This window comes from Gossypium hirsutum, chromosome A12 (assembly GCF_007990345.1).
Source record: "Gossypium hirsutum isolate 1008001.06 chromosome A12, Gossypium_hirsutum_v2.1, whole genome shotgun sequence".
NCBI classification, from domain to species: domain Eukaryota; kingdom Viridiplantae; phylum Streptophyta; class Magnoliopsida; order Malvales; family Malvaceae; genus Gossypium; species Gossypium hirsutum.
In genome coordinates, this window is record NC_053435.1 from 85,995,968 (window position 1) to 86,056,915 (window position 60,948).

At 34.0% G+C, this 60,948-nt stretch overlaps 4 protein-coding genes, 1 long non-coding RNA gene and 1 pseudogene across 16 annotated transcripts; 3 read left to right on the forward strand and 3 right to left on the reverse strand.

Annotated features, from left to right (window-relative positions):
- Positions 1–10,804: 10,804 nt before the first annotated feature.
- LOC121211425 (stress-related protein-like) lies at positions 10,805–12,045 on the reverse strand (annotated as a pseudogene).
- A 1,818-nt stretch (positions 12,046–13,863) lies between these two features.
- Positions 13,864–15,114, reverse strand: LOC107931222 (stress-related protein). Its single transcript, XM_016863037.2, has 3 exons — positions 14,925–15,114; positions 14,617–14,844; positions 13,864–14,536 (listed from the first exon to the last, which is right to left on the reverse strand). The coding sequence occupies exons 1-3, from the start codon at positions 15,027–15,029 to the stop codon at positions 14,087–14,089; spliced, it is 783 nt and encodes a 260-aa protein (XP_016718526.1). The 5' UTR covers positions 15,030–15,114; the 3' UTR covers positions 13,864–14,086.
- A 15,610-nt stretch (positions 15,115–30,724) lies between these two features.
- Positions 30,725–33,551, forward strand: LOC107931219 (uncharacterized). 2 transcript variants are annotated; one of them, XR_005906217.1, is made up of 5 exons: positions 30,725–31,051; positions 31,479–31,587; positions 32,147–32,191; positions 32,771–32,855; positions 32,951–33,550. It is a non-coding gene; the product is annotated as an uncharacterized lncRNA (long non-coding RNA). The 2 variants fall into 2 exon arrangements; XR_001693174.2 differs by having other exon boundaries at positions 32,771–33,551.
- A 1,574-nt stretch (positions 33,552–35,125) lies between these two features.
- Positions 35,126–36,932, reverse strand: LOC107931207 (G patch domain and ankyrin repeat-containing protein 1 homolog). Of its 2 annotated transcripts, none has more exons than XM_016863018.2 (4): positions 36,628–36,932; positions 36,471–36,524; positions 36,235–36,354; positions 35,126–35,328 (listed from the first exon to the last, which is right to left on the reverse strand). In XM_016863018.2, exons 1-4 carry the CDS (start codon positions 36,682–36,684, stop codon positions 35,176–35,178), a joined length of 384 nt encoding a protein of 127 aa, XP_016718507.1. In that variant the 5' UTR covers positions 36,685–36,932; the 3' UTR covers positions 35,126–35,175. The 2 variants fall into 2 exon arrangements, with proteins under 2 accessions (XP_016718507.1, XP_040938891.1); XM_041082957.1 differs by having other exon boundaries at positions 36,235–36,349; positions 36,628–36,859.
- Positions 36,933–37,897: 965 nt separating this feature from the next.
- Positions 37,898–39,814, forward strand: LOC107931206 (protein-S-isoprenylcysteine O-methyltransferase B). 8 transcript variants are annotated; one of them, XM_016863009.2, is made up of 3 exons: positions 37,898–38,115; positions 38,795–38,884; positions 38,991–39,814. In XM_016863009.2, exons 2-3 carry the CDS (start codon positions 38,803–38,805, stop codon positions 39,575–39,577), a joined length of 669 nt encoding a protein of 222 aa, XP_016718498.1. In that variant the 5' UTR covers positions 37,898–38,115; positions 38,795–38,802; the 3' UTR covers positions 39,578–39,814. The 8 variants fall into 8 exon arrangements, with proteins under 8 accessions (XP_016718498.1, XP_016718502.1, XP_016718499.1 ...); XM_016863013.2 differs by having other exon boundaries at positions 37,898–38,070; XM_016863010.2 differs by having other exon boundaries at positions 37,899–38,115; positions 38,798–38,884.
- Positions 39,815–48,044: 8,230 nt separating this feature from the next.
- LOC107931239 (myosin-1) lies at positions 48,045–60,596 on the forward strand. Of its 3 annotated transcripts, XM_016863067.2 has the most exons (24): positions 48,045–48,358; positions 49,106–49,418; positions 49,523–49,624; positions 49,706–49,849; positions 49,943–50,093; positions 50,201–50,228; positions 51,025–51,190; positions 51,271–51,334; positions 51,459–51,472; positions 51,574–51,658; positions 52,016–52,119; positions 52,211–52,349; positions 53,411–53,529; positions 54,265–54,417; positions 54,579–54,668; positions 55,174–55,251; positions 55,808–55,966; positions 56,164–56,370; positions 57,284–57,489; positions 57,662–57,797; positions 58,434–58,563; positions 58,657–58,803; positions 59,191–59,258; positions 59,788–60,596. In XM_016863067.2, the coding sequence occupies exons 2-24, from the start codon at positions 49,110–49,112 to the stop codon at positions 60,445–60,447; spliced, it is 3,459 nt and encodes a 1,152-aa protein (XP_016718556.2). In that variant the 5' UTR covers positions 48,045–48,358; positions 49,106–49,109; the 3' UTR covers positions 60,448–60,596. The 3 variants fall into 3 exon arrangements, with proteins under 3 accessions (XP_016718556.2, XP_016718553.2, XP_016718557.2); XM_016863064.2 differs by lacking the exon at positions 48,045–48,358 and having other exon boundaries at positions 49,026–49,418; XM_016863068.2 differs by lacking the exon at positions 48,045–48,358 and having other exon boundaries at positions 49,026–49,418; positions 57,401–57,489.
- The last annotated feature ends 352 nt before the right edge of the window (positions 60,597–60,948 follow it).

Sequence of the window (60,948 nt, forward strand, 5' to 3'; positions counted from 1 at the left end):
CGAATAAACAATTGTTGCCATTCAAATCTCTAGAACCGAATACTCTTTGACCGAATCTAGTGTAAATGTTACTCTTCCAATCGGTTTTTTTTGCTAAGTATCGAATATTGTTCCTCACTCTTTCTAATCAACTGTGGTAGGGAATTAGTACCGGATCTCAGATCTTAGCTCATTGTCGAATTGCTCCTTAGGTGTTGCGGTATTGGTAAGTATTCCTCTTTCATTGGCTAAGGTGGTCGAATGTTCATAGCTAAGGTAAGGGGACTTGTATTGGATACGAGTCATCTATTATTCTGGTTTTAATGAATAAGATTAATGCAGATCTAGGGAGTACGTGATCAAAGAAAGCTATTAATGATTGGTGTTCAAGGTAAGGTTAAGGTGAGGTTTCGATTTTTGGGTAGAATATGGATTAAACATACGATTAATAGAAGGGTGATATCATTGTAGGTTGGTGACTAAGGGAATCGTGGCATGCTTGCTTACCAGGTGTGTACATACACTGCACGCACACTATGAATCGGTAAAAAGCTGAAATGCCAAAATGCCAAAAAGCTGAAAGTTTGGCTACGGTAGTCTTACGAGTGCGTGAACACTCGTAAGGAGGAGACCAATAGGTTGCCTGAGACCCACAGGCGATTCCGTGGACTTGGGTTGTGATTTGGCCATACGGGCCAGAATGGGCTAAATGGGCCCGATGGGCTGTTGGATCCATAATAGGCAAAAACTAAATATTGATGCTATGTGATAGGAATTTGTATGTGAGCATGAACATGAATGTGACTGGGCCTAACGGGTCATATAAATGTGATTTGGGCCTAATGGGCCATATACAGGTGATTTGGACCTAAAGGGGCCATATGAATATAATTGGGCTTAATGGGCCAGATACAGGTATGTCAATTTTTTTGGGCGTTGTAAGGAGTTTTGGGCCTAGTATATGATAACTACATAAGACTTAATTAATATATTGCGACCGTGGACAAGTGAAAGGGTTAAGGTGTGGCAACGGGTATATGCATGTCTAGGATTGGATCTAGGGAGAGCTTGGTATTTAAGCGGTCTTAAAGACCCGCCTCCTCTTCTCTGGAATCCTACCTGGTGCATACTATTCGTTCATCTTAGCTCGCGGGACTTGTTAACGGGTTAAGGTAACTGAAAACCATAATTAAAGGAAAATTATCGAAACGCCCCTAAGGGTGAAAATGACCAAAATATCCCTAGGTGTTGAATGTAAGTTTTATGGATGTGACATGCATACATATGATGTTCTGCTTAGGTTGCATATGGGGTGGGAACTATGGAACGGAGGAAGTATATGAGGATCGCATGGTTGCCTGACAATCGTAGATCCATCGATGGCTTTTAAAGCCCAATATGTAAATGAAAGTAGTTCCGCAACCGGGCTACCATTGGTGTGTGGGCTGGGTGGGTCGACATTTATATCCCCACATGGTGTGATAGGGGACGGAGCTGATGTGCAGCGGATGGATAATTTGGATGGGATTGCATTGCATGTTTGATGATTTCTCTTTGAATGTTTGTTTTCCATCGAGGGTTGTACACACTGAGTTTGTGAAAACTCACCCCCTCTTTTATTTTATTTTCAGGTGATGCTCAGCAGAAGTTTCGATGTTTGGAGGGACTCTGGGTGGCCGGCTGGCAAGATAATTCGGACTTGGTTTTTTTTAAGCATTTAAGTTTTTATTTCTTTATAAGTGTGTTCAGATCAGATTGTAATAAGGTTTTCATAATGTTATTATTACTTAAATTATTATTATTTTCATTGTAATTATAAGCAGTGGAACATGGTTTCTTAAACTATAGTATGTCTTTTCTACGTTTCCGCAACTAAATTTATTAGTGACATGTTTTCATCAAATCTTATGTTTCAAACATTGAAAAGAGTTTATTTTTAAGATTTTCTTTTATTTTAAGAAGGGTTTTCAATGAAAACACGGTTTTCACTAAAACACTTCAATGTGACACGCTGAGTTCGGCCATAACATCCGGGCCGGGTTTGGGGTGTTACAATTTTATACTTAGGTGAGCATAGGAGAGTAAAAAGATCGAGAAACGGGCCAAAAATGGAGAAAATAGGACAACGTGAGAAATTAACACGGCCTGGACTTCCTCACACGAGTAGTTCACACGACCGTGTCCATTCAACAGACTCGAACACAGTTTGAAGCAATCGAACACTGGCGTGTCACACGGGCGTGTCCCTGTCGAGCCCAAGTCTAGTCCTATTCAGAAAAGGCCACTCTTGAGGGTTTTGAAGAATTCTAAAGCCTATATAAACACCCCAGGAGTACCTGAAAGACACACAGGGAGTAGGAGGCAAGGAATTACTCGAAAAAAGCTGATTGATCCATCTCAGAAGCCGGATTCACCTTCAAGGCTGAAGATCTCCCTTCAATTCCCTTCAATTCACATAATTAAGCAGAGTTGATTACATGCCTAGAGATAGGGTGACATAATTTTGCCAAATTAGGGTGAAACCTAATAAAGGAATCCATAGATCGACTTAATGTAACATTAGGGGTTTTAATTAGAAAGAGATTTCAATTAATCAACCTAGGGTTAGATATTGTTAGTCTCGAGAGAGATAATAATATAACTTAGGGATTTCTACGGATCAAGTCAAGTGAATAAATCGTCTGATTCAGAGTCAATAACAAGTGATGTCTAGGTGGATTTTTCCCTTAGGTATTGTCCAAATCATTCAGTTTTCCTAAATTTTATTTCCCCAATTTACTTTCTGTGCATTCTTAGTTTAGTAATTAGTTTAGATAAAACAAATCCCTTTATTTTTAGGCTAGATAATAAAAAGAAAGTCAATACTAGTACTTTTAGTTCCTTTGGGTTTGACATCCCGGTCTTGCCATAAGCTATACTACTGTTCGATAAGGTGCGCTTGCCTTTGTCGTGATAATAGTTAGTTTTCAAGAACGGACATTCATAAATTATAAAACTTATCACGATTCACATCACATCAGGGTCATACCACTTTGACTTAATAAATCGCTTATAAAACAAAAATCACAATATCGAAAACCTTTTTTAAACTTACAATTAACTCATAAATATTAAATATAATATTTACAAACCTACTCATCGGATTTGGTGGCCTCGAAACCACTGTTTTGATTAACCCTAAAAACGGGTTGTTACATAGTATACTTAAAATATTGATTTGAATGATGTTTTGATGATATAACATGTGGTACCAATGAGGGTACATTGGTTAGGCATATTAGGTGATGAATTTGGTGTATTTTTGGCGTGTTTAATCGTGTTTTGAATAGTTTAAACAATTGGTAATTGAGTTGCTTAGTGCCCAAGTAAGTAGGAAATGGTAAACTTGAGTTTTAAGGTACTTTTGGGTACACACGGCCTGCCCACACGGGTGTGTGTCACACACGGGCAACACACATGGGCATGTGACCCAAGTCAGAGAGTTACACGGCCTGGCCACACGGGTGTGTGACCCCTGCGGTTGAAATATTTCTAAATTTTTCCTAAAATTTTCAAATGTTCCCGATTTAGTCCCGAATCATTTCTAAAGTGATTCTAAGGCCTCAAGGGCTTGAATAAGGGACGATATGCATGTTTAATGATGGGTCATGTTATGATCATTGAAATGTTTTGAAATGAATGATCTAGGTTATGTTTACTCGGTAATGCTTCGAAACCCTATTTCGACGATGAATACGAGTTAGGGGTGTTACATTTAATTCTCTCAATAGTTACCACGAAAACTCATCTACAACTACATATCGTTGTCCTAAAAGAAAAGCCCTGTAATACTACATTTTTAATTGCCTTATTTTAATTGGCCTCTCAAAACAATGATACATTGCCCCTTTAAATAAGCTAAGATTAGAGGTCTAATCATAATAAAATATCTCTAGAGTGATTAGAGTTTAATTGGGAAAATATAGCAGAGTTTAGCGGGGGATAAGAAACTCGATTTATGTGGGGAGTACGTTGCCATGTCGCAATGTCCCTATTCGTATCATCACGACATCGTCCATTGTCGCAACGTCAGGAAACCTCTCATCATAACGTCACTATCTATTTGATCGAAAATACGATGAACCCCCCTCAAATCTCCACCTTGACTCGTATTTACCATACCTTCTTCTCCAGACCCTGTCACGGGTCGAGCTCAAACTTTGAAGAATTTCAACCAAGCCCAAACTATTCTCGAACTTGGAAAGACTCCTAGTTTTTAAATTAAGGTTGTATAATGCAATCAGGGACAGCAATACACGAACTGACATGTTTTTCACATTAGAAGAGAAAACATTGAGAAAATCAAATCCCCCCACTTGACTGTCACCCTTTCTAACCAACCTTACTTTAAACTCTCTGATTTATCTGAAATTGCTACAATCTAAAATCTATGATTCCATACAACTTCTCAATATTAGAATTTGTTGTCACCATCTCTAAATAGGTTGACTGCAGAATCCAAACAAAGGTTTTTTTCCATTTTGTTGAGGATCAACCGGTATAAACAACAAAACAAAAAAGGTAGAGAAGATCGAGCACAAATTTTATGTGAAAAACTCCTCCGAAAAGGATAAAAAACCATGGGCAAAGAAGGCTTCGACTTTTCACTAAATGAGTAAAAAAATAATAGTATAGTATAAAGAAAATAAACCTGAATATACTAAACGTACAAACCCAAACCCCGATAAAAAAGTCCTAACTCTCATAGAGTTTTCTAAAAAGGGGAATAAATTCTCTTCATAGTTACCACGAAAACTCTCACCAAAACTCATCTGCGACTACATCTTGTTGCCCCCAAAAGAAAAGCTCTATAGTACTACATCTTTTAATTGCCTCCTAATTGACCTATCAAAACAAGGATATAAGAGCCCTTTTTATAGGTTAAGACTAGAGGTCTAATCATACTAAAATATCCCTAGAGTAATCAGAGTTTAATGAGGAGAAGAAACATGGTTTATGTGGGGAACATGTTCCCACGTTTTAATGTCCCTATTCGTATCATCACGATATCGTCCATCATCGCAACATCGAGAAGCTTCTCATCGTGACGTTGCCATCTGTTCGATTGAAAATATGAGGCATTCCCTCATACAATTAACTAAAATCTCTATCATTCAATAACTTCACAAATTTGGTTGAAGGTAGGAAAGCAATTTAATGACAAAATACTTGTCACACCCGACCATCTTAAGAACTTGAGCTCAAGGAAGAGTCAGGGAGTCTTTTTAATAAAAATAGAAATTTGTGGACTCTAATAAGATATTTAAAAACTTGAGTAGCTAGTTGGGGAATGATTAAGTTTAAATCCTAGTTTAGTTAGATTCAAACCGACTGGTTCCTTACTAGGAGACAAAGTGATTAGGATTCAGTGGCAGTATTGGTTTGTGGAGACCGTGCTGATGGAGTATATATAAGTAGGAGTGTGTGGAAATAAAATTCGTCTCAATTCTGTTTCCCAAATCTTCCTCTCTCAACATCGTCTTCTTTAATCGCTCTGAATTTAGAAGAGGATGTAACTGAAGGAAGCTTTGTATGTTGCAACCATCGTGTGATTTGGAGTCTACAAGTAAAGAGATTGGGGATTTTTAAGTTTCCTTATCCCTCCCTCTAAACTTTTGGAGTAGAGTAGGAACCTTTTAAGTTTCTATCTAATTATGAATTATAGGTTTTACGGGTTAAATGTCTTCAAGATTATCAATAAAGAGTATTTATACTTAGCTGTCTGGACAAATGAGACTGGCATTTGAACCAGCTAAGCTGTTAAGAATAAGGTGAGATTCTATACTCCATATTTGGAATCTTGTACGTGGCATGAATATGTGTTAATGCTAAACTGAGATCACATGGTAATGCATAATCATTGTTGCTTGAGAATGCTTATATGCATATAATATTTATTTATTTATCGTAAAATATGAGAGGGAATTATCAACGGGTTAAATAAAGTTAGGATAAGAAAAGGGGAAATTTTGTGTGCAAACTGTGATGTGCGAAGCTCCAGGCCTTGCAGAGGGGACACTATGATGTTCGAGCATCAATGTTAGGATTGACGAAATGGAGGAATGGACAGAGGAATCAGGAAATGTAAATTCCATTAAGATTTCCTCTATCCGGGATTACAGGGAACAAACCGCATTGTGCAAAGCTCCGGGCATTGTGGAGGGGGCACTTCGGTGTTCGAGCATCAATGTGAAATTCAAAATAGGTCATTTGAGATGACATTATGACGATGATATTTAATTTCCATAGAGTATCACCGCGATGACGGTTAGTAGGCTTTATGGGACAACACCGCGATGACGATAAGGTCCTTTGAGGCGACACCTCTAAAAGGTTTAAGGTGTAAGACCATAGCTCGATTATGGCGACCAATGGAGTCTGCCAATATAGTTAACACGAGGTAATCTGTCGGGATAGTAAACACTAGGTGAAAGGAGAAAAGACTATAGATCGGCTATGGCAACCAATAGAATCCGCCAGGACATTTAACATAGAGTGAAATAGTGTAGAACACTAGTTCGTCTATGGCATCATAAAGAATCCGCTGGAATGGTAAAAATCATCAAATGAATCGAACTCAAAGGCTAACAGAACAAGGTAAACCTTTTGAGAGGATTTACTATGTCTAGTTATGAAGAACTCATGGGTATTGAGGTTGCAGATCTTTGGCAAGTAACCCAGAGACAAAGCTTAAACTAGATGATTGAGCGAAACCTAAGGGTTTGTGAATAAGGGATAGTTAAGGGTAGCTAAGTTTGTTGAGTCCTACTTAGGGGCTAAGTTACTTAGATTGATAGAAGAAGGGGTCTGCCAAGAACAAGAGAGAACAATAAATTGAGACCCAAGAAAGGAAAGGTAAATAATCCAAATGATAGACATCAGGCTTCACCTCCAAAGTTTTGAAAGAAAGAAAGTTTAGATTGAGGCGTAATTAGGTCTGTATTCCTAGAAGATCATTATCTTGAAGAAATATGCACATACTTAGGTTAAAGGACAATTCGGTAAGCAGTGAGCTGGGGTTAAAAGGGGGGGATACATAAATCTCATCAGAAAAATTTGTTAATGGCCAAGGATGACTAGAGAGTTGGACATTCTTTTTTTTTTTAGAATTTCATTTCTTAAAGTTTTGAAGTTTGTTTTATGGCTATTATGCGGAATCTCACTATGTTCCATTTAACTTACACATGGTCTACTTAATTGCAGGATAAAGTTTTCACCAAATGATCGAGTGAAGGGCTATGCTAGACTCCACCAATTTGATGAAAAAGGGTGCAGTAGTCATAACATGCATATATAGGACACTTTTAAAGGTTATGGCTCAGGGGTTTAATTAAAGTCTTAAGAATTTATAATGTTTAAATTCATTATATTCAATAAAATTGTAAGGAAGCATCTCTTAGATCGTGTGTATAAAGATATAGTTTCAGATGTATGTTAAGTGTTGAGAAATAAATAAGATTTGTTTAAAAACATTTGGGTTTTTGTATCATTCAGTACTCGCTTACAGTGATCAGATCGGGTATAGGGTGTTACAATACTGTCTCCCAATACATACATATAAATATTGTTTTAACAATATAAATTCTTTAGCATCAAAAAAATAAACCAATAAGATCAGCCAAATAGGATCATAATTATTTTATTCATCAATAAAGCACAAAACAATATCACTTAATAAATTCAATATATATCACAATTGAACAAAATTTGTCAAAACATCAAAGCTTCTTACCAAATCTGAACTTTACTTGTGCTTATACAATGACAAATCAAATAACAAGAATAATAATTAAGATCCATCCTGGGATCAAATATTTAAATATCCTTAACAACATAGAAATAAAACAAGTTAATTAAATCAATCATAATTATTCATAGATAAAATAATAATCTCAATATGAAACATTAAATAAAAACTTCCTGCAAATTCTCTCATCTTGTGTCTAAGACCACGGAGAATATACCTGATAATCGATTCTCAAATGAATAAATCCAACCAGATATGGATAAACATGTTTTAAATATTTCTTGGTACAAGAGAAGTTTTGAAAGTTTTAAATGTGACTGAACATCAAAGGTGTTAATGGTTATAAGAGGTCTTGTGTTCAAACTTTTGAGATAGTTGTTATAAATAATTATTTTTTTCAAAACATTTTAAAAATAAACAAATAAAGGGGTTATAACATAAAAGTAAAGAAGGTAGGGAAGAAAAAATCGCGTATATAAAAGAGAAAATAAAAGAATCAGAAATAGGAAAGCAAAAGAGAACATATGAATTTTGTTGATTAATCGGGATGTTTACAAAGCTTTTTCAACGTCTATATTTATAGATATAAGAAGTATACATGACATCAAACTCTACTTCTAATGACTATGATAATCCTAAAATACATTAAATTTATCTTGATCTTAATAGACATCCATTTAATGATAAAATATTCATAAAAAATCCAAATTTTATAAAAATCTAATAATATGAATAATATGCCACCAACATAATAATATGTAGAGGTGTGCATGGGCTGAGCTACCCGGCCTGGCTCGAAGGCCCGCTCGAAAAATGGGAGGGTTTGGGTGAAAATATAGGCCCGAGATATGGGTTTGGGCACAAAAACGAGGCCCGTTTAGAAAATGGGCCGGGCTCGGGTAAAATTTTTTGGCCCGGGCTCGGCCCGGCCCGGCCCGAATTATATAATAAATATTTTTTTATTTGTAATTATATTTATATTTTAATTTTAATTTTAATATAATCAATTTTTATTATATTTTTCAAATTGTGTATTGTTTTAAGAATTGTTTTAATATATTTTTTATTTGTTTCTTGTTTTAATATTTGTTTTAAATGTATTTGATTATTTAATATATTTTAAAATTTTTTATTTAATAAAATAAGTTAAAAAATTTAATATAGGCCGGGCTGGGCTGGGCTCGGGCTTAACAATTTTATTTCGGGCCGGGTTTGGGCAAATTTTTAAGCCCATATTTCGGGCCGGGCCAGGCCCGGGCCTAGAAAATGGGCCTGAAATTTTTTGTGGGCCCGGCCCGGCCCATGCACACCTCTAATAATATGTGAATAAAAAAACTTAAAATAATACCAAATTACTATTTTTTTTAAAATCAAAACACTCATTACATGTATGATAATATATATAAATTATATTTTAATATAATTCAATTTTGAACTGGTGTTGAGAGAAATTTTAAACACAATTTAAAACATAAGTACGAATTTCAAATTTCGTAATTACCCTTTTCAATAATGTTATGTCGAAAATTTGAACCTAAACTTGAGTTCTCTCTTGAAATAATAATATCCCTTACAATTGCATTCAATTATTTATTGGTCAATATTTGAACTGTTAATTCGTTTTAACCAAAACTTGAAGTCAATTGAAAACTTTAAAAATTGAATATATTGTCAGTAAAGTGTTGATTAGGTCATTGAGTAATCAAGTCTCAAAATGATCAATTATGATACGCTGGCTTTTAGTCTACCATTTGAGTATGTCATGTGTGAAACTTGTTTGGGTATTTTTGTTTCTTTATCCAATGTGCTTTATACGAATTTGCCTTTACATTATACTTATAGAATTCATGTATTTATAATAATAAGACTTTAAGAAAAGTTGATAAGTGCTAAAAGTAACATATTTTAACTTCATTTTTAATGGGTTTTTGGATAATTATTCGATGTTAATTATGAATATTATGCTCCTAATCTATTAAATTTATGTTTTAATGCTTAATAGAGCACTTGGGAGTAAAAGGAGCGAAAATCGAAGCGTCGAAGCAAGCTACAGGAGCTACACGGGCTAAAGCATTTCACACGGCTGTGTCGATTTCACGAAATTGCACACCGAACTACAGAAAATTGTGATGTTTAGGTTTTCGTGCATTCTAAGATATATATATGACAAAAAATAAGAAGATAGGAGTGAGTCGTCAAAGGATATTCAAAAAAATAACTCAAAAAATACCATTGAAGCTGACTTCGAAGATTCCCTGTTGATTTATTAGGAAGTTATCATGAGTTTCTTTATTTCTTTCGGTTATACTGTGTTTAGGATTTTTTACTTTCAAGCATGAACTAATTTTCTAAATACCTAGGGAGATGAACCCTATGATGGATTCTATCGTTTGATTTTTATTTTACGCAATAAATACTTAATTTCTTGTTCTCAATTATGTGTGCTTAATTCTTGGTTTAATGTTTCTAGAGTATTAATCCGAGTTTGATGCGCTTAAATCGGTGGTTGAATAGACCATGTTTAAGAGTAGATCTTGCGTAGTTAAGTGGAATTGCATGCAATCCTAGAAATATGACAACATAAATCTACCAGATTAGAGTCAAATCCATAGCACGAGTTAATGAGATAATAGGGGCTTTAATTACAAAGAAATTTCAATTAATCAACCTAAAGTCAGTTGCTCTTATGCTCGAAAGAGATATTAGCATAATTTAGGGATTTTTACGGACCAACGTGCTAAGTAAAGAAATTGTATAATTTAAATTAATAGTGACAGATGAAATCTAGGTGAATTCTTTATTGGGTATTGTTTCGCTTCTTGGTTGTTACTCGATTACTTTCGTGATTTGTTCTTTATAGTGTTTGTTACTTAATTAATTTAATTAATTTTAGTTTTATGCCTCATTCAACATTGAGTTTCCAAAAATAAGTGAGAAACAAATATGGTCAACATGGTGTCCATGTCTTCATTCCCTTTTGACCATTTTTAGGTAAGGAAACTAAATTGTCTAATCCCTAACAACCCCTCATTACTAATTTCATTGCCTCTGAATTGATTCCCCATTACTTGAAACGGCTGGTGCTCCTCTGTTGTCCATGAAAACCTTTGTGATTTTATCATTCGGAATCAACGGCAAGTACGCCGCCACTACGCACCATTTCTCCTCGGATTGTTGAACAACTTGATTGTACTTCTTCAACCAATAAGCAGTCGTAGGGACCACTACCTGAGCCACTTGAGGGAAAAGCTAGAGACAGTTAATAGTTCGCCAAGTAAAAACAGCGTATTGTTCTGCCACAACCTCATACTTATCATACATTTCCTTAGTTGTTGGTCCATACTTGATGTAAACTTCACTCATGATTAACTTAGCCGCGTCTACAACCCCGACTCATGGGACTTTAAAGCCACAGTTTGAGCCTGGCTTGAAGCATGTTTCATGACAGATGGCACATGACACTCAAACGGGCTCAATAACTCGTCTACCTATAGGCCATATGCACCCAAAGACCCTCATTAACATGCAATTTAAGCTAAAATATAGTAAAGAACCTTTTTAATGCTTACTTTGCGATCAACAAATTTGAGGAGTTCGAACAGTACATTACGAAATTTATTTTAAAAAGGAACGATAACAGTCTTGACGGTTTCTTCAAAGGTTTGAACCCTTGATTTAAGTGGACCGGAGTTGTCCTTAGTATACTCATACATTCTTGAAACACACACAACTGTATAGATTGATGCCACTTGAACAAAATTTAGATACTTAAGTTTTTTCTAAATATTTTCTAGGTTCTACGTTCAAAATTAAACAAATTTAGCTTCACATGCATAAAAAGGAAAACAAAAATTATCAAGAGATGCCTAAACCTACAGCCTCTGTTTCGGCGATCGATTTTGTGGTGCTTTCAACCTCCGTCAACTGTTTGAAATTTGCATCGATGATAAGCTATAAAAGTAACATATTTTAATCTCGTTCTTAATGCGTTTTTGGTTGATTATTTATGCAAATTAGTGAATTTGATGTGTTAATCCTTTAAATTCATGTTTCTATACTTATGAGAGCATTTGGGAGCAAAAGGATTGGAAAAAAAAGCCAAAATCAGACAAATAGAGCTATTTTCAAGAGCCACACTGTATGGCCCTTTCCACACGGGCTGGACGCACGCCCGTGTGAGCCACACGGGCTATAAACATGGCCATGTGCCAGACCGTATCGATTTCGCAACTTAAATCCCAAATGCGCGGAAAAACGCAATTTTTAGGCTTTCTGGGCATTCTAAAGTATATAAATACCAATCAGAAGAAGAGAATAGGGAGCCATCAGACAGAGAATATCGAAGAAAACAATTCGAAGAACACCGTTGGAGTTAACTCTGAAGTGGATTTTCATCAAGATCGAAGACCTCCTTTTAATTTCTTTTGAAGTTTTTATGAGAGTTTATTTATTTCTTGTGGTTATTCTGACTTTGAGATTTTTCATTCACAATTATGAACTAATTCCCTAGATACCTAGGGAAGATGAAACCTATGATGAATTCTATTATTTAATTTCTATTTTATGTGATAAATACTTGATTCTTGTTCTCAATTATGTACGCTTATCTCTTATTTTAATATTTCTGGGATATTAATTCATGTTTAATGTGCTTAATCAGAGGAGAAAAAGTCCATGTTTAAGAGTAGATCTAGCATAATTGAGTAAAGTTGTATGCAATCTCAGAAATAGGACGACATAAATCTACCGGATTAAAGTCAAATTTAATAGAAGAATACATAGATCGAATTAATGCGATAATAGGGGTTTTAATTAGAAAGAAATTTCAACTAATCAACCTAGAGTCAGTTGCTCTTACTCTCGAAAGATATATTAGCATAATTTAAGGATTTTTACGGATCAAGATACCAAGTGAATAAATCATTTAAATCAGATTCATAATAATAGAAGAAGTCTAGGTGGATTCTTTCCTGGGTATTGTCTCTCTCATTGGTTATTATTCGATTATTTTCCTGATTCATTCTCTATTGAGTTCTTAGTCAAATTAGTTTAGTAATTTTAGCTTAAAACCCATCACTCCAATTTGTCAGCTAAATAGTAAGAAAACGATAATTACTAATACTTTTAGTCCTCATGAATACAATATCTTCATTCACCGTAATTATACTATTTATCGATAAATGCACTTACCTTTATCGTATTTTTAATTAGTCACTTGACACACATCAATCAATCGACAATATTTTTACCATTTTCCAAACCGCTATGAAAACCAACCGCGTTAACAAAAGAGACTAGAGATAAAATAAAGCTACTTTGAATATACTAAAAGGTATTAACTAAAGCGTTGTAACGACTCCCCATTTTATATTATCAACATATAACATTGTGGATAAGGAGAATTAAATCTATGAAATTCAAAAAAAGTTAAACGAGTGGAATAATCAAGAAGACTTATTATGCTTAGCTTGATTAGGTTTTAATCATTGGTGTGATTACGTGGATCTAAATGTATAGGGAAGAAATAAATAATAATATTCCAAAATTTTACAAAACCTAATAATAGGGATAAAGAAAACTTAAAATAGTACCAAATTATTACTTTCAAAAATATATTTAAAATATTCATTACATAATTATATTTTAACCAAATCCAATTTTATTTATTTTAATAAAGATAGGTACTCTGATTAGTTTCAAAAAAATATTTAAACATAATTTCAAACTTAAAATTTAATTATTTCAAGGCTTGTAATAGACTATTTTAAAATTTAAATATAATGTCATATTCAAAATTCGAACTTGACACCGAATTCTCTTTTAAAAGAATATGACTTTCAATTACATCTAATTTTATTACTCAATATTTGAAATATAAATTTGATTTAACCAAAACTTAAAATCAAACATAAACTTTAAAAACCAAATATATTGTCAATATAGTGTTGATTAAGGCCTTGGGTCAAGTCTCACCACAATCAATTATGATGTATTAGGCTCTAGTACTCCACCATTTGAGTATATTTTTCGTTTTTTTTTCATATGTTGTGTTTTATACTAATTCGATTATACATTGTATTAATAAAGTACATGTATTTATAATAATAATAATATTTTGATATTTTAAATTTCAATCATTATTTAAGATTTTTTCTTCTTTTTAAATAAAAAAGCATCATTCAGCATTGAATTTCCAAAAATAAGCGAAAAACATAGAAGGTTGGCAATGGAGTCCATGCCTCCATTTTCTTGTGACATTTTTAGGTACGGAAGCTAAATCGCCTAATCCCCAAAACCCTAACAAAACCCCTATCACTGATTTCATTGCATTTGAACTGATTCACCATTACTCGAAACGACCGGAGCTCTCCCGTCGTCTATGAAAACCTTTGTAATTCTGTTTATCGGAATCAATGGGAGGTACGCTGCCACCACGTAACCATTCTCCCCGAAATGTTGAACAACCTGATTGTACTTCTCCGACCAGTAAGCAGTCGTAGGGAGCACTACCTGTGCCACTTGAGGGAAAAACGGGAGACGATTAAGAGATCGCCAAGCGAAAACAACGTACTGTTCCGCCACCGGCTCGTACTTGTCATACATCTCTTTAGCTGTCAGTTTATACTTGGTGTAAATGTCTCTTGTGATTGACTTAGCCACGTCTACGACCCCGACTCGTTGGACCTCTGACGCCACAGTTCGAGCCTGGCTTGAAGCTTGCTTCACCATAAATGGAACGTGACGCTCCAGTTGACTCAGCGACTTGTCTACCTACAGACCACATGCGAACAAAGAACCTCATTAAGATGCAATTTAAGCTAAGATATAGTAAAGAACCTCCTTAATTCTACCTTGCAATCAACAAATTTGAGGAGTTCAAACGGTACATCGCGAAATTTATCGTAAACGGGACCGATGACAGTCTTAACGGTTTCTTCGACGGTTTGAACCCCCGGTTTAAGTGGACCGGAGTTTTCCTTAGCGTACTCATAGATGCTTGAAACACACACAACCGTATAGATTGACACCACTTGAATGACATCTAGATACTTGAGTTTCTTTTGAATATTTTCTGGGTTCTGCATTCAATTTTTTTTAAACATTTAACTTCACATTCATCAAAAAAGCTGGAAAACAGAAATTATCAAGAGATGCTTACACTTATAGCTTCTATTTGTTTGTGATTTGATTCGACCGTCGATTTCATGGTGCTTTCAGCCTCCACCGGCTGTTTGAAATCTGCATCCACCAACGTTTTCTCCATTTTTGAGACCACTATTTTGAAAACCAACAACGTTAACAAAAGAGACGAGAGATGGAGTAGAGCTTCTTCGAATATAACGGAGGGGACGAACCAGAGCGTTGTAACAACTCCCCAATTTATAGCGATCGTTTAGTATTACTAATTTTTTACTAACATTTAAATATATATATTTAGAATTTGAACTTAAATTTATGTGATATCTTGAAAAAAGAATATGCCTTATAATTATATCCCATATTAATTGGTTAATATGTAAACTGTAAATTTAATTTAATTTAAAGTAAATCAAAGACTTTAAAAATTGAATATATTGTAAATAAAGTGTTGACTTGATTAATTAAAGTGAAAACTTTATGTTCTCGAGTACTTAAGTCTCACTATGATAAATTATGATGTGCTGGCCATTAGTCAACCATTTGAGCATATCATGCATGTGTAAAATTTGTTCGGGTTTTCTGTTTCTTCATCAGATTTTTTTTATATATATATAAATTTGATTTTGCATTGAACTTGTAGATTACATGTATTTATAAATAATAAAACTTTGGATATTTTAATTTTGGGAAAAAAACATATTTCAACATTGAATTTTCAAAAATAAGCAAAAAAAAAAAACAAAGAAGATTGGCAATGGAGTCCGTGTCTCCATTTCCTCGAGACCATTTTTAGGTAAGGAAGCTAAATTGCCTAATTCCTAAAACCCTAAAAGAACCTCATTGATTTCATTGCCTTTAAACTAATTGCACATTGCTCGAAATGGTCGATGCTCTTTTGTCATCCGCGAAAACTTTTGCGATTCCATCAGCCAAAATCAACGATAGGTACGTCGCCATCGCGTACCCTTTCTCCTCGGAATGTCGAACAACCTAATTGTTCTTCTCTGACCAGTAAGCAATCGTGGGGACCTCTACCTGAGCCACTTGAGGGAAAAGCAAGAGGTGGTTAAGAGACCGCTAAGCGAAAACAACGTAGTGTTCCGCCACTGGCTCATACTTGTTGTACATCTCCTTAGCTATCGGGTCATACTTGGTGTAAACGTCCCTCGCGATTGACTTATTTGTGTCTGCAACCTCGACTCATTGGACCTCCGAAGCTACGGTTCGAGCTTGCCTCTAAGCTTGCTTCATGACAAATGTCACGTAGCATTCCAACTGACTTAGTGACTCATCCACCTATAGATCACATGCACACAAAGAACCTCATTAACTTGCAATTTAAGCTAAGATATAGTAAAGAACCTCATTAATGCTTACCTTGCCATCAACAAATTTGAGGAGCTGAAACGATATATCATGGAATTTGTAGTAAATGGGATCAATGATGATCTAGACTGTTTTGTAGATGTTTGAAACACACACAACTGCATAGATTGATGCCACTTGAACAAAATCTAGACACTTGAGTTTCTTTTGAATATTTTTGGGTTCTACATTCAAAATTAAACAAATTAATTTTACATGCAAAAATTATCAAGAGATGCTTACGCTTACAGCCTTTGTTTGTTTGGGATCCGATTGTGCTTTCAGCCTTTGTTAGCTGTTTGAAATCTGCATCGACCAATGTTTTCACCACTTTCGAGATCACCATTTAGAAAATCAACATCATTTGCTAAAGAGATGAGAGATAGAATCGAGCTTCTTCCAATAAAACGAAAGGGACAAACCAAAGCATTTTAACAACTTCCCTTTTTATAGCGATTTCTCTATCTCAAGGCGTCGTTCTCCATGAAAGATATAAGGTTTTGATTCTATGATTTGCCATGTGGCACAAGATCAAAAGGTCACTGTAGTTCAAACGGAGTAAAACTAAACAATTAGGAGGCTATTTACATTGCATTTTACTAACAACAATTGGGCCGACGCTAATGGGGGATGACGCATTGAGGGAAGGTTACACCTTTTTTTAACACGTGGCATGGTAATCGACAAGTAGGTGTTCTTTTGATGTCGTGAATGACTGACAATTGGTGTGAGGAGATAAGGTTTGCCATATTTACGTGTTGAGAATCATTTTTGCATGGGCATAGATGGGAAAAAGGATTGTATGAAATAGTGACGCCGCATCATCTGTATCCCTTTTCAATAGTTTTATGCCACATCAGTATTCTTATCCTGAATTTCAGGATTTTATCCTGAATTTTAGTATTTTAATTTGGATTTGATTTTTTTAGGATAAAATCCTGAAATTTAGGATAAGAGTACCGATGTGGCATTAAACTATTGGAAAGGGATACAGATAACGTGGCGTCACTGTTTCATACAATCCTTTCCCGCATAGACGAATATGTACTCGATTGGCATACATATTAAAGTAATGCATATGTTCCTCTTTACTGATTCCCACGATCTCTCCCCTTCTTTTTATGGTGGAAGGGGTTCTCTACCACAACGAATATTGTGTTGTGAGTTATGGGCCAATGAGGATTTTTACCTAAATATTATAAAAATAATTTATTTAATTAAATAATATAGGTTTAAAATTATTTACCAGAAATGAACAATAGTTTGACGGAGGCACTAGATTGATACCAAATTGCCACCAATGGTGGTGATTTAGGCTAACATAAAGATTAGTTTGTGCAAGAAGTCGCCACCAACTATGGTAATTTGGTTGATTTCTTAAATTTTGTTTAGGGTAAACTACAAAAATAGTTACTTTTGTTTGCCTCAGGTTTCATTTTAGTCACTTATGTTTGAAATGTTACGTTTTAGTCACTTATGTTATTATTTTGTTACGAAGTGATCACTTTGCCGTTAGGTTTCTTTATCTCATTAGCGGTAATCCTACGTGGCAGTCCAACTAGATTTTAAATGCCAATTTAGATTTCTAAATGCAGTGAGAATAGATTTTTAATTAAATAAATTTAATTATTTAAAAATTTTAAACCCTAAATCTTAGTTGAAAAACCCGTTCATTTGACTGAAAAAGCTATTATCATCAGAATTTTTTATTCACATGCAAAAACAAAAGAGGATTCAATGGAGGGTCCAGGTATGTCTTCTTTACCGACAAATTTATGTTCTAAGACTTAAATTCAAGTGGTTGTCGACAAATAAAAAGATGGTAATCGTTTTTTTCCTAATCATTATATTTTCCAATTCTTCACAATTCTTGAATAATTGGTTTCTCAATCAGATTTTTTTTATCTGAATCGACTTGTTTGTTCACAATCACTTTGTGGGTATTCTATATTTTTCTTTCTTACTGCTGATTTTGTGTTGATTTACCTTGCAATCTTTTTTTTTTTAAACAGATAGAACTAATATAAAAAAATTTACATTCTCAATCATCTATTCTGCATATGTTTTGGCTTTCTTTGATTAATTTCATTTTAGATGGAATTATTTCACTTATTTTGCTTTTCTTGTATGGAAACTTGTAATCTATCACTCTATCGCATGTACTATTATTGTTGTTGATATAGAATGGATTCAGGTTGTATACTTTATTCAGAAAATGAAAATCTTTCTTATTAATGAATACGAGTAATATAGAAAGTTGCCAATATGGAAAATTTCATAAGTAGTTTACCAGATGAACTACTTTTCTACATAATTTCTTTACTTCCGTTTGAATCTGCCATCCAAACCATTTTCTTATCAACCCGATGAAAGTTTCTATGGAACTTAGCATAGGTTCACCATTGCACCAAAGAAGATGTTCCCACTGCAGTTTTTGTGTTCATTGCAAACTTTGATGAGCACAATCCAACAAGGAATACTAGAAGATTTTGGCTCCTTTACAGCAAATACGACCTCTTATTAGCCATCATTGCACCTAACAATAAGTTTCACCTTCATTTTTCAACTGAAAACACGCAAAATCCAACACATTTTGGTTGGAAAATAGAGTTGAATAACCCCAAAAATCTTAATTCATCATCAGCCAACTCCCTCTACTTTTTTCGTTAAGACCATTAATTTGATATCAATAAACCACCTTAACAATGAAGCAGCTTTGTGTATGGTCTTGAAATTTGGGCTTCTTGAGAACCTAAAAATCATTGGATGCCATGGATTAGAATCCGTGAGCATTGCTTTTGATGCAAAGCTTTTGAGCTTTACTATCTTTAATCGTCCACACTTAAAATGAAACAACCCGTTTTTAGGGTTAATCAGAATAGTGATTTCGGGACCACAATCCAAAGTCAAAATATTTATTTTATTTTAATATTTTATTATGGTTTATAGCATGATAGAATTATTGTGTGAAAATTTCATAAAGAAATTTTACCGTTTAAAGGCTTAATTTTGTAAAAATGACTAAATTGCGTAAAGCGTAAAAGTTGCGTTCTATAAGCCAAAGGTGTCAAAAAGCTATTGAACTTAAAAGTTAGGGTCATTATGTGATAAATGGACCATTAATTAGATAGTGAATGATGTGGTTTGGCATTTGGTTGTAATTATTAATTTTTATTTAGGTTAATATGGTAATTGATGTTTAAAATGATAATTATAATAAAACAAAATGTGTATGTTGCATTCATCTTCTCCAAAAAGAGAAAATCAACCAAATTCTTGAAGAAAAAGAAGGCTAGGTTTGGCACTTCTTTTCTCTATCAATTGGGTATGTATTTTACTCCGTTTTTAATTATTTTTACATTTTTGAGATCGTTGCTTCGTAATCTAGTTAGCCCGTACTTTCGATTTCAAAACTGTTAAAGTATTTGGATGATGACATTGTTGAATGTTTGATTATCTTGATGTTTAATGATAAAAAAATAAATATTTTATGTTAGATTAATGAGTTTTGTTAAGTGAACTTTAGTAAAAATGTCAATTTTGGACTAAATTGTGAAATATGATAAATTGTGTGGTAAAAGTGTGAATAAATGAAAAAAGGGCTCTTAGGAGCATGTATGAAATTCAACTAGCTTCGACTATGATGAAATTGATTAAATTTGCATTTTACGAGCTTAGGGACTAATTTGTAAAAAGGTCAAAAGTGTAGGGGTAAAATAGTAAATTTTACCAAAATATGAAACTAGGTTCAAATGAATAGAATATGAATTTAAATAGTTTAATTTGATTGATTAGATCAAGTTAAGCCTCGTACGAGTCTATATCAACAGAAAAATAAAGTTTCAGACTAGTCGATCCATTTCGAAGTTTTGACGATTGAGATAAGTTCGTATGCTAATAAACGTATTTAAATTATGTTATAAATGCTTATTTATTATTGAATTGAATTGAATTATATACGTTTATTTGTCATTGAACTGCTATGAATGTCAAATGAGCAACTACGAGTAAGAATCAACAGAGTTACTACATCCGAAAGTCCCGTACGAACCTTAGGAATAGTATAGGATAGAATGTCATGACATTAGGTTATCGAGATGTGATTACTTGTAAGACCATGTCTGGGATATTGGCATTGTATTGTGATTACGTGTAAGACCATATCTGGGACATTGGTATCGTTAATCGATTATGTGTAAGACCTTGTCAGGGACAGTGGCATCGATATGTGATAACATGTAAGACCATATATGGGATACGACATTGTGTGAGCTTATTTGATTACTGAGTATCCTTAACAATTCCAAATGGTTCAACGGGCATAGTCAAGATGAGAATTAAAGTACGTTCGGAATAAGTAATACAGGTATGTACAGAACTTAAGTGAGAATCAAATAAAAGTAAATTGGTGAGTTCCTATTGTATTATGTATATTAAATAAGAAAGAATTGTGTATAAGTATGCTTCATGTCAAAATGTGTTTATTTGACTATAATGAAGTATGTACTGTATGTTATGTGATATATAAATTATAGTTTTTTTAACTAAATATAAATATGGCAATCGGCTAATAAGACTATAACCGGGTTATGGCACATGAAAGAAAGACTACGTCAGGGCCTTGGCAATGTATGTGTAAGACCATAGTTGGACTATGGCATCAAAAAATCGATGAATTTGTATCATAAGCACTTATAAACCAGAGAGGTTTGATAAGAGTATAGGTGATAAATAGAAAGGTATTAATATAGGTATGTATGGAAAACTACTCAAGTATCAAGTTATATGAAGGTAAGAACTTGCGAATGAGGACATGAATAATTTGATGTTAGCTCATGAATTGATGCTTTAAATGTTAATGATTTATCTATTTCGCATTGCTATTTGAATGTTGTGATCATTTTAGGCTCATATACAAACTTACTAAGCTGTGAAGCTTACTTTGTGTTATTATTCTATGTTTTATAGTGATTCGGACGTTCGTTTGGGTTGGAAGTCATTGGAGATTGCATCACACTATCCAGCTATTGACTTTCAGTATTTTATTTACACTTTGTGACTTGGTTATATGGCATGTATAGGCTTGAGTCTTTTTTATAAAGGTTTTGGTGATGTATTTGGTCATTTTATATGGCTTATTAATGACTTATGTTTGATGTGGAATTTGCCTTGTGTAATGGCATAAATTTAATATGGTTGATGATGGTTCAAGATGATCATTTGATTATTTAGTATATGATGAGTATTTACTTATGAAAAGCATGATTTTGGACTTAATAAAGGAATGGCTAATAAATGATTTATGAGTCAAGCTTTGAGTGTGATCAATGGTAGTAAAAATACATATTGAAACAGATTGTATTGGTGAGTATGATATGTATTTTGGTATATGTTTGAATAGGTGAGTAATGAGGAATGAATCATGCTAGTTTAGTATTTGTTCGAATGTACAAATGGTATCGAATTGAGTATATGAATGCTTGATTATGAAATAGCATTGTTTGCCTGCCTATTAATGTATTGAAATGGCATGAAATGTGATACTTTAGGTATGCTCAAAGAGGGTAAGAAATGTGGCTTCAACCAAGCCTATTTTCACTCCACACGACCGAGCACACGGGCGTGTGACTCAACCGTGTGTGACACATGACCTTGGTATATGGCAGTGTGTCCCTAGGTACCCTTCGAATTAAGTTAATATACCCTACAGGTTTGACACGGCTAATATACCCTACAGGTTTGACACGGCCTAGACATACAGGCATGTCTACTGGTCGTGTGTAACACACGGGCTGGCACATGGGCATGTGGCCGGCCGTGTGACCCAAGTCAGTTACCACTCCAGTTTTCCCATGGCCATGGCACACGAGCGTGTCCGTAGCCGTGTGGTGCAAGTTAGAATGTATGCCCTGTTTTCACACAGTCCGTAACACGGACGTTTCTGGTGGCTATGTGAGGCACATGGCCTGTTCACACGGACGTGTATCCCTTAAATGTTGAAAAATTTTATAAGTTTTTCAAAGTTTGCATATGTTATCGGTTTAGTCCCGAACTAATTCTAAGCATGTTTTAAGGTCTCGTAGAGCCTTATAAGGGACAATGTGAATATTTTGAATGGATTTTTATTATGAACGCATAAAAGTATGTGAATGAGGTGTATTATCTGGTAATACCTCGTAACCCTATTCCGGTGACGGATACGGGTTAGGGTTGTTACATAAAATCTCTCTATATTATCCATGGTTTCTTCCTAAGTTTTATTTGTGCCTGTTCTTGTAAATTTGTACTTATGTAAATTTGCATATATTTCTTGTGTTTGTATAGATGCATGAATATAAGTACATAAATTTTATGGATTTAAATTTAAATTTTAATATGTGTGTGTCTGTTTTCATTATTTACATGGGTCATATGTTATTTGCAATGTAAAACTAGTTCAGGCTAAGATTAAGAAACAGAAAAATACATGCTTTACTTAATTACATGTTACCGCTGGTGAAAAGGGCCTTCATTTTTTATTTATTTTTATTTTTGTAATGATCATCTTATTTTTAATATAATTTGTATAACTTGAACTTAATCATTTATAGATATTGTGGCAGCCTGATTCCTTCAATAAATTATAAATGTAGGTTTCATTACTTAATTCATGTTATAACCAACTTAGCATTTGACTTTAGACCTTTAAGCCGACAGTTAAGTTTTTGAAATCTGCAATCTTTTCAAGCTTGCATATTGATATTAAAAGTTGTAAATGCTCCCTCAATCATGTTGATGATCAGGTTGCTACAGTACTACATGCAAATGCTATTTTGCTTATGCGTTGTTGATCCACTCCTACTAAGAGTTGGTTAGAAAAAGCTAATAGGGTTGAAAATGATGAGGAAGATCAAAAAGACAAACAAGAGTGCAAGAGGAAAGACGAGGAAAAAAAAATTTTGAGGTCTTTAATGGAAGAAGAAAATATGAAGGTGAAAGAGAGCTAAGTAGTGATGAAATACGACCCTGATTTTTACGAAATTTCATCTGATACAGCCCAAGAAACATAGCTTGTTGGTGGAATGAAGGATCATTTATCCCGAAGCCAAAGTTGGAAGAGATGATTATATTATATTATTATCCCTGGTGACTACTTTGTTTTCTTCATAGTTTCACTTTATAAATACTTCTTTGTGCTTTATTTTTGAACCATTTCATCTGAGAACTGGAAATAATAAGCCTAATCACCACCTTATAGTTTTACTTTTGGAATTTTGATATGTTTCCATTGTTGTGGATGATTTGAGAGTTGTATGTATTTAATTTGTGCCACATAATTTGTACAACTTTCCTTTCTTTTTGAATTGGAAAAAGATTTTGCTGTTGTTCTATGCTATGCCATATAAATTCCTGAGTTTGTGTTATTTTCATTTGCATTTCTGCATGTAATGAATTTATCTGATCAAACCTTTTATTGATGCTTGCCTGTTTGGTTGCATTGGAAAAAATTTGGAATGTGTAGATGTTTCCACCATGAAACTAAAGCTAATTAGAGTGAATTAATTAGTAAAATTAGCAAAAGTACGGTTGTCTTTGCAATAATGTCAAGGGAGTCAATAGACGATTGGAATTTCTTCATGTCTAGGTTGAAGAGGCATGTTTGCCCCCAATCTAATATATGCATCATCTCAGATCAAGAACTTGGAATACTAACTGCAATTGAATGACAGAGAAGCCTGTGGGACCACACACACCATAGGTACTATCTAAAGTATGTTGCGTCGAACTAGTACAGACAATACGCCTTTACTACTTAGCGAGCATGTGTGATCAACATAGGTATGTAATTGCCCTTATTAAATATTCTTTGATATTTAATCAGTCAGCATATATTAGGCATTCTGGATAAACTATTCACTTCTCTCAACAGGGTACGAGCTTGTGAAAAATCATTTCCATGAAATGTTGGAAAACTTACGGGCAATTAACGATGACGGGGCGGGCTACCTCTCTAACATACCCTTCGGCCAGTGGACACAATCTTATGACAGAGGTCTATGATATGGGCATATGAAGACAAACTTGGCGAAATGCATCAATTCTGTTTTAAAGGGAATGTGTCATTTGCTGATAATCTCGGTTGTCAAAGAGACATACTTTAGTTTGGCTAAACTTTTTCGAAAGCGAGCGATGAATTATGTTGGGTAGATGCAGGGCGGCCACATGTGGAGTGAGGACATACTAAAAAAATTAGGAAGGCTATAGCACGAGCAAACTATATTCATCCAGTGTGTTACTCACGCGAAGACCTATGGTTTTGGGTAATAGAGTTTGGTAGGCCAGACTAAGGTATTGTCAAGGGCGCATACTGTGTACACTTGAGACAAAGGACTTACAACTATATTTGACGCACTTTGTTTTCCATATGCTCATGCAATTGCAGCATGTTGGTATCAACGCTTGGATCCCATAAGCTTTGTGGATGAAGTTTGCAAACTAGAAAACATGTACAACATGTGAAGAAACATATTCCCACCTGTCCCAGATGAACGTAGGTGGCCACCTGTATCGAGCACTCTATTTAAGTTGTTACCCGATAAATCGTTGCGACGCAAACTAGAAAGTCAACTGATGTCAACTTTGATACGTAACAATATGGATATTCAGGAGAAGTCAAACAAATTGAGGTTATCCGGGTGGTGTAGGAACATGGTCCATACAATGCTGTCATGTCCACATCGAAGGGATGATACAAGTACAACATTAACATAAATTTTGTTGTAATCTGTAAATGGACGTTTTTGCCATACAATACAAATCAATAAATTATACAAATTTCTTCTATTTTTCACATGCAATCTTGATTTAATATTATGAAATAATAACAAAGTCCAACTTTAATGAAAAAATTATATTTATTTAAAAATATAATGATGTACAACATCGATAAAATAAAAGCGCTTGATATTTACTGAAATGTTAACATAAGAAGTACAATAATAAAGTAAAACAATCCAATCCCCGGTTGGAATATGTGCCACATTGAGGCGGTCGATAGTTGTGAGCTGGATTCCTTCTTGGTTCAATCTTTGGTATAGGTTGTGGTCTTGGCCTATCATATTCTTTGCCTTTTTCCATGGTTGATTGCGATTGGCTGCTCCTCGATTGCCATTGTGCATCCTCTGGTTTAGGAATAGATGGTTTAGAAGATGATCCACCTTGGTAGAACATTGATCCCGAAGGTGTTTGCGGCATTATCGGCGTAGGGGTATAACTATATTGTGTCACATACACCGATTACATCAGTCTATTTTTAGTCAAATCGAAACAGTGGTTTCGGAACCACAAATCTGAAGTCGAAATATTTATTTTATTATTATAATTTTTACAGCATTGTTGAGTGATTGTGTGAAAATTTCATTAAGAAATTTTATCGTTTGAATGGTCAATTTGATAAAAAAAGACTAAATCGCATAAAGTGTAAAACTTGAGTTCTAATAGCTAAAGGTGTCTAATAGCTATAGAACCTTAAAGTTAAGGTCCTTATGTTGTAATTAGGCCATTAATGGCATGAGTGGACTTATATGGACACATTATTAGGTGTTGAAATGGTTTGTTAATAAGGTTATTTAGGTAATTTGGAAATTAAAGGTTAATTATAAAAAAAATTGTATCATCTTCTATTATCCTTCATCCACCAAAATTTAACCTAAGGAAGCCATTAACAAAGCTTCAAGCTTTCGGCCTTGTCTTCTTGAGTATGTAAGTCTATTTTTGTTTGGTTTTTAATGATTTCTATATTTTTGAGATCGTTACAACTAGTACTAGCTAGCCCAGGGACTATTTTGCAAAAATGTTAAAGATTTTGAGTGATGCCATTGATGAATACATGTGTATTTTGAAGTTTCTTGATAGATTATAAATGCTTGTTGATAGATATACAAGTTTTGTTAAGTGATTTTTATTAAAAATGCAAAATAGGGATTGAATTAAGAAATGTTAAAACTTTATGGTTGAAATGTAAAATAAATGAAAAATATGGGCTGCTAAGGGTAGAATGGTAATTTGGATAAGCATGGGTGTTTTGAAATTTGCATGAATTTGTGATTTTGTGTAATAAGGACTAAATTGTAAAAAATGTAAAATATGTAGGGAAAAAGTGTAAATGTTTTTAAAGTGTGATTTGGACTAAATTGAATAAATAGATGATTGAATAAGTCAATTTTGAATATATTTAGATCAAGAAAGGAAAACTACGGACTTAGATCGGGGAAAGAATAAAGTTAAAGAATAGTTGACTCGATTCGTCATTTTAGTATCCGAGATAAGTTCGTATGTTATAATTTCATTTTAAATTTATTCTATATGCTTTGATATAGCATAAATTGTGATTATGTGAATGATTCGACAGTTGGAAGCCCGGTTGAACTTTAGGAATAGTTTAGGATGCTAGTGACATGTTATTAGGGATAATTTGAGTTGGCTTCGGGCCATGATATAGAACTTCGGGTTGTGATTAATTGATTTGGCTTTGGGCCATGCGTATTGGTTGATTTGGCTTCGAGCCATGATATCACTATGTCGGAGATAAGTTACCTTGATTTGGCTACAGGCCATGGTATAGGTACTTATCGTGTGAGACCTTGAGTATCCGACTTCTATTCCGAATGGTTCAATGGGTAAATGAGAAACGAGAATGTATATGAGGTTGGTACAATATGGTACAAGTATATGTATAAACTATTTTAATGTTGAATCGAAGAAATGAGAATAAAAGTATATAGTTTTGTGAATGAGCTTTTGAAAGGTTTGATAGTTAAGGAAAGTTACATATTGATGTATTCAAATTATTGATTTATGTTATGTGATTGCATTAAGTTTATTTTATACGAGCTTACTAAGCTTTATAGCTTACATCGTTTAATTTTCTATGTTTTATAGTGATTCAAAGCTAGCTCGGATTCGGGGATCGTTGGAAATCACTTCATACTATCCACCTATCTTTCGGTACCTATGAACTTGGTATTTTAAGTATAAGGCATGTATAGGGATTTTGTGCCATTTTGGTTATGTTTTGTTAATGAATTTGGCCATATAAATTGGCATTGCAAATGTTTATGTTTGGTTTGTAAATATAGCCATGAGATTTGGATTAATTTGGTGGATTTTGGTTATGTGCATATATGTGTATATATGGTTGTTATGGTGAGCTTATGAATGGAGATGTGAATAAATTATATTATGAGTCTTGTGAATATTGATATGGTAAATGTTAAATGGATGATATTAGATATGAATTGTGTTTATGAATTGGTGCAAAATAATGTATGTTTGAGAAAGGTTTAGCTAGTTGACTTGTATATGTAATTTTAGTACAAATGGTATAGTGTATTTGGAGAATTTGTGTTTTGAGATAATGGTTTAGATCATGCATGAATTAGGCTTGAATTGAATGTTTTAAAATGACTATTGATGCTATATATTGATGTAATTGAATTGATGTAAGTGAGCATAAAATTGGGTGGCAAATTGACTTGGTAAATAGCCTATTTTTGTCCACACGGGCAGAGACACAGGCCTGTGTCTCAGCCGTGTACGGCACAGGGTCAAGTACACGGCTGTGTGTCCCTTGGCGTTAATTTTGAAATTAAGTCAGTATGTTTCACACGGTCTCACACACGGGCGTATGACTTGGTCGTGTAGCATAAGTCAGTATACCCTACAGGTTTGGCACGGCCTAGCATAAGGCCTGGTACACGGGCATATAAGGCCATTTTTAGAGCACACAGGCGCGTGTGTTGGCCGTGTGACCCAAGTCAGAGAGTTACATGGGGTAGGACATGGGCTGAGACATAGTCATATGCTCCCATTTCGAATGTCCACACGGCCTGTGACATGGGCGTGTGTGGTGGCCATGTGAGACACATGGCATGGTCATATGGGCGTGTGTCATCTGTTTTGAGAAAAAAATTTAAAGTTTCGTGAAAGTTTTTTAAGTTATCGGTTTAGTCCCGAACCACTCCCAAAGTATGTTTGGGGCCTAGTAGGCTCGTATTAGGGACAAATTGATTGAGATTGAATGATGATTGTATGAATTGATTAAATGTATGTGAAAAGTATGTATAAATGTGTTGTAAGTCCGATAATACTCTGTAACCCTATTACGGCATTGAATACGGGTGAAGGGTGTTACATCGATGACATAACGACTGGACTCTCAATCAGTGCTCAAATTATAGACGGTAAATACGTCGTCATTGGTATCGCCATCATCAAAAATGTCAATGGCATTGGCGTGTAATACACTAGGGACGAAGGTCCAAAAATAAAACCTGACATCGAAGTAGAAGCAAAAAATGTAGTGGAATATATGGTGCTTGTGTAAAAATGACAATATTAGTATACGCTCCAGAATAAGATAAGACATATTGACCGAGGGTGCAGGTGTGACCATTGATGTCGGTTCTTGCATAGGGGCTGACGATAGACCCATCTCATTAGACCTTGGATGTATAAGCACCCGTCGTGGCCTTCTCATATGCGGTTTCCAACTCCTCGCCTCTTCCCCTAACAAGTATGGCTTGCTATAAACCCTAAACCATTGCATATACTCTAGATCGTAGGCTAACTTCAGAGCGACAATAGAATCGCGAATAGGTAAAAACTCGTATATATTGTTCGACATGCAGATATATTAGGCGTGGAATACTGACCAAATTCTCATCCGTCCTTCTCCGCAAGTCAAAAGGATGCAGATCATCGAGGTCTTGAAGTGCTACTGGAATCGATTGCCTGAACCCAAATTGCCGCAATGCTCTATTCGACTCGTGCATCTCCACAGTAGCGGACACTACCAATGGCACCTTCACGTGCCAGATGTTAGGATTCACCAAAAATTCCGACGGGATGCATTCTTGAATTATCAGATTCTCGTATGACATTTATTCAATTTGTATTAAAATAATAAGAATTTTAGTTATATATACTACTAAATCTCAAATCAATTACGTTAATATTATATAATTCAAATTTTAAAAAAAAATACATACATCCACTTCTGATCGTTGGTCCAACAAAAGTCGTATATCTCAAAGCTTATTCGGTAATCCCGCGTAACTCAGCTCATGGTTCCACCTATTGAAATAACTTGTCAGTAGAATAATTTAAATTTTAATTAATTTTATTATGGTAAATATATTATCTAATGAATTTTACTTTGTTATGAGTAGGAATGTATAAGGGTAGTTCGCTCGAGGACATAAAAATAGCAATTGGTACCGCACCCATGATTACAATAATAGCATGCAACCACCAATTTTAATTTTCTATGGTTGTGTCGCCCGACACGTCTCCCGGTACAAAGTCACCAACAATGCAGTCCTCCAACTGAGTTCGCCCGCTTCGCTAAAGTTGACAAGTTTCAGCAGTCACCTTAGATGGACGAGATTTCATGACTTATCAGCATTAAGATACTTTCGATGATATGAAGGATGTATGCCCGAGCGTGTTGTTCTCTTTGGACTTCTGTCGAATCCTTATCAAGCCCATTGGGATTTCTTTTTAATCAACCCATGAGAGTTTTTGTAGTAATTATAAAGAGAACTCTATGAAAATTAGGGTTTCGTATTTGGGTTTGCTCTATGAGAGTTAGAGTTTTGTATTTAGGGTTTTAGGCAATGTACGTTTAATGCATTTAGATTTATTTTTTCCATATTGTACTCTGGTTTTATTTACTCATTTAGTGAAGACTCAATACCTCATTTACCCGTGTGTATTTAATCTTTTCTATTTTTCTCTTTCGTTGTTTATTCTAATCGACACTCAACAATATAAATATTTAAATTACCACAACAATCTTGACATTCCCAAAGTCAAAACTTTAATTTCTCTATGCTCATGGTTATCGCAAATTTGCAAACTTGGAGAAGTAGATGAGGGTTAGGTCGACTTTGTTTGCAATTGAATAACGTGCTAATTTTCGAATTGAGATACATATAGCTATGCTTTTTTTCATGAATCCATCTATTAACCAATATTTCACATAAATGGACGCCAGTTGTCAATGATTAAAGAAAAATAAAAACCAAAATTTTCAATAAAATTATGAAAAAGGAAAATCATATTTTTAAAAATTAAAAAGAAAAAAAATCTGATGGGATCAGATCAGTTGCGTGTTGTTTGAGGTTTTATTGATCAACGAGGACGTGTGTTAGTGGCTTAATGCTTCCTCACCTCACCCATAACTGTTGTCTAAAGTTGACAAAATGAACAATTGAATCGCTTAAATTATGGGTCCGTTTGATTGGTGTAAAATGTTTTCCGGAAAACATTTTCTGAAATTTTCGGTGTTTGATTGGCTGAAAATATTTTCATACTGTAAAACCAATTACAAAACACGGGAAAAGAAGGTGTTAATTTTGGAAAATGTCTTACCGTTTCTAATTCGGTAAGACATTTTCAGGAAAATTAGAAAGAACACAAATGTTCCATTTCCCTTCCCCTTCCCCTTCCCCCATCCTTGATCGGTTGTTCCCATGCCCAAGAAAAACTCAATTCCCCCCAATCGAAGCTCTCGTCGTCTGACCGTCACGTCCTCCTCAATGTAGATGTGATCTGTCCTGTTGTTCTTTGATTCATTTCTGTATCTTCCTTCGGCTCCTCATCTCCGTTCGTTGGCCTCACCTCACCATCTCAGCATCGTCGTCTTTGTCGCTCGACCGTCAGCCTTACCTCTGTATTTTGAAGAAACCTTAAAAAGTTAAGGTCCACAGTCGAGAAAAATTCATCTCTAATCTCCTCGAGGTATCTGCATATTTCTCTAATATTTTACTTCTGCATTCTGTTTTCCTTCATTTTCTCTCTAATTTTTGTTTAATATAATACAGAATTTTCTCTCTCTAATTCTGGTTATTAGATTCCTTAAGTGTGTCCAGTTGAATCTAGAATGGGTATTGAGTCTAGTTCCTTCTGCCATTCTTTGTATTTCTTGTGCTTTTCCAGCTTCTATGGCTGAATCTTGAGAAGAGAGGTCAGAGAAGAAAAAGGAAATTTGATCTATTCAGTCATAATCTCTTTTTTGCTTTGGCTATCAAGGAACTGTTTTTTTTTAATTGACTTATTCCAAGTTTCTCATTCATTCTAAAGCTCTAACCTCAGGGCTTAATTTGATGCCTTTTATCTTCATCTTCTTTATCTGTTGATTATATATATGTTCTTCGATGCTGTTCAGGTGCAAACTTCCAAAACTTGCGCTCTTCAACTTTGAAGCAAGTCCTGTACTTGACTTGCGAGTGATCCCCACAAAAGAAGACTGCATTGTTGAGTTATTTTCTTGCAAGGTGAGCTTTGATCCTACATTTTAGATACTGTAAGGTAAAAGTAAGGTGGGGGTAAAATGTTTGCTTACAGTGAAGAGGAAAAATGAAAAGAAAAGGAAATAAATGCAAAGAACTCATTTAGCATTAAGAACCTGTCAGCAGAGTTTATATTTTGCAAGTACACTGCTAAGTTCTACTGAAAATTTTATGTCATCCAAAAAATGCATCATCCAGTGATTCCTCTTAGCGTTGAAGCCTCTATAGCAAAAGTGAAGAATGCTCAAAATTTGAACAGATTAATCTATGAAAATTACACTGTATGGAAAGACATCAATGCTCTGTCATGCTGATTTCTAGTTGGTCACAAATCAGAAACATACACATTAATAAGTAACATCAATATCAAAATGCTAATTTTTGCTATTGTGCTTATTAGATGAGAATGAGAATGTCTATTTTCACTGAATCCTGAAAATGAAAGATTTTTCAAGTATTACAAAGAAAATGGTTACTGTTATTCATATTCTGTTTGATGACTGTTGAAAATTGCGTATATACTTGTTGCTAAAATTGTATGCAGTTCAAGGTTCAGATGTTGTGGAACGCCAAAATGACCATTTTTCAGGTACTTATTATGGCATTTGTATACCTCTGAGCGAATATAGGTTTGGTTTTATTTAGAGTGACAGATGTTGTTTAGATGGACTAAAATGCTTGTTTCATAGTGTTAAACCTATTGTTTGAAAACCAATCATTTTAAACTTAAAATGTATGCCCTTTTGGATTTTAAAGACTATGGCTAAACTTTTCATTTGGTCCCTAGCTGCTATCCTCTTATCACCCAATTGGATACAAACTATAGCTACAAGTTTTGTGTTTTAATAGGCAAGATTTTGAAGGTCGTCCCTGACTTGCTATCTGCTTGGTTATGGGTTCAAACCTTGAAACAACCTTTGTGAACAGGGGAAGGCAAGATACATTAGACCTGCCCCTATTTATAGCCAAGATCCTTGTGCACTGGGTACGACCTGTTTTTTGTGTGTGCTTGGATAGATTTCATTCGGTTGTATCCTTGATAACAGAATTAAGATGGACGGCCTATGAAGATTTTTCTTTTCAAAATATTTAAGAATGCATGTTGTGCTATATAAAGCAAGTATTTGGTACCATGTTGTAACTATTAATGTTGCTTTGAATTTTGCAGCTACTATGATAAATCATATTACTTGGGACACAAATATGTCTGAAGCATTTTAGAGGTTGATGTGAAGTTGAATCTATGTCTTGAGGTTGTTATCTTATTGGCTTCAAAGATCATGATAGTTACCTGGATATTTAACTTCAATTCTGCCCCGTGACAACATTGTTCTTTTGGGTTGTTCAGAATATCCATCTGTATATGTTTTTGCCTTCCAAAAGGCAAGCACAGGTAGTGAGTTATCTTTGCAAGCAAAATGTTGATGTTGGTGCTGCTGCCATGGATGGCATGGGTGCGATTCATTTTGCGGAGCAGAAAGGACATCTAGAGGTTGTCTGAACTCTGCTTTCATCAGGAGTTTCAGTGAGAGCCACTAATCGCAAGGGATTCACTCCACTTCACTATACTGTTCAAGGGTCCCATCTGGAAGTAATCAAAGTCTTATTAAAGAAAGGTGCAAGTGGCTAGCAATTTGATAGCAGATGGTGAATCAGTTAATGCAACGCTAACAGTCGGAGTAGTGTTTTATGATTAGATTATTTAGGCTAAGTTTTGGTTTTTGTGTGTTTTGATTTGAACCCAGCAAGCTTCCTGGCAGCAGACATTGCCATTTTTTTAGTTGAAAGTGGCTAGCAATTTGATAGTAGATGCACTTAAGCAGTTACGCCAAACACAGTCTATAACAATTTACTAAGGATTTGGAATATGTCTTTTCTTTTGTTTAACATTTTGGTCTTGCTGAATCTGTTTAAAAGATCCAAAGTTTCATATTGGTAGGTAAATACATCTTATATGTTTTAAATAAATGCATAGATTAGTATTTTTTTAATTGTGGTTTGGAAGCTAAATTTATAAGTATTCAACCCTAGTTTTTTATTTTTTTAACACAATTACAAATAATTTATTTGACTTTGGTTATTTTCAATTTATGACGGTTAATATTGTAGCTTAATAATTGAGTATTATTATATATTTAATTTTATTTATTTATTTATAAATAAATCATTGCAATATATGTAAAAATAATTTAAAATATAAATATTTATTAATGTATATTAATATATGTAAAAAAAATTTCCGGAAAATATTTTCAGGAAATCTGCCAAACAGCAGAAAATATTTTACACAGATTCAATCAAACACCAGAAAATATTTTCCAGTAAGTCATTTTACAGAAAAGTAAAATCTTTTCCAGAAATCATTTTACAGAAAATATTTTACTGGCAATCAAACGGACCCTATATGTAAAGTCGTTTTACATCCCTTCTTATGCATCACATTTTATTTATCCTTTTTTAAAAGTGCGAACCAAGTAGAAGTAATATCCATAAATATTTAAATAAGTAAATAAAAAACAAAATTTAATAATTACTATTTTCATAAATTATAACAGTAAATTTAAATATTTAAACCAATTTAAATTCGATTCAAAAGTTGTTAACTATTCTTTATCGATTCAATCCTACCTATCCAACAATTGATTTCCTCCAACATCATTTTTTCTAAAATATTACTCGATTTAATATCGAATTTTATATCATGTCTACATTTGTGAATGAAACTTCCGAATTAACATTAAATTTGCGGATTATATAAAATATGTACAACTTCTGCGTTGCAAGTATATATAAATATGATTCAAAAATTTCCAAACTCGTTTTCAACTTGGTTCCAACCCTCCGCTACTCTCCCCTTTTTTTCGTTACCTGGCCATCCGTTTGTCAACCGGCAGAGCTGGTCATCCCCCCTTTTTTCCTTTCCCCCTCTTTTACTCTCCTTTTGTTTTTCGCTTCTCTCTGAAAAATAGCCTTCCCTTCCAACGGTGTTTGTGGTGGTGACTATGCCGAGCGAACCTTGTGGTGGCAACTTCAGGGTTCTGATTAAGATATCATCCATAGTCGTCTCTCGCTATATGCGTATGCTTCTACCAAGTCGGTTCTAGCTTATTTTCCGTTCTCTTGTTGCAAGGTTTTCGCCAAGTAGGGTCCAACATCCAGTACAGTAGCTTGTAGCCTCTCTCGCAACGAGTGGATTTTTGGCGTTAGTGGTGTGGTCTAGTCTGTGGTCTGGTGGAGTCTCTCCTTCCATGCATCCCTTTTGTTTGTGCTTATTGTTATCATCTTCACCATTTGCCCTTAGGGTCCATCAGTAAGTAGAATTAGATCCTTGAGGTAACGCATTTATAATCTCTATATGAATAGCTAAAGCCTCTATACACGGTAATGATCTCTCTCACAATTTCACTTTTAGAAGGATGAATAGGACTCCTGGTGATGTTGCTGCTTGTTTCTACCCAGTTAGGCTGTGGGATGATGTTGTAATGGTTCTGTTTTGAACATTTTCAAAATGAACTCTTCCAAGTGACCAAAAAAAATATAAAAATAGAAAGATTCAAACAGCCTGTACATATTCTAAGGACAAACTTGGTTAATCAAAACATTATCGGGCCAAAACTCCCTAAAAAATGCACGCTCAAATTCCTTCTCTTGCATTTGCTTTTCGCGTTCTTGCATCTTCCGCATCCTTTTGGAAAGTGCCTTGGTCTTCTTTGTTGTTTTCTGTTCCTGAAATTCATCGCAATTATCAATCAAAAAATGCAGCATACAGGGTTACAGACCCATCAAAACATGAATACATCACATCCACGGTTAAGGCTAATATTATGGGGTTTTGCTTGCTTAATAGCAAATAATGCTTTCTTTTTCTTTTCGATAGTTAGTATCATATCCCATTTAGTAAAGCTGACAATCCCATCATATTGTATCTAATGTTTTTCTCATATCAATCATATATGAAATAAACATAAAGACAAATAATGAAATGTATTCGGTTAGTAGAGCACTCATTAGCACCCGGAAAAGCGCTAAGGTTCGCATCTCCCCAGGATTACCATTTGCCGGGTGATCTCATACCATTTAGCCCTAATCCTGGACTAGATAATCTTTTTTAAAACTAATAAATGCAATGTATCAAAAATCTTAAGCACAAGCAAAATACGAGTATTAATCGTATTGAGTTAATCAAACTTCAAAATGGTGTATTCTGCTCATTACACTGATTGCATGGATGTATTCCATTTTTGTATCATAGCCAAATTTTCCAAATTTACCATTTAGCTATTTTTTTATACAATACAAGTTCTAACCCCCCCCCCCTCCCCCAAACGCACACACTACACTACCACACAGGCAAACCTGCAAACCGAACCCTGGTCTCAAGCATAGATGAACTCACTCCAGCCAATGGACCTACTGCTCGAGTTCATTTATCATTTAGTTAATCCTACAGAAAACATTCTGTGCATCTTTCCAACAAGTCATTTTTCCTATTCCTACTAAGACATAGAAGCAAAGTATGATCCTTTAAATATATAAAAAAGACTTTAAAAAAATCATGTGGATCGTATACTTGTATTAATTCTACTAGCAACATAGCTTAAAGATAGTGGTAGTAAAAAGAATGAAGGTTACCTCATCATTTTTTGGCTTGGAATCAGGAGGATCACTGGGCTTTGGATTCTTTCTCTTCTTCTCTGCTCCAAGGCCTTTCTTATTGTTCTTCACATATGCTTGTACAGGTTCTAATCTACCCTAATAACATAAAACAAACCTAAAAAAAATCAGATGAAAACAATATTCTAAAAGAGGACAAGGAAATTTGAAAGGAAATTTCATCTTAGAATTAGGGCTTCAAAGAGGAACCTAACCTGCTCAGAAACACCAAGACCAGTGCCTTCTTTCCATCCATGCTTCTTTAATAGCTGCCACAAACACAAGTCGATAACCATTAAAACACGATTATAGAAGAAAAAAGAAGTTGCCATAAAAACCCAAGAGTTGGAGGAGATGAGAGAGATTGAGTACCTGGAAGCCGATGTTGGAGGAATCAATGGCGGTTGATGAACCCAAAGCCTCTCCCATTGCTTTCCTCCCACAACCAGCGAATTTGGCTTCTTTTCTCTTTCCCCCTTTTACTTCCCAATTCCTTCGGAGGTCGAGATTTGCCTAAGGCTTCCGAAGAAGAAGAAGAAGAAGAAGAAGAATAGCAGGGGATTCCACGAATTCGATTTTATGTTACTTTGGTTTGAGAACAAATTGTTATTTAAAAAATGCTTTTTCTTTTTCTTTTTTTCTGTTTTGATGTCGGCGGTTTATCGAGCTTTTGTTTAGCCCAACCGACAAACCAGAGTCCACTTAACAATCACATTTGCAGCTTCTCGGCCCAAACAGTGAATTTCTTTTTAAAATAATATACTATTAATAATAAAATAAAAAATAGATTAAATTGTAAGTAGAACAAAATTAAACTTATGAATACATCATATTAAGAATAATAAATAAATACAATTATTTATTAAGGTGTTATCACCAATTCTAAATTGGTGTCGAGTTAATTTATGACATTATTTTAATTAACAAAATTATTAATATATACAATTAATAAAGGTAATAACGTTTGCATAATATAATTAAAATAAAGTTTTAGTTTAGTGTTATATTTAAGGTTTCATCAAGACAATTGACATGGGGTTCAAATCTCTCATTAAGCATATTTTTTTTGTTTTTAAATAAATAAAAAAAATTAAAGTACGCTGGAACATAATTTATTTTAAATATGAAAATATATTTTTATAATTTTTCTAATTAAATTGGTGGACGAATGACTTGTGAAATCAAATTAATCAATGACTTAAATAGAAATATAAATATACACGTTATATCAAATTAGAACACTGTATATATAAATATTTACTGAATGATTAATTTTTTTAACTTAAATAGTTAAAAATCTTAAATATACGTTAAAGTTTACATGCATAATCTTTAAATACTAAATATACAAAATTAACACGCCAATATGAGTACAAAAAATATATTCAAAATCCGAAACCAAGATAATAACACGTTGCATTCATGTATTTATTACTGGGGGGCTCCATGTGTAAATTAAATGAAATTAAAGCTTTGGGTAGAATGATACATAGCAAAATAGAACAGATATCATATTAGACATTTTCTTTATGCAGATGCCATATTGTACATTAGATGAAAGTTGAGGGGTTAATTGTCACATTAACCCTTTTATTTTATAACATCAATCGAAAAAGAAGTTCTAAAGGTGAAACATTGAATATTAAACCCACTGGGTGTCGCCCCCATCTTAATGACGACCTCCACTATTTTGGTTGAACAGGTAATGAAAGCCTTCCATAAAATAAAACCGATTCGACAAACCCAAACAGTAGTTTACACCTTCCACTCACATATCCATTGACAATCCTTCACTTCCCACACTCCATCGATCTGGTTCGTCTATTTTGCTCTTTTGAAGAATCTCTGTTGTTCTGTAAAGTAAGTAATTTTTAGGATAAGTTAAGATTGAAATTCAAGAGAGCAGGGGAAACATTATTTGTAATATCAATTGCCCAGTTTTTGCTATTTCTATGAATAAAACCTTTCAATTGACAGAATATTGATGGTAAAAATAGTCGCAGTGAATGGATTTTACATTTTTCGTTTTTCCGGTGATTAATGGTCAAATTATATACAAGGTCTGAACTAAGCTTCTTCTTTTTTTTTTTGCAGATTTAGTTATTCTATTGTAATTTGATCAATTCTAGTCCTTCTATTTAAGCCAACTTTTTTAGTTAATTTCGACGAATAATTTGACAGTGGCTTGTTCTTTTAAACATGGAATTAATGGAGAAAAGTTCACTTCTGCACATTTCAAAATGTAGAAGATTAGAATTGATGAAATTATAGTAAATGGATTAAATCAGTCAAAAAGGTATCATACATGGACCATCTATAGAATTTGACCGTGATTAATCATACACAAAATGAAAAACAATATTTATCGTTTTCTCCATTTGGTTGATATTATCATAAGATTGTTCATTCTTCAATTCAAAGCTAAAATTTCTTTGTTGTTCTAATGTATATTGTTTTGGTTCTATCTTGTATCTGACGTCAAATTTAATGAGTGCAGTCTCTAATGCTTGAACATTTTTGTCTTTTGCCTTTACTTTAGCAGAAGATATGCTATTCATAAATCATCTCTGGGAATATGTTGTGACTCCACTTTCGGTGCTGCAAATGCCTAGCTCTATATCTTTTGCAGGTCTAAACTAAACTTTAGAACACTGCTTCATCAGAGTTCTTCGCCGAGATTGGACTCAGGGACACAAATTGACTTCTTCTTTTTTTTTTTGGTAGCAAAATGACAGAAATTTTAAGTTATACGGCTTGCAGACAGTTATCTCAGATGTTCTTGGCCGTTGTCTTCTTTCATAGTTCAGAATACATCCTGGCAGTTGCCATTCATGGGAGATCAAATGTGACTCTCAAGTCACTTCTAATCAGCAAAAATTATCTCCTTGCAATGATCTTTTCCTTGCTGGAGTACATCGTTGAAATTGTTCTATTTCCCGGGTTGAAAGAACACTGGTGGATAAGTGACACAGGTCTTGCATTGGTGGTAATAGGGGAGTTTACACGAAAATTGGCTATAATAACTGCTGGTCGAGCCTTCACGCATCTTATCAAGGTTTATCACGAAGAGCATCATCTGTTAATTACTCACGGCATCTATAGATTCGTCCGTCATCCTGGGTACTCTGGTTTCTTCATTTGGTCAGTTGGCACTCAAATAATGCTTTGTAATCCCATATCCACTGTTGGTTTTGCAATTGTTGCTTGGAAATTCTTTGCTGAAAGAATACCTTATGAAGAGTATTTCTTAAAGCGATTCTTTGGGTCGGAGTATGAGGAGTATGCACGTCGAGTAGCTTCAGGGATGCCATTTGTAAAATGAGGATTTATGTTTTCATAGTTAGCTAGCTTTTTATCTTCCTGAAGGTCTTTTGGGCAGGGATTTGGTTTAACTTTTATGATTGAAAAGATTAGGTGCTACTGAGTACTGACTGAAGTGAGCTTTTGTTGTAGATTTTTATCTTGGGTAGGATGATAATATTAAGTTATGGTAGAAAAAGCATCCAAGAGTTAGGTGTGAATTGGTTCTTAAATACTAATTGAACTTTTTTATTTTTAATTATCGAGCAAAAATTATGAGTTTGAAGTCAAGCATAGGAATCTGGCTCAACTTTACTAAAAAAATGAGCTTAATCAAGCGAATTCAAGCTCCAAGGTGCAATTCAAATGAGCTTGAACTGAATGCCTTGGATTCCAAGTTGAGCTTTAGCTTTTTACGGTTTTAACACTCTACCAACACTCAAATCTAAATGCTTGCCTAATTACAAGATAGCACTGGGAAAACAATATTAAACACCTAGGAAGCCTTGAGTTGTTGGTCCATCTGAAATTTATAAAACAAGATAATGCCGCATGAGATTTCAGTCATCATACAACAACAAATAAGATAATGGGTTGACAACTACTTTTCTAATGCAAACCATGCAATGCACTCCATTTCCAATTCTACTCATCAAACTAGTTCCAACAGTCTATGTATAGGGTTCATATGAGAAGTAAGGGATGACCCAAGTGATAACTGTGGATGAATGCAATGCTGTGCAACAAGGCAACTACATAATTTAAGAAAATATATTGGCACTTACTATTTTCTTTTTGAGAATATAAGATGAATGGTTCCGGTGAAATTTTGTGAATTTAGAGATGAAGATAGATGAAGATAAGGCCAGGTAAAAGAAAATATCAAAGTTTTGAAGTAGTTTTGGTTGAAGATACTGAGAAAATTAGTAATAGTAATATTTATGAAAAATTAATTAACATGAAAGATAATTTATATATAGACATATAGAGAGCATGTTCAAAATTTTAAGTCATTCAATGCCTTAACTTATCAATCAAGATAAATATCTCATAATTTTTTTGTTGCATGACCCATAGGCATATAACTCCATTCGTTACATAAATTAAAAAAAAATATATCTATAATTTGAAAAAAAGCAATGTCCAGTGCAAATCTACTCTTTTTTCAAGTTAATTTCCAATTGATTTTGAGACCATTTTCAAGCACCTGTGATCTATATTTGAGGGGGAGAGAGTTGGAAATATATTGAGATTGTAAAAAAATCAAAGGAGCGTGTAGGACGGAGATGGAGAGCAACGGTGTGATATGCAAGACAAAAGTCTCATGCACTCTCCCTAAGGCCTTCACCTACCACACTGCATGGAATGGCATGCCATGCCATGTTGAAGGAGAAGCCCTTGAGGGAGAGTGAATGTGAAACGCCTTGTTTAATTATATGTATATGTTGCTTGCCTAGCTGGAGATACACCACTTCCTTATATAGCCTCCATCAGATTCTTGGATAGATTAAAGAATAAGTTCTCTGCTTGTTTTGGGAAGTTAGGATATATATATATAATTAAATCATCAAGCATCTTTCTTTCTCTACTCTCTGTGAAAACTTGTTCATCACAAACTAACATCCTTTCACGTCACGTGGCTAATTGATATGTCTTTCTATTCCTATATATATATATATATGCTCTACTCATTAGTCAACTGTGAATATTCCAATAATCACCACCATGCACTGAAACTAGTTATAATTAATAATGCATGCTCGTATATGTTTATATCAAATAAATAATTCATTTACTTGATTTGCGAATTTCAAGTACTTAATCAGCTGGCTGTAACCCATATATATTGTGTGATCTAAGATTTGGAAATCAAATCATCGATAAAGTAATATACCCCACTAACCAAGTAGCTAAGCTGATATTGCAAAGCTACTAGTAGCAGTCTAGGTTGTCTATTGAATGAGATTAAGAGCTAGGCCATGGCAGAGATAGCAAAGGGAGAGGAATATATATCGGGAGGAGGTGATATAAGAATCTTAATCCTTGGATCCTCAGTTGACATTCCATTGAGAAATTTCCAAGGCATTGGCAATATTATGGAAGGAAAGCAACACATCTTAGCCATTGAAGGACATTTATAGTCGGACTAATCTCACCATTACTCCACATTCTACTCGTTTTGGTAAGAGCCTGGCCAAAGTAATTAAAGAGAAGATTTGTTCATCCCTAGCCATAATTGATTTTGCCTATAGCTATTAGTATTACCACGACATCTGCACAAGATGCTGCCCCACAGCACTGCAAAACCAGAGACAGAGAATCTGATGAACATTGAGATGATATTAGGTCAACTTTTATGCATAATAATATGGGATGAACTTCTTCTTTCTAAGAAAAAGTAGCAGGCACTACTACGTAAGTGAGCACAAATATGGAAATGAAAATTCAAATCCGATTAAGTGCATTATTTGCTAGTATCTTTGTATGAAAATTCAAATTCGAATAACTTTGAGGTGGACTAGATGAGGTTTTCATGTTATATACATATATGTTATCGATGATTTTAAAAATTCTGATTTCCCAGGGTCTGAAATGACCGGTAAATGTCCCATGGGTGATCTGTATCATGACTCATGGTTCCCCCAACATTGTCATTCGCCAATATTTATTAATGTCAGTATGCCATATTATAGTAATAGGAAACAGTTTGATCCATTTATTAAAATAAGAAGTATGAAAATGAGAACTCAATTGCTTTGATGAAGCCATGTTGTTTCTGTTTCCAAAAGATAAAACGTGCATTTCCCATTTTGTCAGCAGAGTGCGGTCAGAGTGTGGGAAAATTGAATCAATTGAAGCTCAGTTGTCCCAGTACTTGCTATTCATAGAAACCCTTTGATTTAAAGGACCCCTGGCCAATAAAGAAGGGCAAATGGGCAATGACAGTTAGGCCTGAACCCCCATTATTAGAAACCTTTAATATAATCGAAACCAACTTTTTAAGGTCACAAAACAGTTGGGACCCATGGATTTCCTTTTTTGCCTTTTGGCATATAATACATGAATTAGCTTAGCTAGCTAGATGGATACACGTATAGGCATTAGTCCAAATCTCCACATTTCGTAGGCCATATAGTTTCTTTTAGGTGCCATCTTTCGAAATTTCCAAAGGGACCAGAATTTCAATGGAAGGCAAGTCTCTTTACTATATTCCGTACGGGCACTTGGTACTCTTAAGTCCTGCACCTTGGAAAGAGTTGGGCTGGATGCAGAGTTTGAACTTCAAGTGATCTGCTAGGGGGAAAGTAATCTATGAGGGAGGCATCAAAACTTATGTTTTAGGACGGTACTTAAGTCAAATGGTGGAATTAAAGGTTTAAGCTGAGATTTATAGAGTAATTGTAAAAAGCAAAGAGGAGGACATGCATGGGTATTTATGTTGCCTTTTGCTTGAGAGTGCATGGATTGGCAGAGGCAGGCATCCTTGGCCCTATAACACTGTACCTAAAGCCTTTGGGTATTAAAGGGGGATGAAATTCGACATTTCCATGGAACATGAATTTACAAAGTTATCTCCTTCAATTATTGGAATAGATTTTCTGAGACATTGGTGGCTTGATCAACATATTTAGAATATCCAAATTTGGTTGTTATTGATGATATGTCCATGTTGAAAAGAAATGGGTGAAATTTTTTTCTAGGTTTTCATAAAAAATTTCACATATACTATCTTCTTTATTTGAAAATTAGATCTTTGTATATTCTTGATATAAGAAAAAAAAACTCAAAATAATTGTTTTGTAATAGTTTAAAATGAGTGGAGTACGAAAGATATTAAATGTTTTTCTTGTTCAGCAGCGTTTGGAGATATATTAAGGAATATTTTTAAAAAAATTATTTTTTATTTTTTATTTTTTTAAATTTTTAGAATTAAAATTAAATAGACAAATTTCGTAAATGTTGTGGGCTAATTTTATTTTTTTAGAATTTGAACTAAAATATCAAATTTTGTAAATATTGAAGGCTAAATTTATTGATTTTTTTAAGTTCAAATCATATTAATAGAATGTATTGGAGGACTAAATTTATTATTAGGTCAATAAAAAAACCCATCTCAGCTTTCCATCACTAATCTAATATCTATACTAAAGGGAAAAAGACTAAAATATTTAATTTTAAAAAAATAATAATTAAATGACTAAAATAAAACGAAAAGCAAATTTAATAAATAATTTTATAATTTACCTTGAAAACTATTTACACAACTAAATGATGCATTGTTGTCAATATTCTCCATCATCATCCTTTATTGAAATTCTTTTGATTGTAATTTCTATATTTCATATAAACTCTTAATTCTTTTTACTTTATTTTAATTTTCATATAAGCTTTGTTTATGTATTTATTTATAATTTTGTTTTGAGCAACATACTCGTCCTCCTATACCATATCAAAAAAAAATATATAAATTTCATAATACAAAAATAAAATAAGAGCATGATACAAATATTTAATTTTCTAACTTCATATTATCAAACAAAATAAAATATTCAATATAATTGTTGTGCCTCAAAGTCACTTGGACACATGTTAGTAAGATAGATAGTGTTGACCTCTCCTTTTACTCCACTTGAGGTAATATCTTGATTGACCATCCGTCCTGATAAGTGGAATGACATCCTTCCGTGAACCACCCATCGGATAAGCATTCTTGACAAGCTCTCTTGCTCTTCGATGATGAGATAAGCACTCACTTATTAAACACTCGTTTTTTAGATGTAAACACTCCTCAAGTGCAAATAGCTCTCAAGGTAATAAAGGGTCTACTTGACCATAACACCTTGTACTAATCAAAGGAATAACAGAATAGGTCCACCATGAATCTCCTTCACGTTCATAAAAGTCATTTACAAACTTGATGGGGCTAGACACCAATCCTACAACATCACGCTAACGGACAAAAGGATCTCTCCTATAAATGCCTTCCCAATAATGAAAAGGGGATTGATTTCCTAACCCTTAAAGTTACTCTGAGCAATTGTTCTCTCTTTCAACAACCAACTTGTCCTCGTATTCCTTTTCGACTCTCCAACGAGTTAAGTGAATCAGTCTCCACAAAACCACCACTTACTCTTCCTTACTTTCCTCTTATATTATACTTTGTATCAACAAGGCCTAAGTATCCAAAATAACCTAATATGGATCCTCCAAAACAATTTTAATGACAAATCAAATGTGTCTTAAAATTCATTATTCATGATGTTAAATTAAGGCATGCGATGCATTTGGGATAGTTTGGATTTATTGTGCAATCTTTTATGTCTTAACTCTAAATATATAAAAATATTTTAAATTTTGATTATTTTTTTTATCTTCAGTTGTGTTTCCTCCTAGTCCTTTATATTTATATTCTTTTTTGTTAATAAAAAAAATGAAAACCACCATTAATTCTTCAATAAAATTATGGATTAAGGATAGGTGTCAAATCTCAAAACTTTCACTTGGAGACAGTATACATCTTCTTCATTTATTTAAGAATTACCTGCTATGTTATTTTAATTAACTTGCAAACCAATTTTTTCATGTGTCATAAAAGTAAAAGTGCATTCGTGTATGTATTTATTATGCAACAAAAAGTTAACCACCGCCATGCTAAATTAATGATATATACAATACATCCATGAGATTGAAAATGATGATGTTTGGTACTCCACATGTTATCCATCAATCGATTTCATTCAAATTTCACTTTATTTTAAGAAATAAATTTTTTATATACTCCAAAAATTAATAAAATTTGACAATGGCATATTATTTCTGGAGTCTGAAAACAATGTAATTTAATTTACATTATTTGTATTCTATAATCTTATATTAAGTAATTTTTATTTAATTAGAACATAATATAAAAGTAACAAATGGTTAAGAATTTCAATATTTAAAATTATATTTTTGTCAATTTGATTCTTATTTTTTTTAGTTAAATTTAATCATTAACCTTTCAAAATGGATCAATTTTGTTATTTTTAATGAAAATGTTGACCACAACATTAATTTTTTACGCCAACCCGCATGGCAATCAATGTATATTTCATGCCGACATATTAGTCTTATATGCCTAGTCAATAAATAATATTAAAATTATAAAATATTTAGAAAATAAAAATTATAAAATTATAAAATTATAAAATATGCCACTTAAATCATTATACGATTTGCCATGTTTAAAATTTTAATGTTTTAGTTAGCATTTTAATTTAAAGAACCATCAGAACAATTATTTAATTGCTTATAAAATAGAGTACTTGAATAGAAATACTTGACTATAGTGGCCACTTCAATTACTGCTACAATAAAATAAAGAAAAACAACACAAAAGATGTTTATGCATTTCGATTTTATTACATCTACAAAACCTAACTTAGCGATAATAATCCATGATCTTTAATCCCAATACAACAAGTGATTTAAGTTCTATCACAATCCGGTATAACAACCTCTTCTTCTTCTTCTTTTTTTTTTATTATCTAAAAACTAGATCTCTCACTTCTAAGTTATAAAACAAAACAACAAATTAATTTTGCTCTATCAAATGTACTCTCACAAAAACGTTCCTTAATGAACAAATAAGTGTTCTCTTGGCTTAGTTACAAAACCTAACAAGTTCTATCAATATATAAGAGTTTTCAAGACTTGCTAACATATTAGATATCGATTTTAGCCCAACCCTATTAACAACTAAAATAGCAAGATGCGATATACTAATAAATACCAATGTACATTGGACTATTGAAGATATGTCTTCAAGGCTATCTCGATGTATTCACCACAATTCAAGGGATTTAATATAAATAATCCCATTTGATTCAATCCTTAAGATCTGTTTCCAAATGGATTGATTTTCGTAGATGAATTTGAATGCTTCCACAATGTCAAACAATAATCATTAACTCAAACATTTTGTTTAAAAAATTAAACTTTCAAATATGGCAAGTAAGACTGAAGACCATAGTGATCACTTCCATTAGCACACAGCCACTTCAAAAATTTGTCTAAATAAATTCAAATATTTTTTAAATGTTGATGATAAATTTTTTTTAAAAAGATTAACAATCAAATTTAACTCAAAATAAAACATTAGGCAAGCCTACCAATGATTATATAACATTTATTTTTCAGCTATATCTAAAGACATCTTGTCAAGTCTTAAGACATATGTTGCAAGGACAATTTTTAAGCTCGAAATTAATGTTTCCAATGGTTAGAATTCATCTTTAACAATCATAAATGTCCACAAATTTATTTTTTGATATAAATACATTTCAAGAATACTTCAAAACAGAAGAGAGAGAGGGTGAGATCCAAGCACCAAGCATCAAGATCAAGAGAAAAGTATTCAAATATTTATTCTTTCATTTCTCTTATAAATATTCTTTAGGCTCTCATTTCATTTCTTCAAGAGTTTAATTTTTTATAAACTCATACCCTTTAGAGATTTCTTTGTTTACTCTCTTACATATCATCAATTCAAAGCTGGGAGGGATTTAATTGAGCCGTAAAAACTATGAAAGGTTCTAGTTTAGGCATAAAAGTTATGGGGAAATGTTTTATCTAATCATTAAGAAAAAGACATTGTTGTAAATGTTATACTTTTCCTTGAAATATATTAATTCTAATAGTGAATTGAGAAATTATTAGTGGTAGAAAGCTAAAGTAATAAAGGTAGGCAATTGAGACTGAACGACTATAAACAGGAATGTCTAAGTTTTTCTTTCATTTTCTTATCATTTGGAATATTTTGTAGAAATTTTGAAAATACTAATTCACTATTTTTTTAGTATTTTCAGACGTAATATTTTGTTTTAGTTAAAAAAGTAAGTGTGATTCATTATTAACGTTGCTTCTCAAGAGAAAAGGTTAGCTTTCATTGAGTAAAGTGATTTGACTTGAATCCCTTTTATCTTCATTCCCATGGTTTGATTGTTTAAGGAGGAGAACTTAACTTTTTTGTTTTGTTCTCTACAACATTGTTATTTGGTGGTCAAATTGTCTCCTATTATGACCAACGTACTGACTCCTCCCATTGTATCTCTTGTTTACTCCCTTGGGACCTATGAATCACTTTTTCTTCTTACTTTTAACCCATTAACGAATATTTAGGATAAACTAAAAAAATTAATGATAGATAACACGTAAAACTTCTCAATAGTTGGGACCATGTCTTGCCAATGGTCGTCTACATGAAGATGGAAAGAATTAGGGGAAAAAAACAGAGAAATTGAAACTGTCTGCCGCCAATATTTCGGAAATAAAAGTGGCAAAATCGTCTTTTCAGCTTATAATCCTAAAACGTTAAATTATACGGTGGAATTAAAAACCTCCAAAATTCAAAATTTTGAGGGAAACGTAAATTAAATTTAAAAAAAAGAGAAAAATTCCATAATTCCCTTTTTTAAAAACGGATATTATTTTATTTTAATCTTTAAATCAGAGGGGAAAAAAAGAGATAGACAAGCAAAAAGCTGCATCCTTCTCCTGACACATTTGATTTTCTCTTTCCCTCTGTACTTTCTTAGAAGCCAAACACGATACACCATCATTCTACTCTTTTGATAGATAAGAGTATATACATTGAGCTTCCTTTTATGGCTTTAACTTAAAAAGAGAATACTTAGCTTTTGCCCGCATTTTCATCTGCGTCTTCCCTAGTAACTTAATTTTTTGGAATCTCGTACCTTTTTCTAGGGTTTTGAGATCCATTGAGGCTTTGAAGTAGTTAATTTTTTAACTAAATTTTCTTGAGGTAAGTGAAGAATGTTGATAATTCTGCTTTCTTTTTCTCTTTCTTATTTGCTATTTTATTGCTTGCTTGGTTCGGCTTAGATTTCGCATATATATATATATTATACATATATTCTCATGCCAATGCTTGTCTGTTTCCTGAGAAAACTGAGAAACTGAAGAAAAGTTTCGAATTTATGACAATTCTTTGCTGCTACTATGAGTAGTTTTAATTATTTATTTCCTTATTATTCACATTATTTTTTTAAGTAGCCAAATGGTAAGGTCCGTTTATGAAGAAAAAATATGAAATTAAATGAAGCTTGAAGGTTTGATTTAAGATTTTAAAGAATTTCTTAAGTTAATATTAGATTGGTGATTTGAAATTGCTCAAAGTTTATAGGAAGCTGTCGTGTAACGTATAGCAAATTCTAGCTGTGATAGTAAACCGTTAACCGCCTTTATGCTTTGAGCTTGTTAATGGCGACCGAGGATGAAGAGCACTGGGGTCTGTATCTTAAACAATGGTCCCCGCCATTTGCATTGCCTGGATAAGTCTTCAAGTGGGGTCTTTTGTTAAAGCTGGATGAAACTTTTGGTGAAATCTGAAACAAAGTGTACCTTTTGATCTCACCCTTTTATATGATTACATTGTCTTAAAGCTCAAATCTCAGGGTTGATGATTGTGAAACACTTAGGAGAAAATGTCTAAGAAAACTGGGGTTCCTCCTTCCCACCGGTTTACTAAATCTTTGCCGGTTGATTTTAGGTTCATGGGTTCTCCGACTCCCAATCCCATCAGATTTGCTGATGTAAATTCTGGAAATAATGGCATAGCCAGCTTGAGTGCCCCTGAAAATGGTGATTCGGGGGCAAAGGTTGTTGAGAGAGTTGAAAATGGTGTTGCTGATGCTGATCAGGCACATGAGGATTCACCATATAATGGGAACACTTTGGTCGTTGAGGACAGGCCTTCTGTGGCTGATGAGGACTTGGTCTCTGCAGCTGCACCATTGCCTTCAGTGTCAAAATCTAACATTGAGCACAGGTGGAGTGACATAACTTCCTACACTACAAAAAAGGTAATTTGTTGCTCTTGGTTTGATAATAGGTTAGCTCTAGTCTTTGTCATGTTAATGGTAATCCTCTTGTTCAACTACTGAATTACGTAATCTTGATATTTCAGAAGGTTCAGTCTTGGTTTCAACTTCCAAATGGGAATTGGGAGCTGGCAAGGATAGTGAAAACTGCAGGGAGCGAGTCTGTTATTTCTCTTCCTGATGGGAAAGTAAGGAATATAAGAAATCTTGAAGTATAAGTTCTTGCATTAAGTAGACATTTGATTCATTTACTTGCATTCCAATTGTAGGTTTTAAATGTAAATTCTGATAGTTTGATACCTGCAAATCCTGATATCCTTGATGGCGTGGATGATCTCATGCAACTTAGTTATTTAAATGAGCCATCAGTCTTGTTTGATCTCCAATATAGATACAGTCGAGATATGATATATGTAAGAGCTCATACTTATTTCTATTAATTTTGAACCAGCACTGAAGTTTGGTGTTCACTAATGCTGTTATTGTTATAATCATATTCATTTTAGACGAAGGCAGGACCAGTTTTGGTTGCTATCAATCCTTTTAAAAAGGTTTCTTTATATGGAAATAACTATATTGAAGCATACAAGAATAAATCCATTGAGAGCCCACATGTCTATGCAATTGCAGACACAGCTATCCGAGAAATGACACAAGGTACTTTCAATTTCTTGAAGTTGTTATATTGGTTTTTATTCTTATTAATTTTGATATTATAATAATTTGCGGTTGTAATATGTTTTTTTCTTTTTTCTTTTATGCAGATGAAGTAAATCAGTCTATCATCATAAGGTTGCTATTTGTTCGCTTTCCTTCTCTGAGTGTATTTTTACATGGATTCTACTTTTATTGAGTTAGGATGCACAACAATGAAGATGAAAAGGGGGGAGGGGGGTAGAGTTTTTGAAGGATGACCTCTAACTTAGTGCCTATTTGTAGGATGTCTAAGATTGTTCCTAAATTCGTAAAGTATATTTTTTACAGTTTCATTTAACCAATTCCATGTTAATTTTGGGTGGTTCCTCTTTTTTTTCTTTAGTAAGTTTTCTAGGAGATTCTCTTTATTTGTCCTACTTTCAGTAGTCCTCTTTATCTTTGAGTAAACACTTCTCTGCATGTTTTTTAAACTGGACCAGTGGTCGAACCGGTCAGACCACTGGTTCGCCGGTCCAATGGGTCTGACAGGTTCAACCGGTCCATTTAAAAATTATTAAAAATTCAAAAAAATAATAATAAATTAAAAAATCTGGTTCCCGGGTCAACCGGCTCAAAGCCCCTTTCTCTGACTAGCATCATTGGTTCGAACATCATTGGTTTTCTGTGGATGTGTAATATTTTATTCTCTGACTAGCATCCATATGTTGACTTTTGAGTAGTTGTGGTGGTGCTGCTTTGATGCAGTTCGGAAAATAAGTGGTGTGGAATGTAGTCTTAAAATTCAACACTTCATATTACATTTGTAATAATTTGTATCATGAAATATCTGATTATAATCAATGGAGCGCATCTTGGGGATTTATAACAGCTGGTTTTGTTTTCATCCCATGTGTCTATGCGTGTAATGGTTGTTCTGATTTGCATTTTCTAGTGGTGAGAGTGGAGCAGGGAAAACTGAGACTGCGAAGATAGCAATGCAATATTTGGCAGCTCTTGGTGGTGGTATTGGAATAGAGTATGAAATATTGAAGACCAATCCTATCTTAGAAGCATTTGGTAATGCAAAAACATTAAGAAATGACAACTCAAGCCGCTTTGTAAGTCTCCTGCCTCTCAAAAACTTTTTCCTTGATGAGATGGCATTCTAAGAAGAATAATTTGGGTGTATATTTCTCAGGGAAAGTTGATTGAAATCCATTTTAGTGAAACTGGAAAAATATCCGGGGCCAAGATTCAAACTTGTAAGCTCATTTTTGCTACTGATGTCCTGTATTGAAATTCATTTCTTTGAGCATATTTAATTTTCCTTCTTAAAATTTGTAACTAACATCAAGTTTGAATATGTTTTCTCCTCCAAATGGGCAGTTTTACTAGAGAAGGTAGTTCTTATAACACCTTTTTTCATTGTTTTGTGCCATTTGGTCTATTATTTTACTACGTATGAGTTGATAATTTAATCTTTAATCTATTATATGAACAGTCTAGAGTGGTCCAATGTGCGGAGGGAGAAAGGTCTTACCATATTTTTTATCAGCTTTGTGCTGGTGCTCCTCGTACCCTCCGAGGTATATTTTCTCTTTGGTCTAATATGCTTTGTTTCAATAACATCTAGGGATACAAGTGTGTTCTTTTTTGCTAGGTTGCATATTCTTCTCATCTTTGAGCTTATGAGTATTTTTTTTTCTATCAATAGCAAATGTTTTCCACAATGAATGCCTCAATACATATTTTGAGTTTAACTCTCCTAAATATGGTAGTAGCAAAGTATACATGAGATGAATAGCTTACTCTGTTTCCTTCCCTTTTATGCTGTTAATTTCTTGGAATAATCTCCTAATTATGTTATTCTAAAGAATCGTGTTCAACTTTTTGCAATATTCAATTATGCCTTTTGCCTTTGCTCATTCATTTTGGGCCTACAGAGAAGCTAAATTTGAAGGATGTGAATGAGTATAAATATTTGAATCAGAGTAATTGCTATGCTATTACTGGGATGGATGATGCTGAACAATTTCACATTGTTAAGGTACTTACTTGTTTCTCATTAATTATATCTCTTCCATTCATAGTCATTTGCCACAATAAATGGTATATACTGTTTTATGGTCTAATTTCAGGAAGCTTTGGATATTGTCCATGTTAGTGAAGAAGACCAAGAGAGTGTCTTTGCAATGCTTGCTGCAGTACTATGGCTGGGAAATATCTCATTCAACATGATTGATAATGAAAACCATGTTGAAGCTGTGGCAGATGAAAGTAAGAAATTTCCAAAAACCACTTTGAAAAGATTCTTACTAATTGGATTACCCTCATGCTTTTCTGTTCTATTATTGTTGTTGTTTTATACCTTGTGACCCTTCATAGATGTTAGAAAACTCTTCCATATAGCTTTTCCCGTATCCTTCCCCTTCAAATTCCTCCTCTTAGAAAGGGAAAAAGTGAAATGGAGGCTCAAGATAAATTCAAATTAAACACCATTAAGTGGTCTTACCCTGATATGAATCTTTGGGGAACCACACCCCAAAAGCTAGCTATTGAGGTTGGAGAGCCTAGGTGCATATAAACCCCACTAGGAAATTCCATACTTTCTATGTGAGGTCCACGTCCCATACCTTGCAATTGTGCACATAATGGTCCACCACGCTCTGCAGTCCCAAATCCCATGCGGGCTGGGTTTGTGTTAGCTTAATCTAGCCCTGGGCAAACACTGCAATACTGACATCACCACCCACGTTGCACGATTGCAACTGAGAGAGATGGTGACTGGCTTTGATACCAATTGATATTGACTTGGAGAAAGACAACCCAAAAGCCAGCAATAGAGGTTGGAGAGCCTAAGTCCATTAAACGCCACTAGGAATCCCATACTTCCAAGTCCCACACCTTTTGCAATTGTGCACATAACATTCCCTCATCGGTTAAGTTTAGAATTTTCTGTGGCCTTACACTTAAGTTATATATCTATACTTATTGCCAATTAATTTTAGGTTGGATGCCTAGAAAATGGTATTAAAGGCTAGTTTGTTTGTTAGACCCGTTTGTTGTTTTAGTGATTTTACTGGCAGATTTTTTATGGGTGAGAATTCTTTGTGCCAGAGCCAAGTTTCCATTATACTAGGTCTTCTTGTTTTTTTAGTTTTTACTTATTTTCCTTTGTATTAGGCAGTTGCACTCTTCTTTCTTTTTAATGGTGCTGATATGCCTTCTAAAATTTCTTCGTTGGCATGATATGTAACTTGTTTTGCTTCTATTACTATTTTACTTCTGCTGCTTTGCTTGAGCTTATCTGATCTCTGAAGACTATAATATTACTTCAGGTCTAATCAATGTAGCTCAGTTGATTGGATGTGAAACTGTGGACCTGAATCTGGCTTTATCTACTCGCAAAATGAGAGTTGGTCATGATAATATTATCCAAAAACTAACACTATCCCAGGTAAGAATCTTTCATTGCACAAATATTGTACTGTCTAGTTAGTCTTTAAAAGTGTAAGTGTGGTATCTAGGTTTAAGGTAGAGCATGTAAAAGATGGTTTCTTTTGATAAAAAATTTTCTATGTGGAAACTTTGATTAACATTCCTGGGACTTATTTTTCTCCCTCATGGCTTTCCTGCGTCATGTTTGAAGGTTTGCCCGTTTACTGAAGCTGGCTGGAAGAAGGCTTGGGTTGCTTTGATCTCAATATTGTTCTAGTTCTATGCTACCTGATATCCGTATCTCTCCTCTTAACCTGGAGGAAATCTCTAAGATTCCATGATTATGGAAATATGTATATGACTGCTCTGCCATGTTTCGAATAATGAAATTAGAGAACTAAATATGAAAGTATTTGATGATATAACATTTTTGGGTTCACATGACTGAAGATTTGATGATACAACATCTTCGGGTTCATGTGACTGCTGCAGCGTTGTCTATTCTTATCTAAATGAAAATGGGATTTATAATTGCAAGGTTTTGCTCTCTTTCGTTCAAATGGGATGAATTAAATTATCTTATTATTATGTTTTGCTGTGTGTTTCATGCATGACACTTCAGCTTCACTAAATCTCTAAGCTGCCTACTCTGACTGACTCCTATAGTCTAACCTGTTACCGTTGGAAGCATTTTTCTTGATATTCTCATTTTAAGACTTTCTGACATAATAAATATACTCTTTTCATTTTTCAGGCGATCGACACAAGAGATGCGTTGGCAAAATCAATTTATGCATGTTTGTTTGAGTGGCTGGTAGAACAAATTAACAAATCGCTTGCTGTTGGCAAGAGGCGAACTGGCAGATCCATCAGCATTCTTGATATTTATGGCTTTGAATCATTTGGTGTACGTTTCGCTTATGCCGCACTTGTGTGTGTGTGTGGCTCCCTGTGTGTCCAAATTCACATTTGACATTTTTATTTTATTCCTCCCTCCCTGTGTGTGTGGCCCTAATTCACATTTGACATTTTCTTGTGTTATTCATTCAACATCATTTGTTTATACAGAGGAATAGTTTTGAGCAGTTCTGCATTAATTATGCAAATGAGAGATTGCAGCAGCACTTTAATCGTCATTTATTCAAGTTGGAGCAGGAGGTACCTTCTTTCTGCTTCATATGATTGGATTAAGAGTTTGATTGATTTGAATTGTCATGGCATTTATAGAATCTGACTGAAACTTGATAGATTTCTTCTATCTTTCTGAGTTGGTATGTCTTATACTGGGTTAATAATGTCCAGTGGCAGCTTGAAAGTTTTATGAATTTGTATAATGGAAAATATCTATTCACTTTCTTTGGCTGGGGAGAGTTAGCATAGTGATGAATCATTGAGTTTTCAAGATAATTATTGATGATTGAAGTTATGCAGTTGAAGTGAGGGCATGTAAAAACTTTCTCCATCATGAGCTAATGACGAATGCTGAAAGATAAACTTGCTCAAGAAAAGTTTTAACTCTTGAATTAATCTTTTTATAAAAGATAATAATACATTGATTTGCTTTTTCTTTGGTCAGTTAGTGTTGGTTGAGAAGTAGTTTGATTTAATCCAAAGAAGACCTGTGAATTTCACAATGATTTTTAATCCTTTTTCTCCCTTTTAGGAATACATCCAAGATGGCATTGACTGGGCAAAGGTTGATTTTGATGACAACCAAGATTGTCTTAATCTTTTTGAAAAGGTAAGGAGTTCTTTTTTAATGCTTCAGCTTAACGGTATGCTTTCCATGTATGTGCTTGGTGTAGGAAACATACTTTCAAGCAAATGTTGTTATTTGAGGGTCCCACAAAAGCATGCCTGCTTTGGTGTCATTTTGATCTTGCTATTCTTCATGTCTCATAACCTCTTCAGTTTGGTTGTATAAAAAGGGAAAAACTTAGCTTATAATTTTGAAATGAAAAAGTAGCTTTCATGGTATGTTTCCTGCACTCCTGTTATTTGGTTCAACAAAAGTTGCTTGTGTCCTATACAAGATTTGCTAATTATCATATTACATGGTACTAAAGCAAAGAATGTACATAAATATATTGTATATTCTACATTTCTAGTATGAAAAGCATGTATATTTCTTTCCCCGTCTTTTCATTGAGTTGAAGGTAGAAATTGTGGGAATGACAACAATAGTTGATCTGAAATTTTGATGCTCGCCTCTATTTTTTTTATCTTTTATTCTTTGCAGCATCTATTTATGAACTATGCTTCTTCAAATCTTAATCTTTTTTAAAAGTTATATGCAGAAACCTTTGGGATTATTGTCTCTGTTAGATGAGGAATCCACTTTTCCAAATGGCACTGACATCACGTTTGCCAACAAGCTCAAGCAGCATCTGAATTCTAATCCTTGTTTTAGGGGAGAGCGAGAAAAAGCTTTTACTGTCTCTCATTTTGCAGGAGAGGTATTTACCTTTCTAATTCATTGGTTGTTAATTCTAGTGTTCCTCTTTTTGTGTTTCAAAGGGGCTTGCATCTAGTTTCTCCTTCTCCTTTTCCTCTTTGTATAAATATTGGTGGTGGAAGAAAGATGTGTCACTTGCGGTTTTTATTTATTCTTTCTATGTGACCATTTGACATTTCTTCCTGGTCCCCAACTCAGGTTACATATGACACAACTGGATTTCTTGAGAAGAACAGAGACTTGCTACACCTGGATTCAATTCAACTACTGTCCTTGTGTTCGTGCCACCTTCCTCAGATATTTGCATCAAATATGCTCAACCAATCTGAAAAGGCTGTAGTTGGTCCTTTACATAAAGCTGGTGGTGCAGATTCCCAGAAGCTAAGTGTTGCAACAAAATTTAAGGTTAATTCCTTTCCAAATTTCAAGTGCACCCTTGGTTCAGAATGTATATCTATCATATAATTAATAAGCATGAATATGTGAAAGAAGCTTCTATGGAATTACAAGCACAAGTATTACATGTTAAAATTTGTATCTTCTCATTCTTTCTATTTAATAAAGGAAACAGAGAGTTTTGATTTTCTTATTTGTATTACAATTCAACACTTTTTCTTGGCGTTTATGAAACTCTTTAGCTTTTAGCAGAATTTGTTACTGATCAATTTGGGATGGGTGGTCCATCTCCAATGTAACTGGATCCAATTGATCCGGTCTATATTTAGATCGTTACCACATTTTAATGTGCAGCATTTACAACCTTTTCAATTAAAATAAATCTCTTATTTTTCTCATTCATGGAAAAGACTAGTTTCATTGCTTATTGGCTGATCTTCTTTTGCTTTTGATGACTGTTTAATTATTTGTATGAGGTCCACCTGCTGTGTAGAGTGAAGAAAGTTATGCATGTTTTTAAAAATAATCAATAGTGGTTGGTTTGGTTTGGTTTGATTTGATTTGCCATGAAACGATTGTGCATCCATGGACAATCCCAGTGATTAGTGAAGTATTTAAGATTCAATACATGTGGAGGTTGTCATCCTAGTAGGTTAGCACTATTTCTCATGTTGTGTCCTTTGATATTATTTTATGTGAACTTAATATAGTCTCTGTTGAATTATTGATTCAACTTTTTTATGTGCTTGGCTTTCTTGTAAAAGTAGTTCAGCCTTTTTGTGAATATGGAATATGGTTGGAGTATGAAAGAGACTAGATTTCTGTCCTTAGAATGGAAATCATAGTGTTAATATAAACTCTGCTACTTTTTGAATGGTACTCTTTTGGATATCATAGTTGCATTTTTTCCCCTATAACTCAGAGTCAACTCTTCCAACTAATGCAACGTCTAGAGAGCACTACTCCACATTTCATACGGTGTATAAAGCCTAATAACTTACAGTCTCCTGGATCATATGAGCAAGGACTTGTTTTGCAGCAACTGAGATGTTGTGGAGTCCTAGAGGTGGTTCGTATATCACGGTCTGGCTTTCCCAGCAGAATGTCTCACCAAAAGTTTGCAAGAAGGTAACGAAGAGGAAATTATTTTCTGTTTGTTGAAGTGAGATGCATTTACCTTCTCTTTTTTTTCTTCTTGTTTTGACTTTTAAGAGTTCGTCCATAACTGTTCAGGATTGATTCATTTTCACTTTTTCTTTGGGTTTTTAGCTGTTAATGTTTGTTTTGTACCTTTCCTCAGGTATGGTTTTCTTCTATTGGAAAATGTTGCCTCCCAAGATCCACTTAGCGTTTCAGTTGCAATTCTTCATCAGTTCAACATTTTGCCAGAGATGTACCAAGTTGGCTACACAAAATTGTTTTTCCGTACTGGGCAGGTCAGTAAAAGGATCATGATGGGTTCATCTTGTGTGGTTTACCCACTTTTTGCTCCCCCTCTTTTATGGGGCTCTTTTTAGGAAAAGGGGGAGTGGGCTTTGTGTTTTTAGACTTCCTTGGCTGCTGAATAACGCTGAGCCAGTTAAATAGAATGCATATTTTGATTATGCACAATAAAGTTTAAGTAGTTACCCTTTGAGCATGAGTCCTTTGTTGAAACTATTTATGTAAAAAAAGATTATCATAAGCATACTTTCATTTTGGCATTGTCTATACAAAAATAGAACAAAATAATATGGATTTTTTAAATAGATAAATACATTCTCTTTATAATGCTGATATTTTTATTTGACTCGAGTCAAACTCAATCCCAATGCCTTGGTGCTGTAACTCTTCGCCTCAAAAGTCTTGAAAGCCAGGTGAATTTTGAAAACATTGATGTCAATGCTTGTAACTCAAAATAGAAATGCTTAAGAATGTCTATCTACTTCGTAACCTTGAGTTTAATTGATATTACAAGGACATTCTGAGCAGATTGAGGTTCTATCTCTTGATTGTCACAATTGTAAAATATCCTGCAGTATGTTTTATTGTGTTTTCTTGATAAACTCATATAAGATTAATAATTGATGCAGATTGGGATTCTCGAGGATACAAGGAATCATACTCTTCATGGCATTTTACGTGTTCAAAGCTGCTTCAGAGGGCATCAAGCTTGGCGCCACTTCAAGGAGCTTCAAAGAGGGATTGCTACCTTGCAGTCATGTATTCACATTTTCTGATTTTTATTGCTTTTAAGTTATATTATACAAAATAAGAAACTGTCAAGACGTGATTTTTTTATTTCTCTCACTACAGTTGTCAGAGGAGAGAAAGCCAGGCAAGAATATGCAGTCTTACTGCAGAGGCATAGAGCTGCTGTTGTTATACAAAAGTGGATTAAAGGCAGGAATGCGAAGAAAACATTCAAGAAAATTAACGATGCATCAATTGTGATACAATCAGGTTATTTTCTCACCTTGAATTTAAAGTACAAACATACAAAGCAATGTAATGCCTCTTTTTGTTTCCTGGCTGCCATGGTATGGCCAGTTTGCGGATAGAGATGTTTCTCTGTTTTAACCATGAGTTTATGTGAAAGATTTTCAAATACATCCAAATGCATTTCTTATGTAATTTCCAGGAAATTTAAAAAGGATGGCTGGCAAGCATTTAATATTTATGAAATTGATGGCCCTCCATAAGAGAATTTTGATAAATTAGGTTTTGGCTGCCAAGACTAGAAAGATATATGTCAACGCAGGTTTAAGTTGGACATTTTCTTCTATTAAGTCGGTGTCTGAAAATCATTGTCACTTAAAATTTCACTATTATGCCTTCTCTATGCTGTAGTTATTCGTGGCTGGTTGGTCAGAAGATGCTCTCAAGATATAGGACTACTCAAACCTGGGGGCTCTAAGGTACATCGACCAACATATTGTGTTTAACTCAAATTTTACTTTGTTTTGAGTTTTCATGTGATTCATTATTACTAAGATTTATCAAATACCTTCGTACTTTATCTGGGGAATGATGCTAAATTTTCTTTTGTAACAATGCATCTTTGATCCATATATTTTTTTTGAAGATGGTTCTCCATATTTTATTACTGAAGCTTGGGGATATTATTATATTAAATACCAACACTTTTGAAAATTGGCCTTGACTCTCGCAAATCCTCCTCTCTTCTTTGGTCTCGTTGCATTTTTCTCTACTTTTCTTAGTTCAATATAGACTTGTTCGATAGTCACACTGCTTGGAAAATGTGTCTTGTATTGCAAAAGAACATAAAAAACTGTTTCTGAAACTGTTTGGGGATCAGTGTGTTCTGTGATCGCTTTTTGGTTTTTGAATCTTTCTTTTGACTGTTATACAGACTAATTTTTTAGTATTCTTCTTACTGGTGGTATTTGCACTTGGCACCTTAAGTAATAATAGATTTTGATGCAGGAAAATGAATCAGATGAGGTGCTGGTCAAGTCATCATTTCTCTCTGAAGTACAGCGCCGAGTTCTCAAAGCCGAGGCTGTTCTGAGGGAGAAGGAAGAGGAAAACGATATCCTCCATCAACGACTCCAACAATACGAAAGCCGTTGGTCTGAGTATGAGGTAAAAATGAAGTCCATGGAAGAAGTATGGCAGAAACAAATGAGGTCCCTAGAATCCAGTCTCTCAATAGCAAAGAAGAGCCTAGCAGTTGACGAGTTGGAGAGAAATTCAGATGCATCAGTTAATACAAGTGATGAAAGAGAATATTGCTGGGATACTGGAAGCAACCATAAGGGTCCAGAGAGCAACGGGTTGAGACCAATGAGTGCAGGTTTGAGTGTTATAAGTCGGCTGGCAGAGGAGTTCGAGCAGAGGAGTCAAGTTTTCGGTGATGATGCCAAGTTCTTAGTGGAAGTAAAATCAGGGCAGGTTGAAGCAAGCCTGAATCCGGATCGTGAACTTAGAAGATTGAAGCAGATGTTTGAAACATGGAAGAAGGATTATGCAGTAAGGCTACGAGAAACAAAAGTGGTGTTAAGTAAACTTGGAAATGAAGAAGGTGCACTTGACAGGGTGAAAAAGAAGTGGTGGGGCAGGAGGAACAGCACAAGGGATACTTGAACAAAATATATGTTATAATATGTTTGATGTGTTGCTGTTCGCTGCATGTTGTAGGTAAGGAATTATTATTGCTATGTTATTTGGATTGAACTCCAAAGTGTTGGATGCAAAAATATGTCCCACATAGGGACGAGTTTTGTTATTCTAAATCACAGTGCATACATACCCAAAGTTTAACATATGTATATCATCATCATCATCATCATCATCATCATTATTATGTCCACGTACCTAATTATTTTGCAAATATCTATGTACTAAAAAATTGAGTACTATTTTTTTATGCTTAAAAACATTGTCTGTTATTACCAAAAAGATAAAAGATGTAGAGGGACCAATGAGCTGGTTTTTGTTTTTTGGGTAAATGTACATATGTGAAGTCTTTTTATTATAGAGATTGAATTAAATTAATCCATTTATTATTAAATGTATTAATTTAATTCATGTGTTAATAAAATTAATTAAATTAGAAGAAAATTAACATTTATTATTTAAAAAATA

Excerpts from the sequence above, each read along its gene's own strand:
- LOC107931222 (XM_016863037.2), bottom strand. The coding sequence starts at position 15,029 with ATGGAGAAAACGTTGGTGGATGCAGATTTCAAACAGCCGGTGGAGGCT. Across the intron at positions 14,845-14,924 it reads AACAAATAGAAGCTATAAGT|AACCCAGAAAATATTCAAAA; the intron begins GTAAGCATCTCT and ends AATTGAATGCAG. Across the intron at positions 14,537-14,616 it reads TCAAATTTGTTGATTGCAAG|GTAGACAAGTCGCTGAGTCA; the intron begins GTAGAATTAAGG and ends TGTGGTCTGTAG.
- LOC107931207 (XM_016863018.2), bottom strand. The coding sequence starts at position 36,684 with ATGGGAGAGGCTTTGGGTTCATCAACCGCCATTGATTCCTCCAACATC. Across the intron at positions 36,525-36,627 it reads CCTCCAACATCGGCTTCCAG|CTATTAAAGAAGCATGGATG; the intron begins GTACTCAATCTC and ends TGTTTGTGGCAG. Across the intron at positions 35,329-36,234 it reads CCAAGCCAAAAAATGATGAG|GAACAGAAAACAACAAAGAA; the intron begins GTAACCTTCATT and ends GATGAATTTCAG.
- LOC107931206 (XM_016863009.2), top strand. The coding sequence starts at position 38,803 with ATGCTATTCATAAATCATCTCTGGGAATATGTTGTGACTCCACTTTCG. Across the intron at positions 38,885-38,990 it reads TAGCTCTATATCTTTTGCAG|AAATTTTAAGTTATACGGCT; the intron begins GTCTAAACTAAA and ends GCAAAATGACAG.
- LOC107931239 (XM_016863064.2), top strand. The coding sequence starts at position 49,041 with ATGTCTAAGAAAACTGGGGTTCCTCCTTCCCACCGGTTTACTAAATCT. Across the intron at positions 50,229-51,024 it reads AATCAGTCTATCATCATAAG|TGGTGAGAGTGGAGCAGGGA; the intron begins GTTGCTATTTGT and ends TGCATTTTCTAG. Across the intron at positions 57,798-58,433 it reads TGTTTTTCCGTACTGGGCAG|ATTGGGATTCTCGAGGATAC; the intron begins GTCAGTAAAAGG and ends TAATTGATGCAG.